The 72,089-nt window shown below is 37.7% G+C and overlaps 1 long non-coding RNA gene across 1 annotated transcript; it reads left to right on the top strand.

The window, feature by feature from the left end:
- The first annotated feature begins 47,974 nt into the window (after positions 1 to 47,974).
- Positions 47,975 to 59,878, top strand: LOC143682473 (uncharacterized). Its single transcript, XR_013175153.1, has 3 exons — positions 47,975 to 48,107; positions 57,135 to 57,220; positions 59,738 to 59,878. It is a non-coding gene; the product is annotated as an uncharacterized LOC143682473 (long non-coding RNA).
- Positions 59,879 to 72,089: the final 12,211 nt, after the last annotated feature.

Genomic DNA, 72,089 nt, shown 5'->3' with positions numbered 1-72,089 from the left:
CAATGGCAGATTATTCCAAAGATTTCACTGAGACCAGGTCTCAATCATCCAGCTCACTATCAATAAGCCATGCTGACTAACTGATACCATAACATCCTCAAACTCCACAGACCAATGGCTACCAAGAAGCACTTTTAATCAGTATCTTTCATGCCTTGATTAGGGTTAAGTGCACTGTAGACACTTTAGCAAAACAGTGCAGAGTAATTCCAAGACTGCTGAAATCAGCCTTCTCAGTGCAGAGGCAGAACCTGGATTTATTTGGATCGTCTGTCACCAGAGAGTCACAGGTAGTTTCTTTCATTGCTTCCTCTTCTCCATTCCCCAGCAACAGTCTATGAATTATTAAATCATTTTGGAGCATGCCAGCTGGTGTCCTGGCAGTAAAATATGCACACTCAGAGGAAGAAATTAGGAAGAGATTACTAATAATAGTTTATTCAAGCAACATACAGTGTTGCTATTCACCAGAACTAGAAGTAATGGGGAAATTCTCGCAGCCTGAGACATAAGTAGCTTTTATTTCTAACATCAATGTTAATTGATATTAAACTATAGTATCCTTAAATAATATTTTGGTACTTACATATTTGTCAAAATGTGAGAGCAACTCCAATTTAGGCTAAAAATTCCTTTAATTGGGCAAATAAGGGAATTTAGGTTTTAAGAGACTACATTACTGATCTAAGGTCAAACATAATTTGGTTACTGAACCACACCTATAATTCACACCAGACTAGCGCTGTGATTCAGGTCTCTTTAGAACCACAGAAGTTAGCTACACAAATCATCTTTTTTGGTGCAGTTTATTTAGTACATATACAAACATCGGCCATACTTCATAAATAGTCATTTCTTCTAAAGCACAACATGGGACCACAGCTCAGATATTTTAAAAAATACTTACTAAATGCTACACTTAAAAAACAATCATCCCCAAATATCCTCAAGTGGGTGAGAACATAATACAGTACACTACCTGGTGAGTATTTGTATATTGGACTACTGTTAAAAGTCAGAAGATTGACAATTTTCACTGCATTAGCAATGCGATAAAGCAAAAATAGGGTGGGTGATTACTTTTTTGCTTTTATGAAATGATTTTTAATATAAATTTATTAAGTAGGCATTTCAGATGTGAAATTTGTCTGATTAAAGTACCTCAGTAAAAGCTCTTATTTGACTTCTTTTCAAATTAATGTTTAAGGCCCATTACAGTTAAGTAGTACTGAATTGTTATTCTCCCCCCTACCAAAAAAAAAATATCAGGGTAATCAACTGTATATCTGTACAGGACTAAAATTTCCGTGGCTTGAATAGGAATTACATAGTCCAAAAAATAAGTCAATAGGTGGCCAAATGATTTAAAGTAAGTAAAGCCATTGTACATTTTAAACTAGCAAATCTTTGTCTGAAGGAGAAAACTTTAGAAAACTGCAATATGGAGTGAATCATTTTTAGAAGTTAATAGGAAAAAGTACCTCTTTGATTTAGGGAAAGCTCATTTTATAGGCCTGATTGCCAAAGGCACCGGCTGGTCATCCACAACGACTCCAAATCTTCTCAACTGATAAGAATAAAGGAATAAACTTTCTGAAGTCTAAAAAAGTATTCATGGAACTAGGTCTCCTACAAATATTTCATTTGTAAATGGGCACCTATGTTACACCTCTTTTTGCTGATGCCATGTCCTTTGCAAGAAAAAAAAAAGCAAGCACTTTAAATGTATTTACTCATTTCATTCTTTTAACAATCCTATACAGTAGATGATATTTTCCCATTGTATTAATAAATAAATCAAGACATAGGGAAGTAAAGCAACTTGTCTAAAATTACAGAGCTGCATTCAAGCCCAAGAAGTCGGGCTTAAGATTTCACTACCTTAATTGCTAAATTATAATGTCCCTGTTACATTAAGTATACCTACACTAGATGAAGCCAGTTGTGTCATAAAGTTCACAGCCTCCTTCATATAAAGTATTCAAGCATCCTGAAACTAAATTAAACATATTAGCTTTTAATTTTCCCATAAAATACAGAAAAGTCTTCTTTCTTGCCAAATAGTCCCTCCTGCCTAGTTTCTTTGAGGTGTATTTTCACATTCCTTGTTAGCCCACTTGCAGACGGAATCATACATATCATCATGTAACTTTCAGGTAACTTTGTTCCACATAACCTTGAATAGTTGTAATTCACCAAGGGCTGAATCAGTGTCTTTGAAACTCTAAGACCTTCTTCAGTTTGTTTCCACTTCCCTGTATTGACTCATCATTAACTGTTGCTGCCTGTTCCAAGAGATCCAGCGAAATGGCGCAATGCAGTTACTATCCATTGGTCCATCAACATTTCTGCTTTATTCATGTATCTCAGTAGCCACCTCTTCTCTCTCTCTTTTTTTGTTTTTCTACCAAACCCCTTCCTTTCGCTCTAAAAAAAATTGTCATTCATTCATTAACATAAGTACCAAAAATACACCATCGTATGAAGTCCTCTTTTACCTTTCTAAGAAAACTTATCTCTTCTTTGTCTGCATTATTCACTCTTACAATGTATTATGAAATATTTCTCGCATTCAAAATGTCAAAACAATAATATAAGAGATATCCATTATCTCACAGCCTAGTATAAGAAACAAATTATTATTGATACAGTTGAAACCTCCTTCTACTCAGAGGTAGGTATTATCTTAATGTTGACGTTTATTGTTATTATGGAATATATATGTGCCTTCATAGCTCTACTATTTACATATTATTTTCATGTTTTAGAGCTTCATATTAATATTCTAAGTTTATATTATCTATCTGTCTATCTGTCTGTCTATCTATCCATCTATCCATCCATCCACCCATCCATCCATCTATCTATCTATCAACTCAGTTATCTCCTTTCCTATACTACTGGTGTTTGAGGAGGAAGATGAATATATTTGTGGAATATATTTATGAGGCTAATTGTTGTATCCTTGCATGGGGTTTGCATAATCTGTTTAATTGTTCTCCTGATAGCACACACTTGGATATTTCTAAATTTATGTTGCTCTCATGTTCATGTATATATGCAAAGATATTTGTCTAAGTTGCATACCAAAAGGTAGAATTGCAAGGAGTAGGGACATGCATATCTTTACCTTAACTGCCAAATTAGCTGCCTTAATTTCACCAAATTGTTTGCCAAAGTTGTGCACCAATTGTACTCAACTAGTAGCACATAAAAGTTACTATAGCTATACATGATTATCATCATTTAATGTTGCTACTTCAAGCTTTACTAATATAATAGATTTAAATGGTATGTCACTGTGCTTTTAGTTTCTTTTCCTGTTAGTGAGATTGAGCATAGTTTTATCTGTTCTTGGCCATTTTGAGTTTGTCCTTCAGTAAATTGCTGATTCATTTCTTTCCTCCATCTTTTAGTGGACTCTTAATATTTATAGAATATTTTAAAATATATTCTTGCATTGATATTTTATATATTCATTGCATGTATTTTTCTCCAAGTCACTGGCTTTCATTTCCATTTTAAATGCTGTCTTGTGATCACTGTAAGATTTTTAACAAATAATGCAATCAAATTTATCAATCTGTGATTAATCTTTTACTTTATAGATTAGACTTTAATGTTTAGGAAATATTTCCCTGCCCTATGGTGTCATATGATTTACTTTATTTTAATATACTTGTACCATGCTGATGTTGATGCAATTAGTTTATGAGACCACCTTTTCTTCTGTAGTCTGTGATAGCCTCAAGGACAGAGTCCATGTATTATTCAATTTTCTACCCTGGCATTTAATGATGCTCAATAAATGTTTGATGACTGAAAGTCATGAGCTCCTTATATGTGCTCACACAGATTCTGGTATCCTTCTCCAGTGATAACCTTTGTACTAATTCCTGCAATTATGCTGCCATCAGTGCACAGATTTCCATCATGCCGCTGATTTTGATGTATCCAGCTAAAAAGGTTAAATCAAAAGATATTTTATGCGAGAGAGGCGTAATGCATTCACTAAAGGTCCTTCAAATCTGATCTTCAGTGTGCTGAGCTGCATTTCAAAACTGTACTTTTAAGTGCATGTTGAAGCCCTCATCCGTTAGCTTTTAATTCGGGTGTTTCTATCTTCATCTTCACTGTTGATCATTCCCACTTATTCATGGGTTCCTCCACTTAGCTTAGTTACAGCAATTCTAAGTAGCAGAATCCTGCCATGAAAATATTATGGACAGCTACAAATCTATTGTAAAGTTTTAGGGAGAAGTAGGACTTGAACAATGGTATATTCAGTGAGGAAAAGGAAAGACAAAATCTAGAGAAAATTTTCTCAGATGAATTGAGAGGGTTTAATAAAAATAGTAATAGTAGCTTAAATGTATGCTGTGATTGTAATATAAATCACACCAGGCAGTGTTGTGCTAAGCAGTGATATTGAACAACCAGCCCTGCCAGGACTGTGGATAGGCGTAGGGTGTGAGGAGAAGGAGGAACCCTGATGTAGAGCTTTGCCATTTTCTATGGTGTAAATCCTCCCACCGTGGCCAATTTCATACTACCAATGTGATGTCAATCAATGGGGAATTAGGCAGAGATGTGAACAAATCTGTTCTCACAAGCCAGTATAAGCTAACTCCAGCACACTGCTGAAAATTATTTTATATGGTATAACTTTATTTAATCCTCATGACCCTTTAAGGAAGGTTTCTGAACATCCGTGCTATTGACATTTTGAATTAGCTTTGTCTTGTAGGCTGCTGTCCTGTGGATTACAGGACATTTAGCACCATTTCCATCCTATACCCATTAGGTGCCAAGAGCAGAGTTCCTTCCCATTATGAAAACCAAAAATGCTTCCTGTCACTAATGAATGGTGTCTGGCAGGTCGGGGGTGGGGGTGGAGGGCAGAGAAGGCAAAATCATCACTAACTGAGAACCAATGCTTTAAGTCAGATTTTAATATTCTTTTCCTCTTCCTCCTTCTCCTACTTCCTTCCTCATCTTCTTGTCCTTTTCATTTTTTTTTTTTTTTTGCAAGTAAAGGTACTGAAGCTCTGAAAGATACATCTGATTATAAACACAAACAGTCTAACTCTAGAGTCTCTCTCTCTTTTTCTATCTCTCAGTCAGTAATTTGGGCAGTGGTTTAACAGAGAATATCCCCTGGCAGAGTGGTAAGATAACGTGAATAAAATATTATTAAATGATTAATATTATTTAGAATAAGAATTACATTGTATTTATTACATTTTTCATGTGTGTAAAAACTTATTTTTTGCTTGCTTCTGGTCTGTATCTCTGAGCCTCAGTTTATTCTCTTTTTTGTAGTGTTTTAATACCCTATTAACTTTTGTTTTCATTTATACTTTTCATCATACAAGAAATATTACGTAAAACTTTCTGAATAGTTTAATTCACACACCATAAAATCTATCCAAAGTGTATAATCAATGACTATTGATATAATTACCGAGTTATCCATTCACTACCATAATCAACTTGAGAACAAATCTATGACCAAATTACTCTGAACCCGCTTGATCCCCACAGCTTATTCTTTGTGTCTATACCAACAGGAAGAATTGTTATGAAAATAAAATGAATTAATGGATGTAGTGTGTTACAACAGAGTTTGGCACATTGTAAACTCTCAAAAAGTCCTAGTTTACAACAAATAAGCAGACAAAAATATCGAAAGTAAAATCAAAGAAAAGAGACACTATTAAAAAGTTCTACTAGCTTATATATGCTTAGTTTTGGCAGATGTTAGGAAAGTTCCAGATACAAATTTGGAGTGTGAAAATAGAATGAACACTGACTACACTAGCCACCTTGATTTGCTTGACCTTCCACTTTATCCCGGGAATTGTGAAAAAGAAGAAGAAGTAGTCAGCTGAGCGGAGTTGATGTACCAATGAGGCTTTACAGCGCCCAACAGAAACCTCCACTCCTGTGAGAAAGGGAAACTAACTAACAAGTCAAGGCCAGCTACAGAAAGCCTGCGGAGCGTCACCAGGTGTCCCAGATCTAGCCCAGGCACCTTGTTCCTGCAGTTTGCTGATTAACCACCCCTTGCCCAATGTATTAGTTAGGGTCCTCTAGAGAAACAGAATCAACAGGGAACACTTGCAAATATAAAATTTATGAAAGTATCTCACGTGACCGTAGGAACTCAGAGTCCAAAATCCACAGGGCAGGCTGCGAAGCCGATGACTCCAATGGATGGCCTGGATGAACTCCACAGGAGAGGCTCACCAGCCAAAGCAGGAATGCAACCTGTCTCCTCTGAGTCCTCCTTAAAAGGCTTCCCATGATTGGATTTAGCATCACTAATTGCAGAAGACACTCCCTTTGGCTGATTACAAATGGAATCAGCTGTGGATGTAGCTGACGTGATCATGACCTAATCCTATGAAATGTCCTCATTGCAACAGACAGACCAGCGCTTGCCCAATCAGATGAACAGGTACCATAACTTGGCCAAGTTGACACCTGTCCCTAACCATGACACCCAAGGACACTCTGCCCAGATTAACCCAAATACTCCCTCATTGCCCCACTCCCTGAAACAGCCCATATAAGCCGCTTCAACAGCCCAGCCTTTCTGAGTAGACGCCCCCTTTACGTGCTGTTCCACCTGTATGTTGCTCTTTCTCAATAAAACATCATCCTTGCTTTTGCAGCAAGGCTCCTAGTTATTTCTTTGGTCAATTTTTCTGGTGGCAGAAGTGGGACTCAATTAAAACCTCTGTCATCTGCCTGGTCCTACCTCAGAGACAAGCACAGTACTTGCAGGAACCCCGCACTGCACTGGTCTTTTCTGAGACCATTGGTGAGGTCTGGAAGCTTCAACAAGGAACTTCAAACTCCTGCCTCTTTCCAGTGAGGTAGAGATCTGTTTTCTTGAGCAAGTAACCTGGTAAGGCCTTTGAGGATTGATTTCTGAACAGCCAGGGAAAAGCTCTCTATTTTGTTGACTCTGTTCTGTCTTCTTATTCATGGGATAATAGGTAATTAACAGTCAACTGAGGCCCCTCTGAGGGAACCACCTATCTCAATAGCTGATTATTATTACATGTACAAGAATTCTGGTGTCAGTAGTTTTAACTATCTTAGTAAATAGGTTCAACTGACCTCTGATGAACCTAAATTTGCATAGCCACAATGGGGCTGTTTTCATTTGGCCAAACTTAATTATCTGAGGGAGAAACTTAACAACCCCCAATTTAAAATTGTTTGCTGAATGGGATGCTTTTAAGAAATGACTCCTAGAGACTACTGAAAGGAAACATAAGGCTCAATTACACTTAGTCAAAGAAACAATGAGGAACATAAAGACGCAAACCCTTGATCTAATTCAGCAAACTGAAAGTGAAATCTGTGCCCTTGCTACTATTTCTGCTGCCTCCCAAACTTTTCTCCTGCCACCCAAACTCCTTTAGCCTCTAACCTGAATGATGTCCCACACCACCCCTGCATGGCCTTCAGAGATGAGCCCATCTAACCCAGCTCTAATGCTCCCCTTCAAAATCAAATCTACAGTACTAAAACTGAGAATGGGACAGAAGTCATAGTTCCTCAATATTTTTTTGTTCTGTGCAGTTTATAGAAATTGCCAGTTTTGCTATAAATCTCTCCCTCTCCCAAGAAGATTCTGCAGTTTTCAGTGCCAATTTGAAATTCTTTGTCTTACAAACCAGGCATTCCTGATCAATACCAACTAGCACAAATAGCAGTGAAGTAAGGGCATGCTAAACATTGGCTCACATAGTCTGGCATCACCTAGTTTAATTAATGTCAAATATAATTGGACTCCTGATGAACACTGGGAAATGGCTTCTTACCTCACAAAAGCCTTAATAAGAGCCATAAAAATCTGTCTTTTCCGGGCCCAACAACCTGTCAACGTTTGGGCAATTGAACAAAAGGAGGGAGAGTCTATTTATGAATACTGCTCCTGGTTCACTAAAGCTGTAATGCCAACTCTGGCCTAACTCATGACCCCCCTGGAGCTTTAGTCAACTATCCCTCTATGCTATTAGAAGGAATACACCCTGAAGTCTCTACTCCAGTTACTTGCAATGTTTTTGAATTGCAAACACCAGACACACAGTCCTTACTTCAAGCCATGGCTAGATTCCAAGACTCTCTAAAAACAGAACAAAAGAATAAAAAGAATAAAGTTTTAAGCTTACAACTAAGCCAACTTCAAGCTAAACAAAGCAAAGCTACCCAAACATCCAGTCCACCACTCTGGGGTGGGCCCAGGTCTGGAGCCCTTAGAACAGGCATCTGCCCCTACTGCCAGCAGCCAGTTCATTGGAAAATGAGTATAGTCTCTGAGGTCACCCTGGACTCTTAGTTAGCATTTTTTCCTCATGTATAGAGGTCTTGCTCAGCAGCCACACACTCAACATTTTCTGCCCCTCACAAACCTTGAATCAGGCCTTCTCAATAACCCAAATCTTTGGATTGAGTAAGTTAAACCACTTAACCCAGCCACCTTTCTCCCCGAAACCACATGTGAGGACTATTTGAAACATGACTGCACAACGTTTCTAGATAGTGTTTTGTCCCCTAGGCCAGACCTAAGTGAAACACCTTCAAAAGGTCCACATCTCATGTAGTACACGAAGGGCTCCTGCCTAAGGAGTGACAAAGGTGAATAAGTAGCTGGGTATTGGATATAACTCCCTGAGAAGTTACTGAATAAAAGAAATACTTACCTAAAGACAGTTTGGTCCAGCAAGGCGAACTAGAAACTCCATCCCAAGCCTGTGACCTGGCCCAAGGTAAGGCAATTACCATTCACAGAAATAGCCGAAAAGCTTTCAGAGTAGCTCATGCTTTTAGCATGTTGTGAAAATGCCAAGGTTTCTTGACTTCTTCTGGGCCACCTATAAAAACGAACAGTGGATTGATCAGCCACTAAATAGCCTGCTCTTGCCAAAAGCAGTGGCAATGGTAAAAACAGCCCGTTACAGAAAAGAAAGTACTGAGCAAACCAGAAGAAACACCCTCACAGATGAGGCTATCCAATCTGCTGTCTTAGAAGCCGATGCCTATGTCTTCACAAATACAGTAAAAACTGAAAGTCCACCACACTTCATTGTGAAGGACGTAAGAAAAGCACAGCATGACATGTTGCAACCTACCTCAGACAAATTACAAGCAGAAGGAGGAACCCAAGACCCCCACATGGGGCTATGTGAGGAACAAATGGACTCATAGTATTACCAGAAGTGCTTATATTTCCAATACGAATATTCCTACATGACCATTCTCATTGGGGGTCAGAAAATCTCAAAGAACTAGCCCAAAAATACTTTGGAAAAGCTGCCCAGAAAGTAATACATTTATGCAAAATTTGTCACCACCACAACCCTTCCAAGCCTTTCTGCCCTCCAGCTGGCAAATTTCCCTCCCCTAGAGGCCCATTTGAAATATACCATTTAGACTTCATCCAACTCCCTCCCCGACAAGGCTAAAGTATGGTCTAGTTATGGTCTATATGTTTCCCCAGTGGATTGAAGTTTTTCCAGTAAGAAAAGCCAAGCTACTTCTGTAGCTAAAATTCTAATAAAGAAAATCATTCCCTATTGGGGTGTCCCTAGAGAAATCTAAAGTAATAGCAATACTTATTTTACAGGTCAGGCCCTTGCAGGCTTGCTTTCCTCCTCTCCAATCTCATGGCAACTATACTATGTCTATCATCCTGTCTTCAGGCTTAGTAGAATGCACCTGTAGTCTCATTAGCACTCAATTAGGGAAACTTACTAAAAAGTTCTCTCTGCCCTGAACAAAAGCCCTGCCTCTAGTCCTTCTGAATATCCAAGGAAGACTTGGGGCCACATTAGCTGTCCTCTAATGAACTAGTCACTAGAAAACCAATGCCTCTTTTTCCATGGTCCCAAAAATTAGAACTCCAAGTCACTCTGTCCTCCTATGGCCAAAAATTATCCAAAATGGTATTCAAGTTGCACAAAACTGTTACCAAGTGTCATGGTTAGGGACATGTGTCAACTTGGCCAAGTTGTGGTACCTGTTTATCTGATTGGGCAAGTCCTGTCCTGTTTGTTGCAATGAGGACATTTCATAGGATTAGGTCATGATCACGTCAGCTGCATGCACAGCTGATTCCATTTGTAATCAGCCAAAGGGGAGTGTCTTCTAAAATTAGTGATGCTAAATCTAATCACCGGAAGCCTTTTAAGGAGTACTCAAAGGAGACAGGTTCCATTCCTGCTTTGGCTGGTGAACCTCTCCTGTGGAATTCATCCAGACCCTCCATCAGAGCTGTCGGCTTCACAGCCTACCCTGTGGATTTTGGACTCTGCGTTCCTGTGGTCACGTGAGACACTTTTATAAATTTTATATTTGCAAGTGTTCCTTGTTGATTCTGTTTTTCTAGAGAACCCTAACTAATACATCTTGGCACCAGGAGTGGTTCTTAAGAAAAAGAATCTTAAAAATGGGTTTTTATGAATGGTTTTCTACTTTGACTGGACTCAGAGACACTAAGGACTCTGATTCCTGTAATCAGAATGACACTCCCAATCCATGGAGTAAGTTGGCAAAGAAGATAGTCAAAATATCATCATTCGATTCTCCTAATGTTTCGCTTGTATGAAACCAGACTCTGGGGGATAAAGTTTTTGACACCTTTACAGAGTTTTGTAGAAATAAGAGTTATAGTGATGTTGGTTGGTTTTGTTAGATACACTGGCTACATTAAGCAGTGAAAGGGATGGGCTTAAGGCTTCAAACAGGAAGCTTAAGTGCCGTCTGAAAGATGTATACGTTTCTATGAGTATCCTGAAGGAAAATCTTATTTCTTGTAGCCGTAGATTTGAGATCTCTGAAAATCACACTCAGAATCTTATTGTTAGAGTAGTAACTTTACAATGTAAACTGAAATCTCAGTTTTGCATGGTGTCTGCCGTTAAAGTGAGGGCATTGATTGGAAAGGAGTGGGACCCTGAAAAACGGGATGGTGACATATGGATTGATAATGATGTTGGGGGCGAGGTTGAAACCCTAGGCTATGCTGAGTCTTCTCTAGATAACCCTGTAATAGTCTGCCCTGAGGACATAGCCACCCCACCTCCAGCCTGCCTTGAGGAATTGGTCACCCAACCTCCTCCTGAAGGGATTAGCCCTAGAGTGATTAATCCTGTTTCACCAGATGAAACTGCAAATGAAGGCCCTGAAGCAAATGGCTTGGAAGATATTTCTAATTCTTTTCATGACCCACCCCCACCACCCCTCATTTCTTACAGACCTATGACTAGACTAAAGCCCCAACAAGCCCCTAAAGGTGAGGTACAATGTACCACATGAGGAGGTACGTTATACTCCAAAATAACTGTGTGAGTTTTCCAATTTATATAGACAAAAATCAGGGGAATATGTGTTGCAATAGATTTTAAGAGTGTGGGATAATGGTGGGAGGAATATAAGGCTGGATCAGGCTGAATTTATTGATATGGGCCCACTAAGCAGAGATTCTGCATTCAATGTCATAGCTCGAGCAGTTAGAAAAGGTGTTAACAGCTTGTTTGGGTGGTTTGTTGAAATATGGATCAAAAGGTGGCCAACATTACCTGAGGTTGAAATGCTAGAACTGCCCTGGTATAATGTAGATGAGGGGATCCAGAGGCTTAGAGAGATTGGAATGTTAGAGTGGATTTATCATGCAAAGCCTGCTCTTACACCCCAGGAATGTCCAGAGGATGCACCTTTTACCAGAACAGTGAGAAATAAGTTTGTGAGACTAGCACCATCATCCCTCAAGAGCTCTGTGGTTGCACTTCTCTGTAGGTCAGATATTACTGTAGGAACTGCTGTCACTGAGCTGGAATCCTTAAACACAATGGGGATGACAGGATCCTGAATTGGCAGAACCCAGGTGGCAGCACTTAATCACCAAAGACAGGGTAGACATGGCTATTATAATAGACAGCAAACTCAAAGGAGGCATCAAAATTATATGACTTGCAAGGATTTGTGGCAGTGGCTAGTAAATCATGGGGTACCTAGAAATACAATAGAAAAGTAGTCTACTAAATTCTTGTTGGAGCTGTATAAACAAAAGAGTTCTAGGTCAAGTGAACAGAAGTCTAACCTGAATTACAAAAACACAGAGTCACGGCCCCTTAATCAGTTTCCAGACTTGAAACAGTTTACAGACCCAAAACCCCTTGAATGTAGGGGAGACCAGGTCCCTTTGGGGGAGAAACCTGTTACACTGCCACAAATTTATACAGTTGATCTTCCTCCAAGTCTTCCCCAAGGAGACCAATGGCCTTTTACCAGGTTAACTGTGCATTGGGGAAAAGGAAATGATCAGATATTTTGGGGATTATTAGACACTGGTTCAGAAGTAACATTAATTCCAGGGGACCCAACACATCACTCTGGACCACCAAGAGTGGGGGCTTATGGAGGCCAGGTGACCAATGTAGTTTTAGCTCAGGTCCGTCTCACAGTGGGTCCAGTGGGCCCCCAGATCCATCCTGTAGTTATTTCCCCAGTTCCAGAATGTATAATTGGCATAGACATACTGAGCAACTGGCAGAATCCCCACGTTGGCTCTCTAATTCATGCAGTGAGGGCTATTATGGCGGGAAAGGCCAAGTGGAAGCCACTAGAACTGCCCCTACCAAACAAAATAGTAAATCAGAAGCAATACCATATTCCTGGAGGGATTGCAGAGATTACTGCCACTCTTAAGGACTTGAAAGATGCAGGGGTGGTGATTCCCACCACATCCCCGTTCAACTTTCCTATTTGGCCTGTGCAGAAAACAGATGGGTCTTGGAGAATGACAGTGGATTATTGTAAGCTCAACCAGGTGGTAACTCCAATTGCAGCTGCTGTTCCAGACGTAGTATCATTGCTTGAGCAAATCAGTACATCCACTGGTGCCTGGTATGTAGCTATTGATCTGGCAAATGCTTTTTTCTCAACAGCTGTTAGTAAAGACCACCAGAAACAGTTTGATTTCAGCTGGCAAGGTCAGCAATATACTTTCACTGTCCTATCTCAGGGGTATATCAACTCTCCAGCCCTATATCATAATCTTGTTCGCAGAGACCTTGATCATTTCTGCCTCCCACAAGACATCACACTGGTGCATTATATTGATGATATCATGTTGATTGGACCTAGTGAGCAAGAAGTAGCAACTACTCTAGACTTACTGGTAAGGCATTTGTGTGTCAGGAGATTGGAGATAAATCTAACAAAAAAACAGGGGCCTTCCACCTCAGTAAAATTTCTAGGTGTCCAGTGGTGTGGGGCATGTTGAGATTTCCGTTCTAAGTTGAAAGATAAGTTGCTTCATCTGGCCCCTCTCACAACCAAAAAAGAGGCACAACGCCTAGTTGGTCTTTTTGGATTTTGGAAACAACATATTCCTCATTTGGGTGTGCTACTCCAGCTCATTTATCAAGTGACCAGAAAAGCTGCTAATTTTGAATGGGAACCTGAACAAGAGGCTCAGCGACAGGTCCAGGCTGCTGTACAAGCTGCTCTGCCACTTGGGCCATATGATCCAGCAGATCCAATGGTGCTGGAAGTGTCAGTGGCAAATAGAAATGCTGTCTGGAACCTTTGGCAGGCTCCTATAAGAGAATCACAATGCAGACCCTTAGGATTTTAGAGCAAAGCCTTACCATCTGCTGCAGATAACTACTCTCCTTTTGAGAAACAGCTTTTGGCCTGCTACTGGGCCTTAGTAGAGACTGAATGCTTAACCATGGGCAACCAAGTTACCATGAGATCTGAGTTGCCTATCATGAGTTGGGTGTTGTCTGACCCACCAAGCCATAAAGTTGGGTGTGCACAGAAGCACTCTATTGTAAAATGGCAATGGTATATATGAGATAGAGCCAGAGCAGGTCCTGAAGGCACAAGTAAGTTACATGAAGAAGTGGCCCAAATGCCCATGGTTTCTGCTCCTGCAACATTACCTTATCTTTCCCAGACCAGAGTTATGGCCTCTTGGGGAGTTCCTTAGAGTTTCTTACAGTTAATTGACTGAGGAAGAGAAAACTTGGGCCTGGTTTACAGATGGTTCAGCATGATATGCAGGTACCACCTGAAAGTGGACAGCTGCAGCATTACAACACCTTTCTGGGGTGTCCTTGAAGGACAGTGGTGAGGGGAAATCCTCCCAGTGGGCAGAACTTTGAGCAGTGCACCTGGTTGTTCATTTTGCTTGGAAGGAAAACTGGCCAGAGGTGTGTTTGTATACTGACTTATGGGCTGTTGCTAATGGTTTGGCTGGATGGTCAGGGACTTGGAAAGACCATAATTGGAAAATTGATGACAAAGAGGTCTGGGGAAGAAGTATGTGGATAGACCTTTCTGAGTGGGCTAAAAACATGAAGATATTTGTGTCCCATGTGAATGCACACCAGAGGGTGCTTCAGCAGAGGAAGATTTTAATAATCAAGTGGATAAGATGACCCGTTCTATGGATACCAGTCAGCTTCTTTCCCCAGCAACTCCTGTCATTGCCCAATGGGCTCATGAACAAAGTGGTCATGGTTGTAGGGATGGGGGTTATGCACGAGCTCAGCAACATGGTCCTCCACTCACCAAGGCTGACCTGGTTACAGCTACTGCTGAGTGCCCACTCTGCCAGCAGCAGAGACCCACACTCAGCCCCCAATATGGCACCATTCCCCGAGGTGACCAGCCACCTACATGGTGGCAGGTTGATTACATTGGACCACTCCCTTCATGGAAGGGGCAGCGATTTGTTCTAACTGGAATAGACACATACTCTGGATATGGGTTTGCTTTTCCTGCATGCAGTGCTTCTGCCAAACCTACCATCCGTGGGCTTACAGAATGCCTTATCCATCGTCATGGTATTCCACATAACATTGCTTCGGATAAAGGAACACACTTCACGGCAAATGAGGTGCAGGAATGGGTGCATGCTCATGGATTTCTCTGGTCTTACCATGTTCCGCATCATGCAGAAGCAGCTGGATTGATAGAACGGTGGAATGACCTTTTGAAAACTCAATTATGGTGCCAACTAGGTGGCAAAAACTTGAAAGTCTGGGGTAATGTTCTTCCGGAAGCTGTGTATGCTCTGAATCAGAGTCCACTGTATGGTGCTTTTTCTCCCATAGCCAGGATCCATGGGTCCAGGAACCAAGGGGTGGAAATGGGTGTGGTACCACTCACTATTACCCCTAGTGATCCACTAGGAAAATTTTTGCTTCCTGTCCCTGCTACTCTGAGTTCTGCTGGTCTACAGGTTTTAGTTCCAAAACGGGGTGTGCTTCCTCCAGGAGAAACAAGAATGATACAACTGAACTGGAAGTTAAGATTGCCACCTGGTCACTTTGGGCTACTTATGCCCCTGGATCAACAAGCCAAGAAGGGGATTACATTATTGTCTGGGGTAATTGACCTTGACTATCAGAAGGAATTAGGACTACAACTACATAATGGAGGTAAAGAAGAGTTTTCTTGGAATATAGGAGATCCCCTGGGGCGTCTATTAGTACTACCATGCCCTGTGATTAAAATCAATGGAAAACTGTGACAACACAATCCAGGCAGGACTACTAATGGTTCTGAAACTTCAGGAATGAAGTTTTGGGTCATCCCACCAGGCGAAGTTCCACGGCCAGCTTAAGTGCTTGCTGAGGGTAAAGGGAACATGAAATGGGTAGTGGAAGAAGGTAGTGATGAATATGAACTTCAACCATGTGATCAGTTACAGAAACAAGGACTGTAATGCTGTTTTGTTCATGTTATACTATTTAAGTTGTAAGATATCAAGTTTAAGAATGAATGTTGCCCAAGGAGTTACACCCTATTCTGGAGAGATTTAATGTGTTTCCAGTTATATGCAGTACAGTTGAGTATTGTCAGGTAAAAAAAAAAAAATGTGTGCTTGCTTGTTTTCATTTGGAAATTAAATATGGTTTAAGGTGATATACATATAGGTGCCAAGTTGACAAGGGGTGGACTGTCATGGTTAGGGACATGTGTCAACTTGGCCAAGTTGTGGTACCTGTTTATCTGATTGGGCAAGTGCTGGCCTGTCTGTTGCAATGAGGACATTTCATAGGATTAGGTCATGATCACGTCAGCTGCATCCACAGCTGATTTCATTTGTAATCAGCCAAAGGGGAGTGTCTTCTACAATTAGTGATGCTAAATCTAATCATGGGAAGCCCTTTAAGGAGGACTCAGAGGAGACAGGCTCCATTCCTGCTTCGGCTGGTGAGCCTCTCCTGTGGAGTTCATCCAGACCCTCCATCGGAGTTGTCGGCTTCACAGCCTGCCCTGTAGATTTTGGATTCTGCGTTCCTGTGGTCACGTGAGATACTTTTATAAATTTTATATTTGCAAGTGTTCCCTGTTGATTCTGTTTCTCTAGAGAACTGTAACTAATACACAAAGTTTCTTTTTACAGGTCCATTAGTGACTCCAGACCTCCCAGTTACCTTTGCTGACTAGGTGCTTTGGTAACGTCACCTAAGAAAAGACTTCTTGAAGCCACAGTGAAGAAAACCATACCTAGTTCTTCTGACCGCTCCCACTGAAGCAAAACTGAAAGGCGTTGTTTCTTAGATACGTCAATCACATCTGAAGAAGCTCTGTTCCCAGCCTGAACATCCAAAGCCACTGGAGATCTGACCTTATGACTTAATAAAGTCCAGAACATGCTGACATCCCAAAGTAAACTACTTTCCCAAGATGCTGGTTGAGAAATGAATAGAAGCTGCTGACATCAAAAGTAGACTGCTTTCCAATGATTCCAGATGTGGACTGAGTATAATTAAAATTCTTTTTTTTTTTCCTTTTTTCCCTTAACTAAGTAGTTTAACTAATGCATGATCTTCCTCCCACAAAATAGTAAGACCCTTGCTGGCCTAGCTGCATTTAGTATTACCCCCCACATGAGTCCTAGTAAACCCTATTGTTCCATCCTTATTCTCCCTACTGCTTTTGTCCAGCTAAGCCATTTCATAATGAACAGCCAACTTTCAAACTCTCCCACTCTTTTCTTGATCCTAATGCTTCCTTTATCCTGCTGTTTAAGGCATCTGGACTGATAATGCTATTGTTTGATGATCCCAAACCATAGCTACTGGAGAAAAGTTAACTGAATATTTAAACCATTATGCCTAACACCAAGTTCTGATCCTATATCTATTTGGGCCTCCCTCACCAACATTTCTCATTGATCTAAAATCCTTAAATCCAGCTCAACATTTTTTATGCCTTGGCTGCTACAAATCACAATAGTGAATTTCAAACTGTGAAACTTTTCTGCTTCTTTGTAAATGTCTCTTTCTTGAAACCCAACAAAATCCTCACCCTAGCTAGCACCAACAATGGCAGTATTGAAACAATGTCACAAGTCCCCAATACTTCCAAGGTAGCAATACACAGAGCCTGGGGGATTAGGAATTAGAGAAGTGTTGCAAGTAGCAAGCAACACCACCATGAAAAATTTCCCTCTTATTCCTTCCCGCTTCTCCATCTGGACCTGATATCATCTCACCCAAGCCCCTTGTGACCAATCACCCTCTAACTCTCCTAATCAAACTGCCACCATCTGCTCGCCTCAAGAGTATATCTTTCTCTACAACTCCCCTTGCATTTTAATGTCTCAAAGTACTCTTTAAAGGAAGCTGTACAATAGGGCACCTTAAACATCTCAATTTTCAATTCCATCATCAGGTGGACCAATCCTGGAGAGCTATTGACCTTATTCTAGCCAGTAGAGGGACCATAGTCAACCTTGCCATTCTTTGCACTGGATTTGCCTACCAGGAACACACTCCTGCTCATCTCCCCTCTCTCTTGAAATCATAGCTCAATAACCCAGTAGGGTACTCCAGAGCCCACAGCTCTCATTCAACTTTCTTGCCAAAGTAATGATAGACAATCAGCTATCCTTTAATTATTTCTTAGCTGAAGAAAGAGGTGTATGTCCTGTCATTAACACTTTCTATTTTATATGAGTAAACAGCTCTGAGCAGGTTGAAACCAACATCCAAGAAATCTTCAGACAAGCCAAATAGTTGTGCAACATGAGCCAAAGTCCAGGGGACCTCTGGGAATCCATTAAGGGCTTTCTGCATACAGGTGGTGGGTGGTATTTCCTAATCTCCCCCTGATTATGCCTGTACTCCTGCTCCTCAGGCCCCATAATTCTTCGGGGTCTACAGAGTTTGTGTTTCAATGGTTGAAAGCCACTGGATGTTTTTTTTTTTTTTTTTTTGTCTCACCTGTGTACTTAGGTTACCAAATCCTTATTAATAAAATAATCCCCTTTGATCTTCAGAGAGTCTTGGAACTCCCTCATCCAAAAAGAGGGAACGTGAAAACGGAATGAACAATGACTAATCACTTTGATTTGTTTGAGCTTCCACTTTGTCAAGGGAACCGTGAAGAAGAAGCCAACTGAGCTGAGTTGACATACTAATGAGACTTTGCAGTGCCCAACAGAAATCTCTGCTCCTGTAAGAAAGGGAAACTAACAAACTTATCAAGGCCAGCTACAGAAAGTCTGCTAACAGTCATTATGTGTCCCAGTTCTTGCACAAACATTTATTACTGTAGTTTGCTGATTAACCACCCCTTGCCCAAGGACATTCTGTCCAGATTAACCCAAATACTCCTTTACTCCCCCACTCCTTAAATAGCCCATATAAGCCACTTCAGTAACCTGGCCCTTTTGAGCCAAGCCCCCATTTACAGCTGCTCCACATGCATATTTCTCTTTCTCAATAAAATTTCATCCTTGGTTTTGCAGCAAGTCTCCTAGCTATTTCTTTCAACAGGAGAATTCCAGAAGTATAGACCCAGAAAATTATCAAGAAAACCTTACTCTAACTATATCCCATATATCATAAGAAAATTATTATTTATGTTTAGAATCTATCACTGCAAAAAGGCTTAGTAATCTAAAAGTTAATAGCCATAACTTATCAGAAGAAGAGGGAGAAGAAGAATAAGGAAAGAGAGGAAGCAGAGAAGGAGAAAAGGAAAAAATGATTTGGGAACTGGTTTATTTCAATGTCATTCTTTTTACAAAAATTTCAAAGAATTTCAGAGTGCATTTGGAAGTCAGTAGCACAATCACTATACTAAATAATTCTAGGGTACACTAAACATGAGGCAAATTCATGAGCCATCTGGTTAATCTGTCAATAGTAGAAAAAGTCTTAAGAAATTTAGTACAGATAACATTGTTGTATAGGGTCCCTTATAGATATTTTTTAAATCTGCATTATGAAAAGTGATAAGCATGATTAAATACAATGTACTCTGATTTCTACAATAAAATTTGCAAGGATGTGGACTGAAAGTACAAATACCATGTGCAGCTACAAAATAATACTTTAAAGAACTGTATAAAGAACAGTTTCTTTAATAATAATACTTTGAAGAACCTGTTTTCAGGTTTTATTTCCCTATTTATTGATATTCTCTTTATACAGCTTAACATGTTTCAAACTTTTGTTATATATCTGATTTGTTTCTTAATATTTGAATATAATTTGTTTAGCTCATTTTCCAATGAAAATATTCAAATTTAATAACATTTTGATGAGCTTTTCCTTGATTTCTAACAACATATTTGAATCTTGTAGTATCTCTGTGACTTAGGCAAAACAAGATTTTAATTCTATACTTCAAATAAATGAAACCCAGACAATCTTACATTACAGCTTTGGTAAACACAGCAGGTAAACGCCAGTTAGTAAGAACATTATATTCCTATCCTTACTGACATAACTGTGCTTGCTTTGCATTAACAAAAGCCATTCTGATTTCATTTATGAATCTAATTTAGCTCTCTGTGACCCAGCAGGTGTTCTTTCTTTATTCTCTAGTGATTGTAGCTTATCATGAGTATGACATGATATCAATTTCATATAATAAAACAATTTGAATTGAAATAAGCGTCCCTCTTTAAGTTTACTAACCCTTGGTATATATGTCATAATAATTTCCAGAGTTGTGAACTTTCAATAATTAAAATATTTAATTTTGTTGCTTCCCCATGTTTCTATTTTTTTAATACTCATTTGGCAAATAACAAAGACTAAGTGTCAGACTTTTTCCAGGTATAGGAAATACACTGGAAAATATAAACAAATCTTTATTTTGTGAAAGTCATAGTAAAATTGGTGAAACAGTTAACAAAAAATATATATATTTTTTTAAGCATGGATAAGTATAGTAAAGAAAAATAAGGAATGGTAAGGTAGTAGGGAGTGAGACACAGAAATTGTAACTTACAGGGAAAAAAGTAGCAGTATACAAAATTAACCTTAGAATTTAGAAGTTGTAATTCTTTATTTTTTGAATTTTTTAAAACATAAATAAATTTAATTCTCAACAATTTAATATATATAGTAACCACCACCAACATCCTTCATTCTCAGGCAACTGGTCAACTAAATGGGTTATTCCAAGTTTGTAGTTATCAAGAATCTTTTCAATACATAATTAATATCTGTGTTCTTGCTATTAATAGAATTTATTTTTTGGTTCAAATCTCTAACAATTGAAACATAGCCTAAAAACTTAAAATTTCCAAATAGAAAGGGATTAAATAATCATTAATTTAGAATGATTAAGAATAATTTAGGTCTTAAAAAAGTGAACTGAGCTGCTCAAAAATAAAAACAAGTTTTCTTTTCAAGTCAAAAGTGACTTAAAACCCATTTTCTTATCTTCCATATTTTTGCCCCTTTTTATTCATTGTGCTATTATGATACATCTTACACATAGATAAAATAAGCTCTCACTTAATGTGATGCTATTTTGGGGTAAATTTTAGGAATGCCCTTCACTCCCCAAAATCACCTTACATGCTGAATGATTCCTAAAAGCCCCCATAATTCATGAATAATTCAAAGTTCATTCATTTGGAGCATAAAATATATTTTAAAAGATATAAAATCTTCAAAGATTTAAAATAGCCCTGATAAGTGTGATGCAGTAAATATCATACATTATTAGCCATTATTTATGAATAATAGCTACTTGTTGAAGAATGCTTTTAAAATTATTGCTTTTTTCTTTCTTTGCTTTGTATATATATTATACAATAAAAAAAGTTTTTAAAAAGTAAGAGAAGAAAAAGACAGAGAAGGAAGATAGGAAAGAAGATAAGGAAAAAGGAAAGGAGGAAGGAAAGAAGAAGAAAAAAGTAAATAAGGCATGGGCGGGCAACCGTGGCTCAGTGGCAGAGTTCTCGCCTGCCATGCCAGAGACACAGGTTCAATTCCCAGAGCCTACCCATGCCAAAAAAAAAAAAAAAAAAAAGGTAAACACAAAAGTAAATAAGCCACAATTACCAAAAATGGTAACAATCCAAGTGTTCATCAACAGATTAATGGATAAACAAAATGTGGTATATACATACTACAGAACATTATTCAGCAATAAGAAGGAATATAGTTCTGAAGCACATGACAACATGATGAGCTTTTGAAGACATTATGTTGAGTGAAATAAGTCAGACACAGAAGGACAAATATGGTATGATCTCACTCATATGAACTAATTATACCATGTAAACTCATGAACATAGAGTCTAGAATATAGGTTACCAGGAGATAGAACGAGGCTAGCGAATAGGGAGTGGTACATAAGATGTGCAGAATTTTTAAACTAGATTGAATTTGAGTGAGTGGAAATAGAGGTGATGGTAGCACATCATTTTGTGAGTATAATTAGCTGTGCTGAATTGTGTGTGAGTATGATTGATAGGGAATATTTAGAGTCATATATGTCAACACAAGGAGAGTCAGAGGTTAAGATATGGGGATGTATAACTCAGTGAATCATGTTGTATGATGACTGTGATTAATAGTACAAAGATTAAAAATTTCCTTCCTGAACTAGAGCTAATGTACAAAACTATTACGAGGAGTTAATAATAGAGTGAAATATTGGAAAAAACAAACAAAAAAAAACTACAGCAAATTATGAACCATATTTAGCAGTAATATCTTAATATTCTTTCATCAACAATAACAAATGTACTGAACCAATGCTAGGGATCAGTGATGAGGGTCAAAAGAGGTGCAGAATGTTTGTGATTTTTTTCTCTCTCACTTTTTTCCTTTCTGGAGTAATGAAGCTGTTTTAAAATTGATTGTGGTGATGATCAAACACCTATGATGATACTGTGTGCCACTCATTGTTTATTATGGATAAATCACATGGTATGCGACTATATCTCAATAAAAATACTCATATAACAAGTATGAATTCTGCAGAATAATATTATGTTGGCAATGTAGATTCATGTAAAATAGAATATGTTACAGTCCCAATGTGTGTTTCAGTATTTTAGATGTTCTTGGTCCTCAAATTCAAAAATGTGATATCCTAGCTCTATTTTTAGTTCTCTCACTCCCACCTTCTCCTTGATCACCTGTTTGCTTGGCAGGCTTAGATGCTAAAATTGAGAAATTTTAGCTATCTTGAATTTCATCTATCTTGAATAGAAGGACTAAGTTGAAAAACCTCAATTTGGATTCTTGTCAGGAAAGTGGTCTTAGAAAACAGGCTTTGATTTTAAAATTATGGATGGTTCAAGATGATTAATAAAAGCATCATGTATTCATGGAGACAGTGGCATTAGGGAACTAAATAGTTACCCAGGAAGTAGATGGTTATAAGGATACCCAAAAAATATATATATATAATATTAGAGATTTACTTCTGAAGCTTCTTCTTACCTTCTAAAATGAAATATTTTCTCCATACATCCACATGCTGCTGTAAATGACCCTTATAAATATTTTCATGATCCAGATTCTGAGAGTTGAAATTAGTTGAAATTGAGGAATGAGCTCTTATTTTGGGGAAAGTATAGCGTATATGTTAAAAAGAGAGAGAGAGAGAAAAATTAGTATCTAGTATAGTGAGTTCAAGAAATTAAAAGGTTATTAGCACTATGGACTTTGAAAGTGGTATGCACTCAAAAAAATCTATTTTTCCTGGGGTATGGGACAGTGTACTTTCAATTGTATCTTTATGGTATTTAACTCCCAACTAAAATACCAAAATATAAGAAAAATTCATAAGAAAACCCTTTTGAAATGGGTCTATTATTTAATAATGGCACCTTTTATTACCTTTCAGGATGCAGTGCCCAGAATATACAATTAATTATTATTAATTATGTGTTCACACAATACCCTTGTTATTTTTAATTACCAAATAATAAATATTTTATTTTTTGTTCATTATATTCATTTGTACCAGCCAATCTATTTGTTAGGCTGGGGGAATGGGGAAGGGCACTACAACTGGAGCTGCGGAGACTGTGTCGCCCCTCCGAACATGGCATCTGGAACCACCCCTTCCGGACACCTGACTTCTGGAGAACCGCCCCTTCTGACCACCTGACTTCTGGAGAACCGCCCCTTCCAGACATCACCTGACCCTCTTGCTTAAAAACCACCCACGCCATCACCCAGACACTGACTCACCGCCTTCCATCTTGGGTTTGGTGAGCTCAGCCTGGGAGTGCAGAAATGAACCCACCCACTTTACATTTCCTGGGATACCTTCCTTCTTTCTCACCCTTTCGCCTCCTAAAGCTTTCATCTGGTGCCAAAACCTGGGAGAGGAGCACGGGTGCTGCCTGCCTGGACAGAGGCACCCCGGCTTCCTCTGTCCTCCTTCCTCCACAAAGCCAGTGACAAGGGATCCTTCAGCCCACTGCTACATCCACCACAGATTGGCTAAGTCCCTGCCCTCCTAGCCCTGCTGCTGGGTCTCATGGTTCCAAGAGAGCCTGTTCATTTACTCTCCGAAAATCGTGAATTCAGGTCAGGTTCTCTTCTGAGGGCTGAGGTGAATGGGGACGCCCGCAAGCCTCACTCCCTTTCCTGGGACTAGAAAAGTTGTGGGGATGCCACACTTTTCATTTCCTTCCCAAATTCAGGTCCAGGACCTGAAAGGGCCTCAAACCAGGGTGAGACATCCCCTGGGGAGATGAGCCCCCACTCGTAAGAGCTCCGAGGACTCTCTCAGGGCATTGGGACGTCGACATCCCCTGGGCCAGTCCTTTGTCCTCAGAGACCCATCAGTATGGGCAATAAATCCTCAAAAATCAAACCTTATACTCCTCTGGGTTGTCTTCTGACAAACCTATTCACACTGGATTCACTGCCAGACATCCGGCCAAAATGCCTCACTTACGTTTGCAAAAAGGCTTGGCCCCAGTATCAATTGGAAAATGGTTCTCATTGGCCTGAGGAGGGGACTTTTGATGTTAATATCCTTACAAACCTCTGCAGTTTTCCCAGAGGAAGGACAAATGGGCTGAAATTCCTATGTCTGGGCTTTCTTTCTTCTGCAGTCCCGCCCCTCCCTTTGTACCTCCTGCTCCACAGCTCAGGTTCTCCTAGCTGGAGAAACCCCCAAATCCCCACTTCTAAACAAACAGCCTGATGAAACTTCCTCCTTTTCCGACCCCCTCGATTTGTCTCCCTTTAAATGACAAGGGCCTCCACCAGATTTAGGGAAACTATCCTCTCCTCCCCGGCTCTACCTTCCTCTCCCTCTGGCAGCACCTCAACCGCCATCTTGTCCTTCTCTCCCCACCACCACTCCAGCAGCGTTCCCACCACCATCTTATCCTTATCTTCCCCCTTCTGGACTAGTAGCTATCCAGCCACCATCTCACCCTTCCCTTCCTCCTCCTACTCCAGCAGCTCTCCCACTACCACCATGCCCCCCACCCCCCGCTTCGGCTCTTCTGCCACTGGCTGGTTCCTTGCCATCCTCACCCATAAGCTCCCATACCCTCTCAAAAAGTACTTTACTCTATCCTCTCTGGGAAGTTGCAGGACCTGAAGGGCTAATTCGAGTACACACTTCCTTCTCCTTGGCCAATCTCTCACACATTGAGAAATGGTTGGGCTCCTTCTCTAATGACCCAACTACCTACACTAAAGAATTCCAATATCTGGCTAATGCCTACGACCTTACTTGGCATGACATTCATGTAATCTGCTCTTCTTCCCTAACTACAGATGAAATGGACCGCATTTTCAATGTGGCCAGGGCTCATGCTAACCAGGTGCATATAACTGACCACACCATGCCAGTGGGGGCCGAGGCAGTACCAGACCAAGAGCCAGGGTGGGACTACCAGATGGACACCCCAGTGGGGAGAAACAGATGGATTAGGTGAGACAAAATGCTTACATGCCTCATAACCGGCATGCAGAAAGCTTTCCATAAAGTCGTAAACTTCCATAAGCTGAGGGAGATTACTCAGGGTCCTGAAGAAAATCCTGCTGCTTTCTAAACTGGCTCACAGAAGCCCTCTCCCAATATACCTGCCTAGACCCTGACTCTGAGGCCAGTAAAACCGTTTTAGCCACACATTTTATATCCCAGTCAGCCCCAGACATTAGGTGCAAACTTAGAAAAATTGAGGACGGTCCTCAGGCCCCTATCTGTGACCTGGTAAACATGGCCTTTAAAATTTTTAATACTTGTGATGAGTTGGAGAGGGTGGAAAAGGAATCCTGGGACTGCTGAAGGGCGAATATACAAACCCAATCCCTGATTGTGGCTCTGCGGCCCACTTCAATGGAGAAGAAGCCGGCTACGACTAATCCACCACCAGGAAAGGGCTTCAAATGTGGCCTTGATGGACACTGGTCCTGCCAGTGCCCCAATCCTCAACCGCCCAAGGGGCCATGCCCTCTCTGGGGGAAAAAGGGACATTGGAAAAGTGACTGCCTCTTGGCACCTGGCCGTGGAGGGGCCGTCCTTCCAACCCCTGACCCACCGCTGGCAGTCCTGGGCCTGGCCACTGATGACTGACAACGCCCGGCCTCAGCAACCCGGATCACCCTTGTCGAGCCCAGGGTAACAATCAAGGTAGTGGGTAAGTCCACCTTCTTTTTAGTGGACACAGGGGCTACCTTCTCTGTCCTCCCCTCCTACTCAGGTCAACTCCTTCCTTCCCAGGTCATGGTTATGGGCATAGATGGCTGTCCTTTGCACCCCTTAACTACTGGACCACTTACATGTTTAATAGAAGGCTACCCCATTACACATTCTTTCTTGGTGATGCCTTCTCGCCCCAGCCCACTAACAGGATGGGATCTTCTCATCAAGTTAGAGGCCTCACTTCACTGGATACAAAAACCCCAAACAGATTTACTATTACCCTTTATGTGGCCTCCACCTCCACTCAGGGTTCCACCCCTCCTGCTCTTCCCCTACCACCTCACCTAGTAAACTCAGAAGTATGGAATACCTCAACTCCCCTCATAGCTTCCCATCATAAACCAGCTCTTATCCGACTAAAAGATCTGTCCTCATTCCTGTCTAGGCCACAATTTCTATCTCCACAACCCATTGGAAAGGACTCCAGCCCATCATTAACCAGCTCAAGGGAAAGGGACTCCTTACACCCACCAATTCGCCTTATAACACCCCCATCTTGCCTGTCAAGGAACCTGACGGTTCTTACCATTTAGTCCAAGACCTCCAACTGATCAATGAGGCTGTCATCCCCATCCACCCGGTAGTTCCAAATCCATATACTCTTCTCTCACACATACCTCCTCACACTACTCATTATTCTGTCCTGGACCTTAAAGACGCCTTCTTCACAATCCCTCTAGACCCTGCCTATGCCCTCATTAATACTACTCTTACCCAGGTGTCCGTCGACATTTCGCGAGCTGAGCAAGATCTCTCCAGCCACCTCACCCAAACCTCTGCCTCACCAGCCTCTCTCACGTGGCTCCAAATCCTCCAACAAACCTTACTTTTCCTCAACCAAACACAAATACTCCCTAAAGTAACCCGCTGTTTTCTCTGTGCATCATTAAATAGGCCACTATTGGCAGCTGTCCCTATAAATCCAATCCAAATGCATAATCATAGCCCTGATTCCTGCCACACCACTCTAAAGAGCATCCCCCTATGGGAACCAGAGCCTGAAAACCTTCCCTATGCCCTTAAAACCTGCTACTTCACACACACAACTGCAAATCAGACACAGCTTCATAATAAATGCCAAACTAACATCACTATCCACAACACCACCCATGCCCCCAAAGGACAGTATTTCTGGTGTAGTGGAACTCTTACCAAGTGCCTTAACTCCACTGCCCCAGGACCATGCTTCCTGGTAACTACTTTTCCTCAATTAACCCTCTATGGGGAGTCCGAACTAACTTGGCTACTGCCCTCTCCTCGCTCCAAAAGGGCTGCATTTCTTCCCATCCTGGTAGGCATCAGCCTAACTGCTTCAGTCACAGCCTTAGCCACAGTGGGAGGGGCACTGGGACATGGTATTTTAACCTCTCAAAACTTTGAGACTCGACCACAGGTAGCCCTGGAATCAGCATCAGAATCCCTTTCCTCTCTACAACATCAACTCACCTCACTAGCCCAGGTAACTCTTCAAAATCAATGGGCCTTAGACCTGCTAACAGCCGAGAAAGGAGGAACGTGCATATTCCTTCAAGAATGCTGCTATTACGTCAACGAGTCAGGTCTGGTGGAACAAAATATTCAAACCTTAAACAAACTAAAAGAGGATCTCTACCACAGGAAACAAGGAACCAACTCTGCCTTAGATTGGTTTTCTTCCCCCCTGGTGACATGGCTCCTCCCGCTACTAGGACCAGGTATCCTAATCTGTCTCTTTTTTCTCCTAGCTCCCTGCCTCCTCAACTTCCTTCAGGGATGCAAAAAGGAACTGTCATGGGTAGCCGCCAACCAATTGCTGCTGCTTCATTACCACCACCTACCCTCCTCACCAGATTCCTAAAGCTAACCTCCTCCCTCCCCTGACTGTGACAATGTCACCCCACGTTGCCCCATTACAGCAGGAAGTAGCCAGAAGAACCTCAATGCCCTATTATCACAAAAAGGCTGGAATGTTAGGTTGGGGGAGTGGGGAAGGGCACTGCAACTGGAGCTGTGGAGGCTGTGTTGCTCTTCTCAACATGACTTCTGGAACCCCCCCTTCCAGACACCTGACTTCCGGAACTGATGAACCCCCCTTCTGACCACCTGACTTCCGGAGAACCACCCCTTCTGGATGTCACCTGACCCTCTTGCTTAAAAACCGCCCACGCCATCACCCAGGTGCTGACTCACCTTCCTCCATCTTGGGTTTGGTGAGCTCAGCCTGGGAGCACAGAAATAAACCCTCCCACTTTAAATTTCCTGGTCTACCTTCCTTCTCCCTCACCCTTTCGCCTCCTAAACCTTTCACTATTGTCATTGGCATTTCTACATTTTATTGTTTAGCATTTATCTCAGATATACCACAGATATAGCTCTACTTCTTGATAAAGAGTACAATTATGAGTACTTCCAGACAAAGCTGTACAACAATTCTTAGGGGCCCTATTCTATCCTGAGTCCTTCAGAAAATAAAAATTTCTTGAGGCAGAAGCATATGTGCAGTTTATCAGGTAGTACAAATGCAAGGAATCAAGAGTGAGGGGTTAAAAAAGAAGTGGAACTGGGAAGGAAGGGAAAGCAATTCCAAGGGGGTATGTTTCTGAGCAGGCTACAGTCTCTGAACAAGCTCAGCTGATTGCTCCATCTCACTAGACATTTTCAATGTGGCCACGTGAATTACTGTATCTGAGAACAGCCCATTGGGAGTGGCAGAATAGAGAATTTGTCCTTTGGCTTCCTTTTGAATGCACACATGCCCCTTCATCTCTCTCACTTATTAAAGTTGAAAGTTGACTCTTTTGCACTCCAGGCTGTCCTTTTTCTTACTAAGCCTCACTAGGTAACTGATAAAGAAGTCAAAGGCATTTTAGAAACAGGTTGTAGTTTGTATCTCTTGGTCAGCATACACTGCCCATGGTGCCCAAAGGTCAAACTCTCTCTTCTGTTATAGTCCCTTTGAGATCTGGATTAGGAAATAAACTCTTTTCTTCAGAGACTCAAAATTTTCCCACCGTATTTAAAAATGTTTCAGGCTTTGTTAACACAAAACATTATTCATCTTATGGTAAATGTATAATCACATGTGCATGCGTGTATATGTGTAAATGCGTATTTCTTTTTCTTTTACATTTCAGTGACCAGAAGAATCTTCCTGACATTTTTTTCCTAGAGGCTTCCAATCTAAACTTCAAAATCAAATATAAAAACTTTCTTCATCTTAGATCACCTTGCCCTCTGCTCTCATTTTATTTTTCCTTTGATCTATGTTTTATGTCCAAGACATGGCATCATTCTTGTTTTCTATCCTCATTCCTTTCAACCTGAAAACATTCTTTCTTTATTCTCTGCTCTTGGAAGAAGCAGTTTGGATTGTTCCAACTATCAAAGCTCCTCTGTACTTTTGCTTTACCAATCTGACAATGCCTTCCAAAGTTTTTCAATTACTTAAAAAATAATCCTATAATAAGATGATAGTATAAAGATACTATAGTCCATCTTCTCTTAAAAATCACCTTAAACACAGAGAACAAGAAACACAAATAATAATTTTGATGAAACCAAGACACAGTGGTAGGTCTAAATTTCTATATATGAAGACTGAAATTAATTGGAAAAATGGTAACTAATTTTGTAAAAAGGAGTAAGGTAAATTAGGTGACAGCAAAGAGAATACTTCTGAGCAGTAGTTTGGTAAAACCCATGCAGTGCTGTGAAGTCTCAGAGATTGGTAAGAAGTGTCACAAAATGTGGAGATGTGGGAAGAAAAGGCTTCCCTCCAAATGAGGAAATTTTATGAATCTTTCTTTAAAGGACAGGTAGACCCAAAGATTGTTCTCCAGGAAGGCAGTCTCAGAAATCCCATCACAGAGCACAGCTTGGAAAATGTTCTCAACGAAAATAGCACTACTTCATCTTTGTGCCCTTACACAGCCCTACAAATCAATTCTAGGTGTCAGTCTCTTATATCCCAAATATGATTTCAGAATAATTTTCTGGAAAGCTTAACTGATCTAGAAAAGAGATTTTCCCCAGAAAAAAAAAAAAACACAAATCCTGTTGGCTACATAATCAGAGTTCCCAGTTGTGGAATACCCCATGTAAAATACATCTGGTGATAAATCCAGTTCACAATGGTTTTGGAAATTAAGTCAAATTCAACTTTAGATTAAGATTCTGTACATTACTGAAGCCAGCTTATCAAAAAAGACAAAAGAAGAAATAATATGGCTCAATTTTCTTGTCTCCTACATTTACATTTTTTAAAAACGATTATTCCACTTTTATTAGGGAGCAATTATATTGACATGGCTTTGTAATATAAACAAATGATCAGGTTTACAGTGCTTCTGCAAATAAGAGTTGAGTGGAACCTAACAAAAAGACTTTCCAGTTGGCTTTTAAGGGCTTCATCCAAATATAGCAGATACACAGGAAGTTCAGAGAATAAAAGGGATTTAGAAGAAGCAGAGAAAATGTGGCAAGTAGAAGAAAATATCAGTGGGGTCAAAATTAATACCATAAAGAATGGGGAAAAAAGAGCTGAATGCTATATGATAGGGGGATATCACAGAATAGAATGATACAACATTGATGTACATGTACATAAACAATAATATTTATAATATTATTATCTAAATGCTAAGATTAAAAAAAAATAAAGGTGAAGAAATTCACCAGATTGATTTCCAGCTTGAAAAGAAGTGACGTTCCAGAAAAACAGTCAAATAACAACCTTATGTAGCACATTCCAAATTAGGAAAGGTTGAACATAATGGACAAACTTCCTAAATAAAACTTCCTAAATAACTTTGGCTAAATGAAATGAAACCTAATGGTAGATTTTGTAATGCTGTTAAACACTGAGAGATAACTTACTTTCTCAGACTTAACATTGAGTTTAAAGAAAACAAAGCAAATAAAAAGGATATAGATTCCAAGAAAAAGTTATACAGAAAAGGAATTAATACTTGGATTAGGAGTGAAAATTATTTTCAAAGACTTACTAATCAACATGTGACATGTACAAAGTGAAGGAATTATGATTGACTGTATTGTTAATAAGATAGAAAGTGGGTAGAGAGTGTAAGGGATTAAAATCACCATCTACTTTGGTTGGAATTCAACAGACAATATCTAAAATTGAATGGGGAAATCTGTGCACATTTTTTGGCAGAAATATGCAGGAAAATTCCAAAAGCAACTAATATGAGTTAAAAGTATGGAATGGGACAACAATGGAAAGGGGAGAGTCACAATTAAGGGACTATTTACCTTTTAATGCTTTTAAATTTATTTTAAATTCTCTCAGCTCAATTTGCCTTTATACATTATGCACATGCTTTTTTGGATAGAAACAAATTAAATAGTAAAAATATTATAGGCTTTACAAAGAACATTGGAAAAGAAGATCAAGGACAAAACTGCTAGCATAGTTATGTATTTCTTCCTAGAATATGTTAAAGGAATTCAAGTCCTGCCATTTTCATACAACATGATACCATAAACACTTCAATGGCATTATAAATTCTGTATGAAAAGTATTTTCATTTGTAAAATAAATTTTTCCAAGTAAATATTCCATAATCTGTTTGTATCCTCTTGATCTATTAATTTCCTTGTGTGATAATGAAATTCAGAATTGACAGGATGAGAAAAAATATCTATGCTTAATTTTTCAGATTATTAGGATCACTTTCTGATACTGTATTTTCAGAATTGGAATAAGTGAAGCAAATTTATTGCCTGAAAAATGTTGACAAACTTTGTTTCAAACTGGTTAAACTATTATATACTTAACTAAGAAAGGTATATGAATGCTTATTTCATCACAGCTTTTTCACTTTGTACCTAGATACTCCTGAGATAAGTTTCTAAACTGCTAATTAGCAATTCACAACCCCAGCCTCTGGCCTCATTTCGGGGATTGATAGAAGAATGCATATTGCCTGAGCTAGTGTTAAAATATATTTGATTATTTTCATTATGTATTCTTTAGTACAATTCTCAGTATCCACCCACATTCTTTCCCAATACAGAAAATATCCTTCCTAACCTTATGTCTATATATCCAGTCTAATAAAATTACATACGAATTTTAAATATTAGATATTCAACAAGTCAGTTGAAGATAAGAACTAAGTGTCAAAATTGAACGAATAGCAGAAACAATATAGTTTTCCTCCTTTCACTACCAATATGACCACAACATCTTTTGTGTGTGTGTGTGTGTGGGGGGGCAAGCACTGGGAATCGAACTCGGGTCTCCAGCATGGCAGGTGAGAACTTTGCCTGCTGAGCCAAGATGGCCCACCCATATTTATTTAAAAAATAAAAGTAAAAATGAGGAGGGGACTATAGAATCAAAATTTGATTTACAACTAGCTTAGAAAGGGGTTGGGGATGGTGGGAAGTGGTTATAAGAAGGTAACACCAGGAATCCTTGATTTGGACTTATTCTGTATCTCAAGTGTGGTGTTCACTCTAATCTCTACATGTGATAAGGTTTCATAGGATTAAAGACAATAAACACACACAAATGAGTGCATGCAAAACTGGTGAAGTCTAAGTAAGTTTGTGCTTTGCATTAGGTTCTTTCCAGTTGTGAAATTGTGGTTGTGATACAGATGTTACCATTGGGGGAACTCTGTGAAAGTTATAGGGGAAGCCTCTGTATCAATTCTTACAGCTGTAAATGAATCTACAATTATCGCAGAATAAAAGTAAACAAACAAACAATGAAAAAAACTAGATACTTAGTCCTCTTAAAAAGCTGGGAAAGGGAGTTGAGGCTTCTTTTCCTAAGTCCTCAGGACAGAATTCTTGATTTCAAAACCTTATTATTAAGTATTAGTCAAGCTTTGATGAAAAATAAGGTTTATCTGTCATTGCTCTTAAATTGGTATATATTTATTACATTAAAGCAAAGTGAAATAAAATAAATATTAAAGTATGAGACAATTCTGTAATTATAAACTCTTCAAATGAAGTGCTAATTAATTTTTACCTCGCTATGGTCAAATAGTTAAAAATATCTCCAGCACAGGCTACCTAGATCAGACTAGAAGTTGCTTTTGAATTTAACTCATTTATTACATGCTTTTAAAATCATCTTCATTTTTTTGTCCTTACACTGTTTTAGTAAACATGATACTAAATTTTCATTTACATATGTTCTAAAATTAATATTAGCTATGTCCTTCTGATCTATAAGAGAAAAAATAATTTTTCGATGAACTAAACTCTGCTATGAACAAATAAGCTGAATGGGAGAAAATGAGATTTGTTTTCAGTCTTCACAGGCAGAATAAGATAAAAATTCAGGCCACCTGGGCACAATCTGTGATTTTCCTTTCTCAGGATAGTGTCAGGAATCTTTAGAGAATTCCTCTGACTGATTATAAAATCATTCCCTTAACTGCAGCTCTTGATTTTTTTCTTTTTGATTCAAGACTATAAAATTTTTTCCTGTGAATTTCTCCTGAGAGAAATAAAATTCTTGCACATCTCCAACACTTATTTACCTCTTATTTTATCCCCATGTAAGTTTTCTCAGTGGTTAAACATTGTAAGAGCTCCCAAGGAACTGCGTGACTATTCCCTTTCCTGAACGCTTATTGTCACTCTTTTCTCCCTCTAAACTTCTCATACATTCAACTTATTCCTTCTTCTAGAATTGTTCTTTGACTCTTCCATTTTAATAAGAAAAAACTGAAACAATCTTATGTCGAAGTTTAATGAAGAATTCTCAAGCCATTAGTTTTCCCCATCATGCACACTAAAACATCACCGTGCCATAAACATCAGAGTGTGTGCAGCATCAAATTCAAATGTCATGCTGAAAAAAATATTAGGAATAGTCAAACACATGCAGAGTTTCACTTTTTGTCAATGTCCTGAGAGTTAATGCAATGCAGTGATTAAGAACACAGACTGTGTGGTGTTTCAGCCCAGAATAGGTGGCCTTTGCCTCGTCATTAGGAATCATCTGGTAGACCCAGCTTGAGTATTAACCTACAGAATAAAAAGCCTCTACTCTCGAAGACTGCCAAGGATATGAAAGCAGGAAAAAGTAAACATTTATTCCAGAATGAATGAGACTAATGAGGTGTGCCCACTCAATGTAACACGTGTTTCTGGAGAGGATCCAGAACCTGAAAGATAAAAGAGACGTTATTTGAATAGTTAGTTGACAGCATGCAAAATGTGGGCTTTGAATAGAATGGCAGTGTTGTGTCAGTGTTGATATTGTGATTGGAATAGCTATTTGGCGATAATTTAGAAGGCATAATGTCAGAAAAATCAAGTCTATGCCTCAGTCTGTTTTATCTGTGCCACATTTATATATGTATATCTATGTCTGCATCTACATATGTGGAGAGAAAAGTTATGGAGCAAATGTGGTGAACTGTTAACATTTGGGGAGTCTGTGAGGAGGTGATATGGAATATCTTTACACAACTTTTGTTATGGTTCTGTAAATCTGAAATGATTTTAAAATAAAATGTTTTTATTTAAAAAACAAAAACCATACAGACTGCAAAGAGAATTTGAGTGTGTTCAAATATCAGCTCTGCCATTTCCTGGTTGTGTGATCTTGGATTAGACACCTAACATCATCTGCAAAACAGAAAGATATGTTAGCATTTATATAATAGAGTATACTGTTGTCTAGATGAATTACAGATATGAATTTTATTGAACAGGGCCTGGCACAAATTAAACATCATGTAAATGGTAGCCATTATTGTGAGTTATCTGTGCAGCTATGTGGTATTTGGTATAGAATTTCAGTAAAAGAATAAAAATACAAAGTTTCGAATGCCATTGAAAGCAATGCACTGTAATCCTCAGTACATTTCAGTCAACTTCACCTTCATAAATCAAAGAAAACCCTTGCTTGACATTCATAGTTACTGCAGGAAGGAACCAGCAGATGTAATGATTGATAGATAGTAATGTGAAAATTATACTAGTTTTCCATATTGAAAGCTAAGTGAAAAAAAAAAAAAGTGCAGTGGTAGAATGCTAATCTACCATGCAGAAGACCTGGGTACGATTCCCCAACCATGTACCACCCTTAAAAAAAAGCTAAGCCATAAAACCAGTGAAGGGGTCTCTCACTAGGATTTAAGACATCAGAGATGCAAATACACTGCTTCTTTTCTTTTTTCTTTAAATAGAGAAATCTTCTAACATTTTAGTAACAGGGGATATTACTTGCTTGCATTGAAACTCTTTTTTTGGTGTGATTGTAAACATTTTGGGTTATTTTGACTTGGAATTAACTCAGTGAGAGCACCTATCTTTAAAGAGATGCCAACAAGCTGCCAACTGTTTTCTCTATGCTTTGTGTCAGATGATAGGACATACAACCCAACAAAATTGCCATCTGAGAATCATTTAATTTCTCAGTACTAGCTTGGTGCCTGACTCTTAGAGGACATTTAGTAAATATTTGTTGAATAAATAGATAATTGCAAGTCACACCTGAATGAATAGCTTACATCATAGAACATATCAAAAAAAGTTATTTTAGTATCACAAAGAAGCTAAATAACATGCTCCACCATCAACCTAGCTGAAGTACACCTAGTTACTTAGCCACTATTAAATGTTACTAAAACATAATAGGCACTATAGCCTAAGGGTTAGTTCTAGGATCTTTGATTTTTTACCTATGTTAAAAAGTGACTTCCTCACTTACCAGCCATTTAAGTGACTAGCTTCTAAACGAGAAGCATGGGATAATTTTATTTTTTATCACAGATATAACATACATGCACATATATATATATATATATATTTATGCAACCTACACACACACACACACACACAAACACTATCTATATAATTTACATATATGAGAAGAATTATATGAAGGCAAGAAAAATGAGTATCACGTATTCTTAATACTCAACCAAGTGTTTTTATGTGTATAGAAGAATTACAGGGTATAGTCAGTTCTGCCATGAAGCAGTTTATAAATTTAGTTGCTAGGATAGATTTTAGCAAGTCAACTTAATCAGTTTGGATGTCACAATTAAGTTGAAGTTATGAAAAAAAGTACCTTGTACATTCCCATCAGTGGGTTGAATATGTGCATGGTGGAGGAAGTACTGGAATACAAGAGAGTGCTAGAGCATTTGCCCTAAATTTAGGAACCTTTGAAATATTATTCAAAGTTTTTTTTTTCCAACTTAATAATCTATGCTCAGTATACTACATGGCAGCAAATAACTAAGTGTAGTTTAGAGTCAAACTTTTTGATAAAGTCAGCAAATGTGAAGATGAAGACAAGAAATCTCAGAAAAAAGTAAATCATTGAGGAAATATTAAATGGAAGATCTTGACTAATCCAATTGGCTAGAATTGGATGCAGTAAAATGAAAAATTATTCTAAGCCACAGAAATAATTATGATTTTAGACATAGAATTAAGAATATGGTAGGAGTAGTATAGAACATGTAAGGTTTTAGAATTTAACAAAGAGGACATAGAGGGCCTTTGTAAGTGTTTGAAAAGGAAGTTGGTATAATTAAACAGACAGTGTAAGAAAATTAATCTGTTAATAATAAGCAGGATGTATTATAAAACAAGACACAAAGCCCTTGGTATCAGTCAGGAAGCCCTTTGTGAAATCTGACTGTGAGGAGAGACTATCTCAGGGGAGAATCAGAGGAATGAAAATGGAGTGAGAAGAAGGAACATCAGACGCACTTTTCGGAAGTTGAGTAGTAATGGGGCTTGAAGGAGAAGAATGAGTAAAAAGCGACTTTCTGATTTCATACTCAGGTGATTGGAAGAATGGAGATGCAGCCAAAAGAGACAGAACAGAAGAAACATGCATTTGGAGGAGAGCAATACTTTTCATTTATGATATATTGAGCTTTAAGTGATGGTTTTAGTTCACCAAGTGGAAAGTTGAGTGATACAGCCGATGATTCAGTAAGAGTGAAAAGCAGAGATTTAGATTCTGAAGGCGTCAGTGTAACTGTGAGAACAAAGATTGGGAGAACACATAATTCTAAAAAAGGAGAAAAGAGGACACTCCAAGAGCTGAGTTTGGGAAAACAACTGCAATTAGGATAAAAGAGAAGATAAAGTAGGTCAGAGTTAAAGCTAAATTATCTACAAAATATAGTCAATATAAGAGCTAAAGAAATATCATTATGAATAGCCCTTGAAATGCCACATTTTTATATGCAAGTTCAGTGTTAAAAGTTAAAGAATAAAAGTTGAAGAAAAAAAAGAAATGTCATTTCAAAATAAATGTTGACACTTTAATTAGCAGACATGCCCTTCTCTTCTAACTCAAGTCCTCCATATAATGCAGACATATTTTGACTTATTGTGCTTTGCTTCATTGCACTTGATAGAAACTGCAGTTGTTTGTTTTACAAAGATTTGTAAAACTTTTGAAGATTTGTGGCAACTCTGTATCAAACAAATCTAACAGTGCCCTTTTTCCAATAGCATGTACTCACATCATGTCTTTGTCACATTTTGGCATTTCTTGTAATATTTCATATATTTTCATTATTATTTCTTCTATGATCATCTATGATCTGTGACCTTTGATGTTATTACTGTAATCGTTTTGGGGTGCCACAAGCTGTGCCCATAAAAGATGGAAAACTTAATGAATATTGTTTGTGTTCTAACTGTTCCATGCACTGACTGTTCCAGGGTTCTATCCCTGTTGTAAGGCTTCCCTGATTCCCTGAGACAAAACAATATTGTAATTAGGATAGTGTCCTCTAAGTGTTCAAGTGAAAGGAACATTCTCACAACTCTCAGTTTAAATTAAAAGCTAGAAATGATTAAGCTTTGCAAGGAAAGCACGTCCAAAGCTGTGATAGGCCAAAAGCTAGCCCTCTTGTGCCAAGCAATTGGCTAGGTTGTGAATACATGAGTGATAAGAAAGTCAAACAGCCTTATTGCTAATATGGAGAAGGTTTTAGTGGTTTGCTAGAAGATCAAACCAGCCACAATATTCTCTTTAGCCAAAGCCTAATGCAGAGCAAGGTCTTCAATTCTGCAGTGGTTGATAGAGGTAAAGAAACTGCAGAAGAAAAGTTTAAAGCTAGCAGAGGTTGTTTCACAAGATTTAAAGAAAGAACCCATCTCCAATACATAAAAGTACAAGGTGAAAAACAAATGCTGATGTTGAAGCTGCAGCAAATTATTCAGATCTAGTTATAATTGATGAAGGTGGCTACATTAAACAGCAGATTTTCAGTGTAGATGAAACAGCCTGATATTGGAAGAAGATGTCATCTAGGACTTTCATAGTTAGAGATGTCAATGCCTGACTTCAAAGCTTCAAAGGACAGGCTGTCTCTTGTTAGGGTGTAATGCAGCTGGCAAGTTTAAGTTGAAGTCATTCTGAAAATCCTAGAACCCTAAAGAATTATGCTAAACCCTCTGCCTGTGCTCTAGAAGTAGAATAACAAAGTCTGATGAAAGAACATTTGTTGAAAATATTATCACACCTTTAAGAACTGCTCCTCAGAAAAAAAATTCCTTTCAAAATATTACTGCTCATTGACAATGCACCAGGTTACTCAAGAGCTCTGATGGAGATGTACAATGAGATTAATGTTGTTCTCATGCCTGCTAACACAACATCAATCCTGTAGTCCATAGATCAAAGAGTAATTTTGACTTTCAAGACTTGTTATCTGTGAAATACATTTTGTAAGGCTAGAGCTGCCATAAGTTAGTGGTTCCTCTAATGGAAGTGGGAAAAGTAAATTGAAAACTTTCTGAAAAGTATTCATCATTCCAAATGTCATTAAGTAATTTGTGATTTATAGGAAGAGATCAAAATATCAACATTAACAGGAGTTTGGAAGAAGTTGATTCCAACCTTTATAGATGAATTTGACAGGCTCAAGACTTCAGAGGAGGAAATAGCTGCAGATGTCTCACAAGTAGCATGAGGACTAGAATTAGAGGTGGAGGCTGAAGACATGACTGAATTGCTGCAATCTCATGACAAAACATTAATAAATAAGGAGTTCCTTCACATGGATGAGCAAAGACAATGGTTTCTTAAGATGGAATTACTCCTGGGGAAGATGCTGTGAACACTGTTTAAATGACAACAGAAAATTTGGAATGTTGCATGAATTTAGTGGAGTAAGTGGCAGCAGGGTTTGAGAGGATTGACTCCAATTTTGAAAGAAGTTGTACTGTGGATAAAATGCTGTAAAACATCATCACATTCTACAGAGAAATCTTTCATTAAAGGAACAGTCAATTGATGCAGCAAATATCATTGTTATTTTAAGAAATTCACCCCAACCTTCAGCAACCACCACTCAGATCAGTCACCAACCATTAACATCAAGTCAGGATTCTCCACCAGCAAAAGGGCTATGACTTACCAAAGGTTTAGAAGATGGTTAGCATTTTTTAGCAATAAAATATTGTATTAGTTAGCAAGCTGCTGGAATGCGATATATCAGAACTGGAGCAGCTTTTAAAAAGGGGAATTTGTAAGTTACAAGTTTGCAGTTCTAAGGAAGTGTAAGTGTCCAAATTAAGGCACCAACAAGAGGTTACCTTCACTCAAGAAAGGCCTATAGGTCAGAAATACCTCTGTCAATTGGGTAATCACGTGGCTGGCATCTGCTAGTTCCTTGCTCCTGTGTTTCGCTGCTTTCAACCTCTGTTCATTTGGGGGTTTCCTCACTTTATTTTTCCAGGGCTGGCTTTCATGTCCTGTCTTCCCTTGGCTCTCTCCAGATTCTGGTTTGTTTAACAAATCACCGCCATGTGTGCTGGGCTCCAAGCATTTCCAAACATTGGTGTCTCTGTTCTCCGTGTGTCTGCATCTGTGTCAGCTCTGCTGTGCGCTTCTGTTGGCTCTAAGGCTTCTGTCATTGCTGACTTTCTCCAAAGCGTTTCCTCTTTTAACAGATTCCAGTAAGCTAATCAAGATGTGGGTGGATCTAATCAAGGTCACACCCACAATTGGGTGCGCCCTGTCTCCACAGAGATAATCTAATCAAAGATTTCCAGCCTATAACATTGGATTAGGATTAAAAGAAACAGCTGCCCCCTACAAGATTGGATCAGGATTAAAACATGGCTTTTCAGGGATACATAATACATTCAAACCAGTACAAGTATATTTTAATTAAAGCATGTACATTGTTTTTTATACATAATGCTATTGCACACCTACAGTGTAAACTTAACTTTTATACGCATTGGAAAACCAAAAAAAATTGATGACTCATTTTATTACAGTATTCATTTTATTGCTGAGGCCTGGAAATGAACTTGCAATATACCCAAACTAATCCTGTACATTTAATTTGAATGTGGGCTATTTGTGAAACTGAAATTGTATTTTCAATGCACTTGACAGAAGAAATTTATGTGATGAATTTTGACTAGTGCTGGATATTGTAATAAGTAATTTGAGTATTTGTAACCGTATAACTCAACCATAAATTCACAATACTTGCACAGCTTTTATTTTGCTTGAATAAAATGAGAAAAATCAGAACCATTGTGTATTCATAAAATGTCTATAGATTATTTATTAGAAGAAATGTTCTCTACTCTTCCATGATTCATACTTAGATCGGCTAATTACTATTTTTTTGTTTGTTTCTATGTTCTTTTTTTTTAGTGATAATTTTATTCTTTAGTTACTTAGCTTTCAATGAATTGTCAATTCACTGAAAAAAAATTACTGTGGATGTCTATACAGAAATGAAGATATTAGAATCAGATACATTGGCTAACATCCCTTATTTTCCTTAACAGATCATTTACTTTGTGACACTCTTCTGTTTTAGGAGCACCAAAATATTTCATGTGCAAGACAATGTTATGGGGTAGTCAATGCTCTCTTACCTATGTTTGAAAATTAGAAAAACAAGTGACAGGGCATTAAGTAAAGTTCTTAAGGCCATACCTGTATGATATTACAGCTGCTTTATCAAGAAGTCCTCTGAGATTCAAGAACAAGAGGATGTATTTGTTTATTAGAGAGTTGAGACCATTAAAAAACCTAGTGTTGATTTGTTTATTTCATGTATCCTTTTTTTTATTCTGACTCATCTCTACTTTGTGAATTTTCTCCTAATTTTAAGTGCTTCCTTCCTGAAATATTATTATTTATTCATAATTTATTTTTAACTATTTTCAAGGCACCATGACTACTTTTTAGACATCTGCCACTCAGTGAAACAAAGTGATTGGGATTTTGATATTGTAGATCAACGGATTTTGATATTGTAGATCAACGTTTTTATTTTTACTGCCAGTGTGAAACAATGAGAGATGACACAAAGCATTTTGTTCTAGTTTGCTAGCTGCTGGAATGCAACACACCAGAAATGGATTGGCTTTTAATAAAGGGGGATTTATTTTGTTAGTTCTTCAGAGGAAAGGCAGCTAACTTTCCACTTAGCTTCTTTCTTACATGGGAAGGCACAGGATGGTGTCTGCCGGCCTTCTCTCCAGGCCCCTGGGTTTCAACAACTTTCCCCGAGGTGAATTCTTTCTGCATCTCCAAAGGCCTGGGCTGAGCTGCAAGTGCTGAGATGAGGTATGCTAAGCTGCTTAGGCTGTGCTATATTGAGCTCTCTCATTTAAGCACCAGCCAATTAAGTCAAACGTCCTTCATTGCAGCAGTCACGCCTCCTAGCCGACTGCAGATGTAAATCAGCAACAGATGAGGTTCAGGTACCATTGGCTCATGTCCACAGCAACAAAACTAGGTGCCTTTACCTGGCCAAGTTGACAACTGAACCTAACTACCACACACTTTGGTTTCTTCCCCCTAAAAATAAATCATTATTAAATTAACAGAGTTGATAATCATTATACTGAATCTTCTAGAACTGATAGATTAGAAAGGATGACTTGCTAAAATACTAATGTCTGGTTACCTTTCTAGCACCAAATTCAAATATTATCAATCACTGTCAATTATAACTCTGGTCTAAACCAAATCCAAAGAATTCACTTTAAAGAATTTATCTTCAATTATATTCCTCAACGGAATATCTTGTACACCATTTTGAACATAGGTCCAGATCATTTTAGGATTTGAAATCAAAAAGTCAAAAAGACCTTTACAAGTACATTCCCTTCTTCACTGTTAAATTTTTGTATAAATGTCTTCATAGCACATTCTTTTCTTTCTCTGAATTTCCTACTTAAAACACCTATTCCCCTCCTTGATTTACTCTTTATACAAGGAAAATATCAATTTCAACTGCTTCTATGACTCTTGTGGTCAGGAGAAATATAGATCACCCAGATCCTGTTTATGCTAACCTGGGTTTTGTTTTCCCAGCTGAGGGAAAGCCACCCCAGAGTGTTTGTTCTCATTTACTTCACTCTTCAGACATGTGCAAGCAACGGTTTTCACTCGGCGAAGGCTGTATTTCAGGCATCTTGCCATTTACTTCATACATGTTAATGTTAGAACAGTTACTTTTTAAAGGCATATTTCCTTTTTAATTTTATCCAGCATATTTTGAATTGAGCCTAAATAAAACTGTTTTGGAGGAGAAACGTACTAAGACTTTCCCAACATATGAAAAAAAAAAGTGCTAATGTCGCTGAGACTAAAGACGCTGCTGCCTTTTAATAAAAAGATATGATGATAAAGTGGAAGGGTGGTTACCTCTCTTCAACTTTTCTTTGTTCCAATAGCATTTCATTTAAATCTGTCTTATATCATTTCCCCTCTTATACTCTTAAATAATTTATAATTTAATAATTTGTCACCCATCACTAACATTAACACTTCTCCAAGCTATTCTCCATACTCCTGCCATGATAATCCCTATAAAATTACTTTGTATTCATTTACAAACTTTCAGTAATTCACTTTATGGTGCACGATAAAAATTCAAACTACTTTGCCTCTTTCAGGATCTGGCCACAGTTTACATCTGTTGGCTGACTTATATCCCTCTGATTGGAATGTCCTTCCCTAGTCTTTGCTTGACACTTCCTGGAAGACTGTCCTGATTCTCACTGTGGTGTTTTTCTTCCTTGTAATTTCATAGCCTCCTGTGCAGATATTTCTTGTTAAATATCCTTAAACATCATACAGTAGTCTAATTATTTACTCATTCGTTTCCTCCATTTGAAAATCAATACTGCTAAAAAAAAGCTATTACTATTGTCTCCAAATACTCAGTGTCTAAAACAGTGCCTGAAACAGAGTAGACATTCATTGATATGTATTAAATAAATAAATAGATTGTAGAGCCATGGCCCAGTGATTCATACCAATCAAAGAACTGTTGAATGCTCCAGGATATATGTGCACAATGAATTTTCCAGATGGAACTTAGGTTGAGTGTACTATTATCCGTATCCTGCCATTACCTGGTTACTGTTATGCTAAGATAGTTCTTTACTCCAGGCCTTTCTAGAAAGGCATATCCTATATTGACATTGAGCAAGCAGGGCCTTAACTACAGTTAGAATAATAGATACCTTCTACGTCAGCTGGACCAGGGTCCAAACCCAAGCATGCAAGTTCCTCACAAACATTCTAGCTGCCATGCACACTTCCACTGTTTCTCCCTGGCACGTCCTCAGAATTGGAACTAAAGGACTAAAGTCTGGCACAATGAAGGGCTTTCTTAAAGGCTAACTAATTTGAATATTATCCTTGAGCATGTCATTCAATTTCTGCTCCCTAAGCAGAAGATTTAGAGTATGTCACCTACATAGACATTTTGCATCCATAGTTTTTCTTAAAATCTTTCCTCCACCCAAAGGAAAAAAAAAAGCCTTAGCTTCAATGCCAGGACCTAGGACTCCTTTTTCAATTTATTCATCAAAGATTGTAGTTGCACTCAATATCATTCTCTGTGTCATCCTGAGCATTGCAGTGTGACTTAGATAAATGCTGCACTATTATCTCCAGGATTTCCTTCCCGGCTGCTGGCAGTTATTTAGACTATAATGAATATTTGCCGTTCTGCTGTATTTATGCTCTTTTTGTCCTTTTGTGCCATTCTGACTAGGTAAATTTTTGTCTTATGTTAAATTATACTGTAATTTTAAAAATATTTAAAATATTTTAAATGGCAATCAATCTCAGCAATATTATTAATTCAGTTGATGAATCACAAACGTCTATGACCAAGTTAGAATATGTTCAGGCAACTGACAAGTGTTTTGTGATTTTAGAGATCTTAAAATGTGAAAATATTAGTGCCGTAGAATTTTAAGTCATTTAGTGGTTATTCATTGTTTTACATTAGCAAAGCCAAAATGAAAAATTAGTTCATAAATATAAATATATATATCAATATATATGTTAGCTTATTATAAATATATATATGATTTTGCTACTATGATAATTTTGGAAAATGTGTAAAAAATAAATTAAATATCAATATATTTTATGACCAAGGAAAAGATCTAAGGAAAAATAAGGAAAACCAACATTTATTTCATGACTATACACAGCAGTGTTAAATTGGAAAAAAAACCCTGTAATCCTATAGTTAGAATATAATGGATAATGGGTTTTGACATAAAAAAAATGAGGGGCTAGTTTCTTGTCATTAAAAAGCAATTCGCTGTATAGAAAATAATTTTAAATGAAACAATTTTTACTGAAAGGAATGGATACATGTACATTACAAAAAGAAAAAAATTAAAATATCCATGTATGAACTGAACAAGAAAAATGAGAATATCAAATAGCGATTGTAAAATTCTATCACTAAATATAAAAGGATAATTTTAGACGAAGTTAAATATTCTCACTGGAACAGAGGCAGCAAATGTGCATATTTTCATAAGGCCATTAAACTCAAACATGTAAATACATTCAAAAGATTTTATATATTCTAAATCTAGGAAATAGTTTCACCTTACACCCTAAGTTTGATATACTACCCTATATAAACAGGACATTAGTAGCCTGAATTTCACCTTTAAACCTAGTATTCAGCTAGACTATTGTGGGAATTAGTTTGAAAACATGTTATAAACTTCTATTATAATCTTCAAACTTTTATTGATAAGATTAGAGATAAGGCTGGTGCCCCCAACCCTGAATTTGGTATAATTAAGCTTAGAGGATAGATGCAAAGATACTAGTTATAATTTGTTTCATATACAGAAATAGAGTAAAGAAAGATGTCCTTAGTCATGGGTAGGTTGGGAAGGCCAGTTCATAGAGAGGAAACAATATATTTCATGCAATTTCAGAACTGCAGGCCAGTAAGGACTGTGCGTAGAAAGATGAGCTATACCACCAATGAAAGAATTGTAAACCCAGTGACTTTTCACTAGTGTCATTTTTCAAGAGATTTTCTAGTTTATTCTAATAAGATGAAATAAAAAGAAACTTGAGTGACTCTCCCACTGCCCAACAAGATAATTAGATACCTTCAGAGATAAGCAGAAAGAGAGAGAGAGAGAGAGAGAGAGAGATAGAGAGAGAGAGAGAGAGAGAGAGAGAGAGAAAGGAAATCTAGCTCCAAAATTGCCTGTCATCTATTTTCAACAGCTTAATGACTGAACAGAGACCCCATGTTATCCATATAGATCCCAGAGTATTTTAGAGGAACAGGTTGAGAAAAGTAATTCTATGAATAGGAGCCTTGTGGGTCTGCTGGATGGAACAAGGATTTCTGGGCTCTGAGAGCAAGATAAATCCGTGGAAACCCTCTTAATATGCCAGGAGGTTACTTAATGCAGAATGAAAGTGATAGCCCTGCTCTAAGACTTGTTCTAATCTGATAATGATAGTTATATTTAAATATAAAACTATTTGGGTTCATGGAGTTTCAATTTGGTTAGTTGCTTTTTCTCAAACTCCTTTTTGGGTAGTGTTTTAAATTTTTTGGTTGCAACTCATTATGTGTCACAAAACAAATTTAGGAGGTGAGAACCATTATTATTTTTGAATGAAATAGAAAAGAGAAAATTACAGGGTACACCACTGATTACAGGTATAGACATATATTTTAGGTTGTAGATGTGTTTGTGTATGCATAGCATCATGATATGAAAAGTGTATTTTTCAATTTGTCAGAGTTAATATGTCAGCAGGAACAAGTTTATAAACTACATGTTGTAATAAGGTAAGTATCAGATCTGGTACTGAATACCTAATCAAACTCTACCATTTAATCACTCCTATACCTTTGGAAAGTGATAAATTTAAGCATTGATATTAAGTAGTTAATGCAGAAACCTTTCATTTAGGGCCCTGATAATCAAGAATAATAAAATTTCAACAGCTATATCCATTATTTTCTCACTCCTCAGCACCAAAGCATGACTTACTCATATATTGTCCTTATTATTTTCAACTAAAAGTGGCTTTTTAATTAATTAATATTGTTCAAGGAATTCCCATTAGAACTTCACTTGATATAAAGTACTTACCTTAAATGATGGCTCTAGAAAAATTTAGGGGTCGTCCAATTTTCAGGTTATTATCTAAAGGAGTAAGACACTTTGGCCATTGTATCCCATAGTCAACTTATACTTTTGTCTGAAACAGTAAATAACAGCTTAGCAAACATATATTAACCAAGCTTAGAGGAAAAATCTTGGAAATCAAATGCTCTTTAATGCAGAATGAGAGTGATAGCCCTGCTCTAAGACTTGTCCTAATCTGTCAATGAAAGTTACATTCTAATATAAAACTATTTGGGTTCGTGAAGTTTTAATTTCGTTACTTGTTTTTTCTCAAACTCCTTTTTGGGTAGTGTTTTAAATTTTTTGGTTGTAACTCATTTATTCAGCCTTGCATGGTGTCTGCTGTTAATGTAAGGGCTGTGAGTGGAAAGGAGGGGGATCCTGAAGCATAGGATGGGGATATTTGGCTTGATAATGATTGTGATGGGGAGATGGAATCCCTGGAATCTGCTAAGTCTTTGCTAGATAGACCTGTAATGGACTGCCCTGAGAAAAGAATTTCCTAACCTCCAGCCTGCCTTGAGGAAACAGCTTCCCAGACTCCAATCTGCTCAGAGGAGTCTGTGATCTAACCTCCGTCTAAGGAGATTAACATGTCAGTGCCTGCTAACTCTGTAACCACCACCCCTAGGGAAACAGCCCTCTCTCCTCTGTCTGGAGTGACTAATCTTATTTCACCAGACGAAACTGCAGGGAAATGACCTGAGGTAACTGACTTCTTTTCATGACCCACCTTACCCCACCCTTCTTTTCTTCAAGAATTATAACTAAAGTCGCAACAGGTCCTGAAAGGTAACGCACAAAGTGACCCCTGAGGATACTATATTCCAAAAGAAAAGCAGAAGTCAAAATACTCTGATTTGCAGAGACCTATGGCTTTGGCTAGTAGATCATGGGGTACCTAGAAGTAAAATAGATGGCAGTCTACTAAATGCTTGTTTGAGCTGTAAAAGCAGAAGAATTCTAGGTCAAGTGAAAGAAATTGTAACATGAATTACAAAAGAAGAGTCATGGCCCCTTAATTCCCAGACTTAAGACAGTTTACAAACCCAGAACCCCATGAATGAGGGGAGGGCCAAGTACACTTGAGGGAGGACTACTTTATATTGCCCCAAATTTACACTGTTAACTTTCCTCCCAGCCTTCCCCCAAAAGACAGCCTTTTACCAGGGTGACTGTGCTCTAGGGCAAAGGACATGCTTATTTGTTTGGGGGATTGTTGGACACTGGCTCAGAGGAGATACATTTCAGGAGACCCAAAATGTTACTCTGCTCCACAACTCAGAATAGGGGCTTATGGATGTCATATGATCAACGGAGTTTTAGCTCAGGTCTATCTCACAGTGGGTCCAGTGGGTCCCCAGACCCATTGTGTGGTCATTTCCCCAGTCCCAGAATGCATAATTGGAATCAACCTACTCAGCAACTGGCAGATTCTCTACATTGGTTTTCTGACTCATGGAATGTGGGCTATTATGAAAGAAAAGGCCAAGTGGAACCCACTAGAACTGCACCTACATAGCAAAATAGTGAATCAGAAGCAATACAATATTGTAATCCTGGAGGGATTGTAGAGATTTAGTGCCACCCTTAAGAATTTGAAGGATGTAGGGGTGGTGATTCACACCACATCCCCATTCAAATCTCCTATTTGACCTCTGAAGAAAACAGATAGGACTTGGAGAATGATGGTGGATTATCATACACTTAACTAGGTAATGACTCCAATTGTAGTATCATTGCTTGAGCAAATCAACACTTCACCTTGTACCTGGTATGCAGTTATTGATCTGGCAAATATTTATTTCTCAATAGCTGTCAGTAGGGACCACCAGAAACAGTTCTCATTCAGCTGGCAAGGCCAGCAGTATACATTCATTGTCCTGTCCCAACAGTATAGCAGCTCTCCAGCCCTATGTCACAATCTTGTCCACAGGCACCTTGATCATTTCTCCTTCTCACAAGACATCACCCTGCTCCATTATATTGATACTATCATGTTGATTGGACCTAATGAGCAAGAAGTACAACTAATCTAGACTTATTGGTAAGGCATTTGCATGTCAGAGGATGGGAGATAAATTCAACAAAAATACAAGGGCTCTCACCTCAGTGAAATTTCTTGGTGTCCAGTGGTCATGTGGAGTTACACCTTCTAAGGTAATGGATAAACTGTTGCATCTAGTCAATACCTAGTTGGCCTCTTTAGATTTTGGAGACAATATATTCTTCATTTGGGTGTGCTACTCTGGGCCATTGATCAAGTGACCAGAAAAGCTGCTAGTTTTGAGTGGGGACTGGAACAAGAGGAGGCTCTACAACATGTCCACTTGAGCCATGTGAACCAGAAGATCTAATGATGCTGGAAATGCCAGTGGCAAATATGGATGCTCTCTGGAGTGTTTGGCATGTCCCTATAGGAGAATCACAATACAGGCCCTTAAGATCTAAGCACAAAGCCTTACCATCGACTGCAAATAACTTTGCTCCTTTTGAGAAACAGCTTTTGGTCTGCTCCTGGGACTTGGTAGAGACTGAAAATATAACAATGGGATGCCAAGTTACCATGAGACTAAAGTTACCTATCATGAGCTGGGTGTTTCTGACCCACCAAACGATAAAGTTGGGTGTGCACAGAAGCACTCTATCATAAAATGGAAATGGTATATAAGAGATCAGGCTTGAACAGATCCTGAAGACACAAGTAAGTAACATGAGGAACTGGTCCAAATGTCCATTGCTCCCATTCCTGCCACATTATCTTCTCTTTCCCAGCCCAGAGTTCTGGTCTTTTGGGGAGTTTCTTACAGTCAGTTGACTGAGGAAGAGAAAACTTAGGTCTGGTTTACAGATGGTTGTGCACAATAGGCAGGGGATGGTTGTGCACAATAGGCAGGGACCACACAGAAGTGGACAACTGCAGTACTATAACCCATTGTGGGATGTCTATAAGAGACAGTGATGAGGGGAAATCTTCCCAGTAGGTGGAACTTCAAGCAGTGCACCTGGTTGTGATTTTGTTTGGAAGGAGAACTGGCCAGATGTGCATTTGTATACTGACTCACAGGCTGTTGATAATGTTGATAATAGACTTGGAAGAAGCATGATTGGAAAACTGGTAACAATGAGGTCGGAGGAAGATGTATGTGGATAGACCTTTCTGAGTGGGCAAAGAATATGAAGATATGTGTGTCCCATGTGAATGCTCACCACAGGGTGGTTTAGCAGAGAAAGGTTTTAATAACCAAGTTGATAAGATGACCCATCCTGTGGATTGGATACAAGTCATCCTCTTTCCTCAGCCCACTCCTGCCATTGCCTAATGGGGTCATGAACCAAATGGGCATGGTGGTGGGGTTGGAGGTTATGCATTAGCTCAGCAACATAGACTTCTACTCACCAAGGTTGACTACCCAATCTGTCAGCAGCAGAGATCCATACTCAGCCCCTGATATGGTACTGTTTCCCGAGGTGTTCACTCTGCTACCTGGTGGTAGTCTGATTACTTTGGACCACTTCTATCAAGCAAGAGGCAGTGATTTGTTCTAACTAGAAAAGACACATACTCCAGATATGGGTTTATAATCTCTGCACACAATGCTTCTGTAAAAACTACCATCCATGGACTTTTGGAATGCCTTATCCACCATAATGCTATTCCACACTGCATTGCTTCTGATCAAGGTAACCACTTCACAACAAATGAAGTGCGGGAATGGGCACATGTTCATGGAATTCTCAGATCTTACCATGTTCCCCATCATTCAGAGTCAGCTGAGTGAACATAATGGTGGAATGCCCTTTTGAAGACCCAACTACAATGGCTTAGGTGACACCACCTTTCAGGGCTAGGGTGATGATCTCCAGGAGGCTGTATATGCTCTGAATTAGCATCCAGTATATGGTGCTATTTCTCCCATAACCAGGATTCATGGGTCCAGGAATCAAGGTGTGGAAATGGGAGTGGCACCACTCACTATCACTCTTAGTGATTCACTAGGAAAATTTTTGTTTCTTGTCTCTGAAACCATAGGCTTAGTTCCAAAAGGAGGAAAGCTCCAATCTGGAGTCACAATAATGATTCCATTGAACTGGAAGTTAAAACTGCCACCTGGCCACTTTGGGCTTCTTTCATGCCACTGTATCCAAAGGCACAAAAGGGGATTACTCTTCCATCTGGGGTACTTGATTTTGACTGTAAAGGAGAAATAAGTCTGCAATTGCACAATGAGGGTAAAGAAAAGTTTTCCTGGAATATGAGAGATCCCCTAGGGCATCTCTTAATACTACCATATCCTGTGATTACAGTAAAAGGAAAACAGCAACAACTTAATTCAGGGAAGACTACCAATGGCCCAGAAATTTCAGGAATGAAGTTTTGGGTCATCCCACCAGGCAAAGAAACATGCACAGCTGAAATGCTTGCTGAGGGTAAAGGGAACATGGTATGAGTTGTAGAAGAAGATAATAATAAATATGAACTATGGTCACATGACCAATTACAGAAAGGAATATGATGGTATAGATATTTATTTCCTATTTTATTATGAGTATGTTTGTATTTGTACATGAGAAAATATCTTGTATTCCTCTTATCATATGACATATGTTGTATTATTCATATTATAGTATGTAAATCATAGGATACAGAAGCTTAAGAGTTAATGTTACCTAAGGACTTGCACCCTATTTGGAGAAATGAGAAATGTGGTACATTTCCAGTTGTATGCAGGATAGCTGAGTATTTGTTAGGGGAAACAAATGTTTGTTATTGTGTTCTATTTGGAAATTGAGTGTGTTTCAAGATGATGTGTAAAGCTGACAAGGGGTGGACTGTGATGGTTGGGTTCTGATGTCAACTTGGCTAAATGATTATGCCCAGTTGCCTGGTTGGGCAAGCACTGGCCTGACCGATGCTGCGAAGATATTTCATGGCTGGTTGATGAGCCAGAAGGTTGGTGTAATGAATCATCCGTCAGTTCATTGCATCGGTGCCTGGTTACATCTGTGATCAACTAAGGTGTGTCTCCCACAATGAGATACTCCAATCAATTGAAGGTTTTTAAGGAAGAAGAGAGACTCTTTCACTGCTTCTTCAGCCAGTGAGCCTCTCCTGTGGAATTCATCCAAACCCTTCACTGGTGCCACCAGCTTCACAACCTGCCCTATGGATTTTGGCTCTTTCATTCCCACCTTTAGAAATCTCCTAATTACAGATATCTACAGTTCAACAAATGCTACAGAGACAACTGATACCCAAATGCAAATGAGCACAGGTAGAACTTGTACTAGGTTGAATGTTGGCCCCCAAATGTTGTGTCCGTGTCCTATCTCCAAAAAGTGTGAATGAACTTTTCTGGAAAACGGATTTTGCAGATGCAGTTAAATTAAGAATCTTGAGATGAAATCATCCTGGATTGCCTTGGTGAGCACTAAATTCAGTGATAGGAGTCCTTATAAGAGACACATAGAAAAGAAAAACACAGAGTAAAAAACACTGTGTGAAAACAAAAGCAGAGATTGGTGCTTTGCAACTATAAACCAAGGAAAGGCTGAAACCACCAGAAGCTGAAAGAGGCTAGAAAGGATTATCTCACAGAGCATTCGGAGAGGGTGTGGACTTTAGGACACCTTGATTTTGGAGTTCCATCTCCATAAATCTGAGTCAATAAAACGCTGTTGTTTTTAAGCCATTAAATGTGTGGTAATTTGTTGTGGAATTCTTAGGAAATTAATGCATACCCATTCTTTGGTATACAGTTGCATAACTCCAATCTCTGTCTTATTTCTTTTCACTGTGTACATTAATATATGAAAGGAGAAAAATCAATTGAAGGGAGAGCTGTTCAACAAACAGGAACTAGGACTTGATGTGTTTGAAATTTCATAGTGTTTCCTCACATCAAATGCTGAAATTAAAAATTACTTCCAAGCAAAGATGGAAACATGGTACTGCCTAAAAAAGCATAAGTAAAGACAAGACAAAATGTGTGATTGTAAATCTTTCTAAATACCTTTGTAATGCCAAAGGTTGTTCCTCAGAGTACAAGAGACCCTTTGAAGAGATTAAGGGTGTGCCTCACAAATCCCAATCAAACAATAAGGCCCTTTGGGACATAAAAGTGTTGATCCTCAGCCATTTGGGCAGGATATTGAGGTAGAAAATGGCTAATCCCTAAAATAATTATGCATGGTTTTTGTTTAATAGACTGAAGCATAAGAAGATTCAAAGGAGGCTTACATAGTTTTCAATAGAATTATAGATGCTGAATTATTACTGTCTTTACCTGATGGGACTGTGAAAAATTGAGTGCTTTTAATGTCTAAACTTCTACTGGCAGGAGGCAGGCTGAATCTATTTCTCATCTGCAAACAGGTACTACCTTTCACGAAAAAGGAAAGATGCCATGAAAAAGGAAAGACCACAGAGGGCATTAGGTCTGTCATACAGCCATGGAAACTTATTGGCAGGTCTTGAGCTCTAATCAAGAAATTTCAACACATATTCATATAGATTTCGTAATATCTAAGGGCCTGCAACTCCATTAGCTGAATAACACACATTTAAATTGGCATTTTCTTCTCTTTTAACTTTCTGCTACATACCCCCACTTCTTGGATTCCATTTCCAAAATAAACTTCCAATATGCCAGCTTTTGTCTCAGACTGTGCTTTTGTGATAACTCTGGCTACAACATTAATTTCCTCAATTTCTTCTGGGCTCTGATGTAAAAGAGCTTCGACCCTTACTTTTTATCCATAAACATCGCCCTTCATTCTTTTGTTACTCGACCTTTTTCAACTTGCTATACCATTCACAATTAAAAATTCCATATGAGTAATCAAGTTTAAGCAGTTTCAAGAAAGAAAAGATTAATAGAATAGATCATGAGAAAATACCAATATTAGTTAAGAGTCTGATTGCCTACAATCATAACATAAGCAAACATATTTCTATTATTAACATAGCTGTTCTATGTTAGATCATATCATGCTCAGTGTGAGCTCTGTAAGGTTAGGGAGACGTGTTGTATGGATGTATGTTCACATGTTGTATGTATGTTTTTTCACAGTTTTAATTAAAACACTTTTATTTTGTCTACCCCTTCCTTTTAACCCTTACTTACCAGGGAATGACTTCCCCCAGCTCTTGGATGAAAACATTGGCTTGTCTGCTTTTTTTTTTTTCCTTAAGTAAAGAGATGACTTATAGTTGCTTTAAATCAGAGTATCAATTGAGAAATTAGAATGTCCTGTGCAATATATTGATTACAATTCTGAATTTATTTCATCTTCAAAATATTTTCCCCATCCCCGTCTTGATCCAGCCTGAGAGGGAAAGAAAAATATATGATCTCTATTCCTCTAACTTACCTTTTCTCTCCATCTCCCAACCCTGACCAGTCCTAGCTAGCTAACGTGGCTTCACCACTTTGTACCTGGAACGTGGAAAGAGAGTAATGACAAAGGGCAGAAAAATTCTTGTCTGAATTTGTGTCCTCAAAACATGACTCGAAGTATTCCAGATGTCAGAAGTTTAAAGCTAATTTTCCTCTCATGTTGTTTTCAGGGACATCTTGATATATTGACCACTTTTCATCAACAGTTCATTTTATCTGAGAGAATGAGACTCTCACTTCATATTGTCCTGCACCTTTCTTTTTTCTACCTCAAAACTTCCTATGTTTCATCACAGTCCCTTTCCTGCTGACTTCCATTCTCCCCTTCAGGTGGCCATAGTGTGCAGTCTGAAACTGTCCCATCTACTCACAGTAAATTAATGTCTTCACGAGCTTCCCCTAGTCCACCATCTTGAGTCTGTTATAATTCTGCTAATGAAGGTAGTTAAGAGTCGTCAAGACCATCTCCCATTTCTTTGAACAATATACATATTGTGATTTGACATTTCTCTTTTGGATTTCACGTCTATTGCATGGTGATGCCATGGGGAAATTTCAATTTTAAAATATTATTGAAAAGCAAACTGAATAGAATGAGAAGAAAGCTAAACGTAACGGTGAAAGAATGTTAAGAAAAAGAAGGAAATGTTGACCTTGTGAAATTTTACTACGAAAAACAGAAATTTAAGGAAATTTAATATTTGCTTTCAAATATCTGAAGAAATAAAATTATAGCTGTTGAAATGTTGATAAGTATATGTATTTACAGGAAGCAAAAATATCTGAGAGATATTTTTCAATGAAATGAAACAATTTCTAAAATGTGAATGAATAAAAACAGAATGATTCAACAATTTAGTGAATGACAAAATATGCATCCTATAAATAATAAGAGCAGTGAAAGGAGATATCTTAAAAGACTGATTTTTGAGATTACTGAAATATTTCCCCATACAGTGCTTACTCCTCATACATTTTATAAAGTTTTAAAAAGTGTAAGTGAGTGAAAGACAAACACACACTCAGACTTAACTATTCAGTCGGTTTGAGAATATTCTTTCTTTTGCTCATGTTTTTGACTGAATTCACAGTCTTCGAATTTTGTTTGGTGATTATATAAACACAACCTTGTCAAAATGAATTTCACATTAAAAATGTACCAAAATCCTCAGGATACTTAAAAGAAGCAAAACATTCTATGTAACAAAACAAGAGAAACTTTCTATAAAAGAATTTTCTTAAGCAAGACGGATTTTCTTTAAGCCGAAACCATGACTAGTCTACATACCAGTTTGTCATTTTCACCTGGGAAATTCCTCAATTCTCCTTGTATATTTTCCTACAATCCAATCATAAAAATAATGCAATTATATATGTTATATGTGCCATTCTGATGTTGGCATCAAGGATTCATTGGCAGTCTTTGATTTTTTTTTCTATTTTATTGCTTTATATCTCAAGTAAAGCTTATTTCAGAAACCCTAGATATTGTTATCCCTGGTTTATACTAACTAGGTTTTTAATTAGCCATGGTTTTTATCCCACTACCTGGATAAAACATATCAGTAAAAATGTTTTCTCATAAAATAAATTGAATATTTCAGGGCTAAAAAAGTGATTATCTTTTTTTTCTCGTGACTGACCTTAATAACTTACAAACTCCATAGGCCCTTTGTGATATATATGAGTTATGAGACTTTCATATACATGAAAGAAATGTAATAATCTCCCTTCACTGCAAAGATATTCTATAACCCCACATAGAATCTGTAAAGGGCACATGATTTCTTGTGATTGCAAGACGACTGAATAAATATGGTGGGTATCTATCAAAATTCAGATGTATGACACCTAAGGATCTCTGTTTATAACAGGGGTTTTATGTTTGAACTATCGATATTTTAAAAATCAGGAAATTTTATTATACTTGAACTAGAAAAATATTACCCAAAACAACTGACTGAATTTTAGGAGGGCTCTTTAATTAATTTGTAATTGTTTATTTAAGTATATCAGCTTTATACTGAAAATTCCATTTAGAATATTTTAGATTGTCATCATAACATTTTTGGTAGAAAGAACTTTATCAATTGTTTTAAATTTGTATGTATCATTCATAAATCACCCATCCTGCTCTATAAAACCACAGGGATTCCAATAAAATTGGTTCCCTGACAACACCACCTAGCTGCACAGACTACATTAACAGAAATGAATTGATCAATTGAATCTCTCCCAAGAAATATAAATAATGCCTCTCCCTATACTCACTGAATAAATAAGATAAACAAAAGAAAACAGAAGCGACAACACTTTATATTTTACAGGCAACAGTCCTTTACAAATAATAATATTGCTGTAATTTCATTTATGAAGAAACTCTTGCCAGAGAACTTAAATCATTTATTCAAGTAAACAAATTGTATTTTGCAAACGGAAATACTTAAACCGAATAATATTTTTAAAAGTTATTTTTAAATCATCAAATAGCATATTTGACTCCTTTCAACACGTGTAAAACTCTGTAATCCCCACCACAATCAGGATACAGAATTACTCCACCACCTTAAAAGTCTTCACTGAGCTCACCCCCTGAGATTACACTTTCTCCCTTTGTCTAACCTGTAACAAACACTGAGTAGAATTTTTGCGTCACTTCTGGCTTCTCCAGAATGACATATAAATGGAATCATACGGTATGAAACTTTTCAAGACCCAACTTTTGCCATTCAGCATAATGTTTTTAAAATCCATCCATGTTGCTAGGTATATAGAGTATTTATTCCCTTTTATTGATGTATGCCATTGTCTTGCAGGCGCAAGATTGTGAATTTCACGATAAAGTGTTTGGATTTGGTCCAATTGTAAAGTCATCTTAGCAGGGGGCTGATGGTCTCTGAACTACATTTCCAAGAGTTTACTGGAGCCCTCCTGTGGCTAACAGAGTGTCGGCAAGAATGGAAGAAGGAAGAAAGAACAGTGAGGAGGCTAGACTGGAGTCACATATGATAGCAAGTGACATACTCAGCTGCGACCCATGGCGGACATGGAAATTAAATTATTATACAATTATATTTGGAAGGGGTACTGATGAGATCTGAGTACTAGGGAAAAAGGAATCAGGTGTCACGTTTTGTTTTATAATGTCTGCTGGTTTTGAGTTTTCTGCAGGTTTAGACATGTCTGACCCATTTAGTCTATCCCTGATTTTTCTTTTGCGGGACTTGATTTTGCACTGTGAAGCAGAGTAACTGTATTATTGAATTACATTACAAGGCCAAACAGGGCATTGTCTTTAAACTGTAAAGTATCATGTTGCGTTTCTTACTTATGTTTTCACAGATGAAGAACTTAAAGTCCGCTTAAATACTCAGTGACAATACAACACATCTAAAGATCAACATAACGTCTGTAAGAGCGTATTAAAAGTAAGCGCTATTCAGAGCTGCTAAGAATCAAGGATTTGTTAGAGAAACATGTTTCCACTGAATTTTGCTCACTTTTTCTAACTTAATAACTTACAGAATAAATGAAATAATGTAGTGATTGTAAAATAAAAACAGCATACAAAAATCTGATCAATTTACATTTCCCTAAGAATTATAACTAAGTCTAAGTTAAATATCTATCCATCTATCATATATCTACATCTATTTTTCGATCTATCTAATATTTCATGCAAGACTGTTTTGTCATCTGAACCTGAAGGTACAGTTAGCTGTTTACAAATTTTATATGATGCATGCTACTTCTATTCAAATCAGTGAAATGGGATTTGTGATTTTTATGTAGATTAAGTGTATGACTCTTCCCCTTGACACAGCATTACTTAGACATTCTTTAGGTATATCCTGAGAATTCTTTATTTACATAAATTCTTATGTTTTGTGTTGAGAAAAAAATATTTCCCTAGGATTTAGTCCAACTTTTAAAAGAATTTTACAATAATTTTGGACAAAATAAAGGCATTTTTATTAATATATGTTATGTAAATTATTAAAAGATTAAAACAGTGATAAATGGCATATGGAATAGTCTTATTTGAGTGTCTGTATATGTTTTTTACTTTGCAAGAATATACACACTCATATTTAAATATAAACAATAGAAGATGCAGGTATTAATAAGTAGAAAAGCAGAATGATTGAAGGAAGGCAGCATAAGAAAAAACCTCCGGAGTAGGGAGTATTTTATTTTATGTTTATTTGATCTGCTCTGTTTGCCTGGATCCCACTGGTGTAATCTATTCATCAGGATTAAACATTCATGAGTCCCTTAAAAGCAGATGTTTAGTATTTCCATCTCTGAATATGGCAGTTGCAAAAAAGGCTCCACAGAAAAAAATGAAGCTCTCACTGGGGAGTATTCCTTTTTCTAATTTAATTAGTTTAAGGATCTCACTTAAATTCAGCAAAGTTAAGCTATTGACCAGAACCCTTGTTTGGCTTTGAAGAGCACTTTGAACATTTACTTTCAGGCTTGTCCAGGTTTAAACAGAATTAAAATTTGAAACTATATCAGCAACATTTTAAATTAATGATCTAATTACCATCCATTCCTTTGGTAATTATTGCTGTAATATCTATCTAGAGATACTTTTTAGTGACATGGATGTCATAAGAACATCTATGGAGTTTTCATTATAATTTGGCATTAATTTTAAAAACTATTAGTTTAAGCTGTAATCATTTTCAAGCTCAATGAACTCAAGGAGATCTTAATCTTTAGTGTTTTCTAATTATTATTTTAACATATTTCCTAAAATCTCTCTTTTCATTCTCATTCCCCTTTAAATTTTATCCAGTAATATCCAGTGAATGTTGTAATGATATTAAAGCAAAACATTGTTATTCAACAAAAACTAGCATTTTTATATATAGGAGAGATATTTTTGCAAAATACATAAACATCTGTGTGCATATAATTTAAATATATGCATGTATACATACGTATGCCTATATATAACGCATTATTAAAAACATGTGTCATTACTAAAAATTATGCACAGTCTGAAAATGGAGGCGATTTTCAATGAATGATATCATTGCTTTTCCCCATCTTTGTGTTCTTATGAATTCTATGTAGAAGACTAATAATGCCACATTGCTGGAGGAAACTATGACTGAGGAACCAATACAGGGAAAATCCAGTGCATACAGTCCTCCCTTCTTTCTTCTCCCACAAAGCAGGTTTTTCTTTCATTCCCAGAACACAGTTATCATCTAGCTTTGCAGAAGCCACCCCCTCACCATGCCTGAGTAATCTCTCATATTTGACTTATTTTATGCCTATTTAATTTTATAAATACCTGCTATCATTACATATTTTCATGAAAAATGAATTCAGTTCATCATGCAGAAGGATGTACGGCTCACAACTCCCTAACATATAGAAGGTTTTCTCCTGTTATTCATGCTAGTTTCCTTAGCATTGGAAACCTAGAATACAAGTTAATTCAATGCTGAAAGTATGCAAAGTACTTTTGTTTTCATGACTATGTGCATATTTTAAAGAGTACTAGAATGAGAACCAAAAGCCCAGTCTCCTAAAACATGATACTCAAGTAATAAACTTAAAATTTCATGGACCTCATTTTTTTCCTTTAAAGAGCAAGGCTTTTTACTAGATAATTTCTAATAAAAACACTGAAAGCAAAGTAGGTAAATGAGATCATGAAAGAGAAATGAGGCAATTTCACAACATTATAAAATTGGTTGAATTCAGCATGGTCAATAATCGGTACTCAATTGCAGTCTTTACATATCACGTGGTAGATAATATCAAAGATGGAGAGCAATACTCCTGATAATAAAATGGCATGGACAATGACATTAACAGAGATTATGAATCTCCAAAGGGCTTTGCTAAGCTTTTAACTTGGTATTAGCTAATTCAACCATTATACTAACCACGTGAAATAGTTACCCTTCATGTCTGTTTTGCAGGTGAGGACATGAGATACAAAGAGCTTAAGAGTCTCATCAAAAGAAGCAAATGGTAGAAGTTACGACTCAAAATTCAAATCCAAGTAGATGGATCCTTCATCCAGCATTGTTAAGGTCTCCTAGACACTCAATAAATGGCAATGTCTCTGTCTTTTATCTTCTGTGTTCTAAATATAAATGTGGCAAGGAAAAATCACTGAAATAAAAAGTGCCATATTTTATTGTGTTTTTCCCTGTAATGTAGGATTTCTCATACTTTTCCAAGTTTTACATACTTTGTTCTCATACTTTAAAAAGTTTTAGAAAGTAAGTAACAAAAATAATGGAATGATCTGCTATCAGGAAGTAATATTCATGTGGTATAATCTTGATCTTCAACCCAGTTATCCTTAGCAGTACAAACCATGAGAGAAATTATGATAGAGAAGTCAAAGCAATACTGTACTAGCTGGGCTTTGGCTTACCACCGTGACACGGCTCCAGTGCATTTAGCTAGAACCTAAAGATGACATCTTTATCTTTAAGGAGGCAGAAGTTTGAAAATCTTCCTTTTCTGTAAATTCAAATATATATATTTTAAAATCACTTATTGTTTATTAGAATAAAATTATTGTGCACCTGTCATTTGCCAGCAATATTTTGGACAGAAGAAAAAAGACATATAAAAATACTTTTCATTGAACTAATACTGTAGTGAAAGCAGATAGATGTTAATTATAAAAATATATAAAAGACATCTTATATCTTTTATATAGAAAAAATGTTAGAAACTGCAACTCTTCAATGCTAAATAGAGAATTAAGGAGAGGATGTAATGATTCATCCAGCATATACTCTTTACCAGAGTAGAAGAGATTTAACTCATGTACTGTAGATATTTGAGTCTGGGGCATCAGGCCAAGAAAACAACATCAAAAGTATTTCATATACTTTTGAGAGAGGGGGAGGGGAAGGGGAGGGGGAGGGGGAGGGGGAGGGAGAGGTAAGATTTTCTTCCAAAAGACTTGGGTTCATAGCACTCTGGGACTTGTGGAAGTGAGAAAGTAAGAAAGAGAATCAATCCCTACTAAGGGTATATAAGAAATTTATGAGCATCTTCCAATGTGTATTAGTTAGGGTTCTCTAGAGAAACAGAACCAACAGGGAACACTCGCAAATATAAGATTTACAAAAGTGTCTCACGTGACCAAGGAAATGCAGAGTCCAAAATCCGCAGGGCGGGCTGTGAAGCTGACGATTCGGATGGAGGGTCTGGACGACCTCCACAGGATAGGCTCCCAAGCCCAGACAGGAAGAGAGCCTGTCTCTTCTGAATCCTCCTTAACAGGCTTCCAGTGATCAGATAAGCATCATTCACTTCAGAAGACACTCCCCTTGGCTGATTACAAATGGAATCAGTTGTGGATGCAGCTGACATGATCATGATCTAATTCTATGAAATGTCTTCATCACAACAGACAGGTCAGCACTTGCCCAACCAGACAAACAGGTACCACCACTTGGCCAAGTTGACACATGAACCTGACTATAACACAACAGAAAATTAAACTGCTCTCATTTCCACACCATTACTTGGAAAGAAAAACGCAGACATGAAAGAGCTTCCCAAAAGAGAAAATCAATTGCCTATCCCTTCTTACCAGACAGGTAATGCTGGAGAAAGCAATAAAGGTCTATACTTTTATACATTCCAAGTTTTAATTCAGCAGACCTTTATTACCATATTCATGGCAATAAATTGTTGCACAGAAATTTTACCATCTTACAGTCTGAATAACCTTCTCTATCGCTGGGGTTATAGTGGTTTGGCCAACTCTTGAAGAATGGAAGAATATGATGCATGCAGCAGTTATCTCGCAAGACTCAGCAGTGTTCACTGTTTAAAGCTCTGGTCTATAATAGATCAGATCTACAGAAATACAATCATCAAACACCTTTGCCCAAGCAGAAATACCCAACCATTTGGGTATACTAAATGGAGGTCATGGACGATGATTCCCAATCAGTCGCTATAATTCCTCTTCTATGTTGGATTTGTACTACTCCCTTAATATGTATCATAAAATGTGCCTTTTGGTCTATCCAAAGTCATTACTTTCATAATAAGGCTAAAATTTAAAAACAATTATCAAATACTAGTCAAATACTGAATATATACTTCATGCATATATTTTCCTGTAATTTTCAAGCACACAAGCATGCACATATTTGCATATATACATACACATTTGCAATTGTTATGTTACTTCATAATTATTCAAATTATTGCACAAGTAAACTGAGGCTCAGTGTAAAAGAAAGGAAATTACTGAGTTTTGCACATGTTATATGTAAAGGAATCCCAACTGAAATTCAGGTCTGATTTCAAAGCCTGTGCAATTTTTACTGCACTGAAATTCTCCTCAGGTGTGATGACAATGATAATCCCATATCTCTAATAGCAGTCTTCACTTTAGAAAGCATTTTTATTTCTTTTATGACAGGTAATCACATCATCAGCTCCGAAAAGAAAGGTAGGACAAACATTTTTATCCCCATTTGGCAGGAAAACACTTGACTATAAAAGTGCTGTACAAATATAATGTGGTATTATCAGTATCTGAGAAAAATAAATTTGAGTGATAAACAATTGAAACACAACATTTACTGCACAATACTTGCATTTCCAGCATCAAGGTACTATTGATTTTCATAGGACATGCAGAATTAGTTTGACAGTATATATTTAATAATGAAATACAATCTAAATTGATGGTAAAGTTGTCAAAAGGAAGAAATATGTAAGTACTAACATTTGTGCTAAAACTTCAGTTGTTGAAAATGAAATGCTGCTTCAGGACACCAAGCTTCATTGCTTTAAAGTATTTCTTTTTCCTACACAATGCGATACTTTAGAATTCCCGAAGTTAAATGAAGCATAGATTGGGGACATCCACCATTCTCATCACAGCTGCTGCAACATCATGGAGCACATTGCAAGCTCAATGGGAAAGAAATTAACTGCCCATCTGTGCAGTGTATATTTTGTGGCTTCTCATGCTTGATTAGTGGGAAGGTTTTTAAGTACATGATGATCCCACCATTTCACAGAGATTATGCATGAAATCTGGACATGAACAACAAAATATAATGTCTTTCTTTTACCTGGACTCTGCTAGAAGTGATTATAATCTACTGCAAGAATAATTCATAGTATTGCAATTTAATGAATTTAGAAAATTAGCACATTCTTATTCAATTGTTAGTTTTCATTTTCCTACCTTGACTCTCTTCTTGAAGCTGGAAGAAAAAATTGGGGAAAATTTGGAAAAACAGAGAGAATATAAACATTCTAAATCAAAAGTGCACTCGACTTGGTAACCAATAGCAAAATGGGAATATTTTCAGCAAGATATTGCATACCATCAGCCAGAGCCTAAAAGTTAATTCATTATTAGATAATTTTCAAACTTCAGGGAAAAAAAAGAAGAATGCAAAGAGTAGAACTTTCAATACAGTTAAAATTCAAATTCTTTATAAATGTCAGCTCTTTTAGAAATGGAGATGGGGAAAAAGCTTAGGAAGTAAAAAAGCAAGTAAGATGTAGTTTTGCTACACCTGAAGCTAGGGTCACAAGCTATGGAAACACATAGAGGAAAGAGGATAGCTTTAATTTGAGTGCTATCAGTCATTTTTAAAGTAAAAATGTTGACAAAGCACCTAAAATTCATCAGCTTATTGTGACAAGCATTTATCTCATGCTCGCGGCTCTATGGGTCTGAAGAGGCTTGGATAATCGCAGCTGGGCTTGAACAAGCAGTTCTGTATAAAACTGTGTTTAGGGTAAGCTTGGATCCAGGCTGTAGGCTAGGTCCAGGTCTCTGCCATGAGTTTTACACAACTCTTGTCCAGAGTCTACCTGAGGCATGCTCTTGTTTAAACTAGCAGAAGTGCAAAGGCCAGGCGAACCTGCCTAACATGTAAGCATATTTCGTCCTCTGGAGACATAATGTCCATTCACATTTCACTGGCTAGAACAAGTCTCGTGGTCAATTCCCAAAAGTGCACTATGCTATAACAGGGGAGGTTGCAAAAGAATTTAAAATAGGAGGCTTCTTGGAAACAAAGCTATACAATATGCCAGAGACTGAGGCACAAATAATTCATGGCAAAAATACATAGCAAACTCTCAGATAGCTCTTTTTTGTCTACAATGAAAATGAAAGGCAAAGTAGGAAAGTTAGATCACAGAACATTTTTCTCTGTGATAAAAGTCCTAAGATTTGCATTGAACTTATTTTCAACACAAACCTATTACACCAAGCGAATGTAGAGAATCTTCGAGAGAATCTTCATCATAACAAATTAAGATGGGTGGATGATTTTAAAGAAACACAAATAGCCTGGAATATTCAATGAGAATTATGTATTTTATGCTTTCTGTTTTACTCTGACTTTGATTAATTATGATTTGCTGAGAGCAGAAAATAAAATGTATAGATGTCCAACCAGGGCATTATAGTACCCTTGAGAAAGTATTAATATTTCTTTTGAAAGGTAATAACTTAAGTTGTACTAAAAATTAAATATTGTTACCAAACAAATCAAATATGTAAGACAAAATTATAAATAAATCTTGTTTATCTAAGTTTCAGTCCATCGTTTTTCTCCGGCATAGGCTACCATTAGGGGCAATCAGGTTTGCTGTGCTCACCTGCAGTGTCCAGTGCATGATGGAAGTGTTCAAGAGTTGTGCATTGGGTATGGAAGGATCTGGAATGATGTAATTATTTTTACCTTAAAAGTTTGTAATTACTGAACATCCATATAAAGTCCTAGTTTGCTGACCTTCTTGAGTTTGTATTTCTGTTCAATAATTATAATTCTCTATTTCCTTAGGTCTCAGTCATAAACCCAAGAATAGATAGATTTTTTCATTATTCATTTTGTACCTAAGAATGTATATAAACCTGAGAACATATATGTGTGAGTGTACATATATATATATATAGATATATATAAAATATATGTATTTATGTATGTGTATATATATATATATGTACATGGATGCAAATATACAATTGGGAATTATAAATAATGTTTCTGCTTTTATACAGAACAGCTAACAACTGTATGAAAGAAAAATTGCTCCATTTGACATGAACTAACTATAAACTGCTAACTACTAACTACTTGTCTGTCTTATGAAGAAGCATTCTGTATTTAAATTTTATTCTTTACAGAGTCAATACTCATTAGAGCCAAGCTTCTGCTAAACGTTCAGTAACTGCTAGTTAGTGATACTGTTGATGAAAAATACACTTTTAAATTTGTTAACTTAAGAGACTATTCATAATTACGCCATAAAACTGTCTAGGACTATTACTCCAAACATAATGGATGGGATAGGGCATGAGACTATTTTATGTTTGCAGGTACACCCTAACTCAAATAATTGTTTTTAAAAGCCACACCTTTAACTACCCATAATATATAATCATCATTCTTTTTCCTGTGACAGATTATAGCAGCTTGCAAGTTATAAAACTGATTTAATTCTGGGTAGTAAATGTCTTTCCTCAAAATTTAAACACCTTGTTCTTTTTTTTTTTTTCTATGTAATGAATATTTTCTTGGTGATGAATACCATACTGCTGCTGGAGTCTTTTGTGACTTTGATTTTTTTGTAAACACAGTACATTTTCCATTTTGTTTCTTTTATTCATAAGAGGGTTAAGAATTGTTTTTCTTTCCACATCTAGAGGATGATTGCTTGCTTCTCTCTTGGGACATGTAAATGATGAGAGAGAGGCCACACTTGGGAAAAGGTGAATTGAAAAGAGGGTGCTAAAGTTAGTGGTGGAGTCTACTGATAAACAAAACAAAACAAAATGAAAAATACTTTGAAACAAATTCCACTGAGTACAGAAATTTTATACCTTTTTTCACAATTTTAAGAGTTATTTTGCTTTTGTTATTCCTGTATGCTCCCTACCCTTTCATAATAAGATTGAATCTGACATTCCTTATATTTATTTATTGGATTTTATGATTGATGGTGACTGATTTTACCAGGTATTTGATTTCAATGACTGTTTAGTGATGTAATTCTACTCTTACAATGAAACTAGTTCCTGCATAAAATGCACTCGCTCCTGCATGAAATGCATTCCAGCCAGAGGAAAGAATTTTATAAAACATTAGGAAATTGCTACAGTTCTATATTAAGATACTACCATATAGAGAGAACTGTGCTAAAGATCATGAGGTGGAAAAGACATATCCCTGGCTCTCATCAAGTTGACAGTCTAATAAGGAAGACAGATGTGTAGTCAGATCATTTCAATGCATAAGTTAGAAAGTCTCCCAGGAAGCGCTAGGATCACAGAGGACAAACATTAAATTTAACTGTCAGCTGGAAAAAAGAATGCCTAACCTTGTTTTCCTTTTAAAACATTTGCTTGTTTCACATAAAAAACACATTGTAGAACTTTGCTTTCTTTAAATTCATTAACCAGGTGATCTGATGAAAGAAGTTACCTGGGACTCATGTTTTGGTCCTGCAAGGATTAAGAGGAAATTACTCATTGGCCATCTTTTCCCCTTAATCTCACCTTCTTTCTATGTAGAACAGTAGTTTGAAGAAAGTAAATCAAAGCCCCTTTCCCCTGCAGCCCATGCGCATAACCATCTTACTGGAAGTGATCTATCTGCTCTATTGCCTATGTACCTGCTCAGATTGAGTGGATGAATCCATATACCACTTATAAACTGGCTCTGTAACTGCCAGATTACTAACCTGTATCTCCAAGATCCTGATCACTCCTGATAGAAAAATATAAGCACTACTTTAGTCATTGCACCTGACACTGTTAAAAGCACACAGCTCAATATGCCTAATAAATGCACACTGAAAAATTCAAACAGGACTTGAATCGAACTCTGGAAACTGAAAGGCAGTGCTCTAGTTTGCTAGTTGCCAGTGGAATGGCTTTTCAAAACGGGAATTTAATAAGTTGCCAGTTTATAATTGCAAGGCCATGAAAACGTTCCAGTTAAAGTAAGTCTATAGAAATGTCCAAATTAAGGCACCAACAGGAGGTTATCTTCACTCAAGAAAGGCCGTTGAAGCTCAAGGGTTCTCTCAACTGGGAAGGCCTGTGGTGAACACAGTGATCTCTGTACTTTCTCCCCAGGTTTCCTGTTTCATGGAGCTCTCCCAGTGACGTATTCCTCCTTCATCTCCAAAGGTCTCTGGCTGCGTGGGCTCTGTGATTCTCGTGGCTCTGTCGCTCTTGTCATTCTAAAACTTTCTCCAAAGTGCTTCCCTTTTTAAGGGTTTCTAGTAAACAAAATCAAGACCCACCTTGTATGGATGGAGTCATATCTCCCTCTAATTAATACCTACAATTGGGTGAGTCCATGGAGATGACCTAATCAAGTCTCCAACCTAAAGTACTGAATAGGAATTAAAAGAAATGCCTGCCTCGATATTATGGGATCAGGTTTTAAAACATGGCTTTTCTAGGGTACCTAATCCTTTCAAACTGGCACAGGAAGTTTTTGGTACTGCTAGGATACAAATAATGCTGTGTCTTAAATTCTGCGTGTCCTGAAAAGTAGGAAGGAAAAGGAATTTTCCAACATAATACTTAGAAGCTACATAAAATAGATCCAAACCATTTTAAAAAGCTTTCTTCCATGTTTAGATATTTGACTTTTGGTAACATTTGATCCACTTTGGTTATTGGAGGTTGTGCTGGCTTGAAGCTATTACATACCCCCAAAAGGCATGCTTTAATCCTGATCTGATCTTGAGGGAACAGCTATTTCTTTTAATCCTGATTCAATATTGTAGTTTACAAATTTTGGATTAGATTATCTCCACAGGGAGATGTGACACACCCGATTGTGGGTGTGATCTTTTGATTAGATGGAGATGTGACTCCACCCATACCAGGTGGGTCTTCATTAGTTTACTGGAGTCCTATAAAAGAAGAAACATTTTGGAGAGAGTAGACCCAATAGAGAGAAAGCCAACAGAGAAAGAGAGAGCTGTTACAGATGCCAATACTTGGAGAACAGAAGCACAGATATTTGGAGATGTTTGGAGCCCAGCAAACATTGTCATGAGATGTTAAGCAAGCCAGAACCTGGAGAGAGCCAAAGGAAGCCAAGAGATGTAGACCAGCCCTGGAGAAACAAAGTGAGGAACCCCCACAGGAACAGAGGCTGAAAGCAATGGAACCCAGGAGGAAGGGACCAGCAGATGCCAGCGTGTGACTTGCCAGCTCACATTGGTGTTCTGTACCCATTGACCTTCTTTGGATTAAGGTATCTTTCACTGGATGCCTTAGTTTGGACATTTTTATAGGTTTAAAACTTTAAAACTGTAACTTATTAAGTTCTCCTTTTTAAAAGCTGTTCCTTTTCTGGTATTATCACATTCTGGCAGCTTGCAAACAAAAACAGAGGTTATACCTTAAGTATAAACTCCTAAGTCTCTGGCTGGTGACTGTCACTTGCTAATGAGTCAGAATCCTCAGGGGAGCAGATCTCTGCAGCACAAGCTCAGAAGAAAGAAGGTCATAGCAAAGAATGGACCAGGCAATAACCAATATCACACCCATCATTGAAGTTCACATCCCATCCCGTGGAAAACATACACTGGTCTATGGAAGAAAATCTTTCCCAGAGATTTTGGCTATACTATTAAAACACAGAGTGTTCACCTAATTAATAAATTAGCATAGTAGTGTAACTATACCTGCCTTCTTTTGTTAGTGTTGTTATTATGCATCTTATCTCTATTCTTTTATTTTCAGTATCTCTTTGTCTGTATATTTAAAGCTTCTCCTGAAAGCAACTGAGATTTTCTCCTTTACAAAAAAGTCTTAGTCCCTTTTCAGTGTTATCTTTAATTTTTCTTTATAGAAATTTGCAGCCCACAACAAATATGGTAGTCAAACCTAGTATTATGCATAAATGTTTGATTTCATTATTTAAGCAATTTGAAGTTAGATGGTAACAGTCTGAGTCCTGACAGAGTCAACTTTGATCTTTGGCATAGATATCTACATTTTAATTATGGAGAGATGCAATCAGTTACTTTCTGATAAAAATGACGAGGTTGGTTAGGGTGAAAATTGCTAATAGTGTTATCCAATTAAAAGATGCTATTCTCATTACAATCCTTGTTTTAGAGGATTGATAGTGTGGCCATAAAAATCATGCTGAGACTATTGCTTTACAGAAAATAGATTCTTGTAGTTAATATTTGTGGATGGTAAAACAAAAGTATATTTTATAACATGGAAATAGGCATGTCAAAATTCATTATTTCCACTTAGCAATAATGCATTACTTATAATTATTCATATATTTTGTGCAGGATATACATACAGTAGTTTCTAGTCTTTTAAAATATTAGCTATTTTAAAACATAGATATGATTAAGCTGATTCCTCATAGGTATTATAAAAAAATCATTCTATATTAACAGGAGGAGGGCATTAGGTAACACATCATATTTCAAGTATTGAAGGAAAGGATTTTGGTATTGTGTCCTTGTGGTCTTCTCTGGCCAACAAAACTAGGATATCTAGGTGACTTCATGTGGTGGCTGACACTTGTCCCTCCTAAAGCCTACAACAAGACTGCTATAGTCAAAGACAAACGTCAGGAAAGTAGACAAAGGTCAAGAGAGTAAACAATTTCCCCAGAGGGGAAAAGTGCAATTATGGATGTAAAAACAGCATTGATTCTATCTTAGCTTAGACAATAACCTTAGTAAAACATCGGTCTTAGGCCACTTTAACAATTATACTAGAGACCCAGTGTCCTCATACTGTATGTCTTTGTGCTGAATTCATATATTGCTTTGTGCATTTCAGTTCAGTTTTCCAAGTGGAAAACATCCGGCTCACTGTCATTGGAAAACTTCTGTTCATAAGTCCCAATGAATATGTCTACTCTGTAACCAGCATGTTTTACTATCTAGTATCTTCATCCTCCCGGGCTCTGTATGAACTTGGTCTGGGTACGAACAATTGGCAATTCATCCAGGAGATGTGCTAACTCTTTTTACCGACAGCTGGATTGTTTACAAAGGCCTCGCAAACCTGCATGGGCACCTGGAAACAAGAACAGTGAACAGTTATAGGTCACCCCCTAAAGTGATGAGAGCTATGGGAAAGCATCTGAGACACCTGTCAGTGACAAAAGGTAACTGTCTGTCATGTCCCCGCCCACAATCTTAACACGCTACCCAGGAGCACTGAGGTAGATGCTCTTGCTCAAGTCCAGAGCTACACTACTGAAACTTGAGATGCTGCTGAGTGGTTTCATTGAAAGAGTGGACATTGAGAGTATCAAACCTTATGGTGTTTAGCTCAGCAGTTCCAGCTCTCTATCATACACCAACAGCTAATAGACACCACACAGATGTGCCCTTCATGCTCCCATGACAATTGCCCCATTGGATGGGACACATCAGCCAATCACAGTTTCCAAATGGATTGCAGCCCCCTTCCACCCTCAGAAGGCGCAAGGTATGCATTCACTGCAGTAGATATTGCCATGGGACTTGTGTTAACTTTTCTGGTGAGGAAAGTAAGTCAGAGAGTCATCATATGTGTTTAGAAAGGATAAGCACTCTCTGTGGAATACCTACACATAGTCGGTGATAAAGGAATCCCTTTCACTGGACAAACAACCCAAATATAGGCTACGGACTATGATGTAATGTAGACTTTTCATCTACTCTATAACTCCACGGGGGCAGGGCTTAGAGAAAGAATGAATGGTCTCTTAAAGGTACAGCTGAAATATGGTAAGAAATCCCTACAACAATGGACTAAAAGGATTTATCAGGTCCCAACCTGCTTAAATGCCAAACCATGAGCTGCAGCCCCAGCTCCTATTGAAATGCTAATGGAAGGTTTGATATAGGCACTCAAGATACACATTAAAGGGTCAGCTGCTTTGCAGCCTAAAAGGGGCAATGATAGTAATTTATTGTTGCCCATGCCTTAGACCATACAAATAGGAGATGTGAGGTGCTGTGGCCTTGGTGCTGGCCTGTGCGACCAAACTGGTTGGGAATCCTAATTCCCTGGGTAAGAGGAGTTACCCAAAAATTTGTAATCTGACCATCATTTATAGAAAAAAATGCCTGTTAAAAATTTGTATCACTGATCTGGGGCCTCCTATTCCCATGGAGACCTTATATATAACTATGTTGACCCCTCTTATTCCTAGATTGATGTCACAGTGGAGGATTTTCAAGAGCTACAAGGGGAGAATGGCTAGGATTTAAAACGTGCAGGCACCTCTCTCTCTCTAAGCCCACTCTGTAGGTAAATGCGCTGTCCTTCCTGCTACATGAGACATGATTCACAGGGGTGCACACATCTCCTTGGCAATTTGGGACATGATTCCAGAAGATGAACCCCACCCTGGCATCATAGGATTAAGGAAGCCTTCTTGACCAAAGAAGGGAAGAGAAATAAAATGAAATAGTTTCAGTGGTTAAGAGATTTTATTTATTTATGTATGTATTTATGTATGTATGTATGTATTTATTTGCATGGGCAGGCACCAGGAATCAAACCCGGGTCTCTGGCATGGCAGGCAAGAACTCTGCCTGCTGAGCCACCGTGGCCCGCCCAGTGGCTGAGAGATTTCAAATGTAATTGAGAGGTCATTTTGGTGATAAGTTCTTATGCATTGTATAGATATCTCATTTCAGTTTTTGGTGTATTGGCATTGCTAGAGAAGAATGCCTGAACTGTTGGACTGTAATCCAGTAGCCCTGATTCTTGAAGAAGAATGTATAATGATATAGCTTTTATGGGGTGACTATGTGTTTGTGAAAAGCTTGTGACTGACATCCTCTTTATCCAGTGTTTGGACAGATGAGTAAGAAAAAAAAAGACAAAAATTAAATAAATAATAGGGGGCATAGAGTGTATAGAATGTTTTGGGTGTTCTTTTTTATTTTTATTGTTCTTGAAGTAATAGAAATGTTCAAAACTCGATTATGATGACGAATGCAGAACCATATGATGATACTGTGAACCATTGATCGTATACTTTAAATGATCATTTTGTATGTGAATATATTCAATAAAATTGCATTTAATAAAAAACAAATAAAAACAAAACATAAAAAATCTCCCTGCAATGCCCCTCTGCCTGGTACTTTACTATCTATTAATGGAACTCTTGAATATATATATTACTAGATCAGCAAGATTTACCCCTTATTGTTTCCTATAAACATATTTCTTTTTTGCCCATAGCACCCTAGCAAGCACTTTTATACAGTGTGCTTTAGCAGTAACTGATAACCACAATCAAACTCAAGTTTGCA

Source organism: Tamandua tetradactyla, chromosome 5 (assembly GCF_023851605.1).
Source record: "Tamandua tetradactyla isolate mTamTet1 chromosome 5, mTamTet1.pri, whole genome shotgun sequence".
Lineage (NCBI taxonomy): Eukaryota > Metazoa > Chordata > Mammalia > Pilosa > Myrmecophagidae > Tamandua > Tamandua tetradactyla.
The sequence above is the reverse complement of the archived record's forward strand: the minus strand, read 5'-3'. Positions and strand labels throughout refer to the sequence as shown.